Source organism: Loxodonta africana, chromosome X (genome assembly GCF_030014295.1).
Source record: "Loxodonta africana isolate mLoxAfr1 chromosome X, mLoxAfr1.hap2, whole genome shotgun sequence".
Classification (NCBI taxonomy): domain Eukaryota; kingdom Metazoa; phylum Chordata; class Mammalia; order Proboscidea; family Elephantidae; genus Loxodonta; species Loxodonta africana.
The window spans coordinates 57,811,089-57,880,813 of NC_087369.1; the positions used below are offsets into that span (position 1 = coordinate 57,811,089).

The 69,725-nt window shown below is 46.1% G+C and overlaps 4 protein-coding genes across 16 annotated transcripts in view; 1 reads left to right on the forward strand and 3 right to left on the reverse strand.

The window, feature by feature from the left end:
• Positions 1-4,392: 4,392 nt before the first annotated feature.
• CCDC120 (coiled-coil domain containing 120) lies at positions 4,393-21,607 on the forward strand. Of its 5 annotated transcripts, none has more exons than XM_064278275.1 (11): positions 4,393-4,727; positions 14,213-14,312; positions 14,509-14,599; positions 14,739-14,872; positions 15,764-15,904; positions 16,383-16,677; positions 17,074-17,136; positions 17,503-17,677; positions 17,810-17,908; positions 18,811-19,725; positions 20,696-21,607. In XM_064278275.1, the coding sequence occupies exons 3-11, from the start codon at positions 14,551-14,553 to the stop codon at positions 20,856-20,858; spliced, it is 2,034 nt and encodes a 677-aa protein (XP_064134345.1). In that variant the 5' UTR covers positions 4,393-4,727; positions 14,213-14,312; positions 14,509-14,550; the 3' UTR covers positions 20,859-21,607. The 5 variants fall into 5 exon arrangements, with proteins under 5 accessions (XP_064134345.1, XP_064134346.1, XP_064134347.1 ...); XM_064278276.1 differs by having other exon boundaries at positions 14,509-14,563; XM_064278277.1 differs by lacking the exon at positions 17,074-17,136.
• Positions 21,593-25,237, reverse strand: PRAF2 (PRA1 domain family member 2). Its single transcript, XM_003418009.4, has 3 exons — positions 24,698-25,237; positions 22,951-23,168; positions 21,593-22,575 (listed from the first exon to the last, which is right to left on the reverse strand). The coding sequence occupies exons 1-3, from the start codon at positions 24,874-24,876 to the stop codon at positions 22,436-22,438; spliced, it is 537 nt and encodes a 178-aa protein (XP_003418057.1). The 5' UTR covers positions 24,877-25,237; the 3' UTR covers positions 21,593-22,435.
• Positions 25,238-25,354: 117 nt separating this feature from the next.
• Positions 25,355-30,886, reverse strand: WDR45 (WD repeat domain 45). Of its 7 annotated transcripts, none has more exons than XM_023557865.2 (11): positions 30,774-30,886; positions 29,172-29,243; positions 28,987-29,061; positions 28,794-28,898; positions 27,817-27,925; positions 27,599-27,693; positions 26,798-26,877; positions 26,481-26,689; positions 26,298-26,399; positions 26,068-26,213; positions 25,355-25,822 (listed from the first exon to the last, which is right to left on the reverse strand). In XM_023557865.2, the coding sequence occupies exons 2-11, from the start codon at positions 29,224-29,226 to the stop codon at positions 25,713-25,715; spliced, it is 1,086 nt and encodes a 361-aa protein (XP_023413633.1). In that variant the 5' UTR covers positions 29,227-29,243; positions 30,774-30,886; the 3' UTR covers positions 25,355-25,712. The 7 variants fall into 7 exon arrangements, with proteins under 7 accessions (XP_023413633.1, XP_010595990.1, XP_023413632.1 ...); XM_010597688.2 differs by having other exon boundaries at positions 27,817-27,922; positions 30,708-30,837; XM_023557864.2 differs by having other exon boundaries at positions 30,708-30,837.
• Positions 30,887-66,254: 35,368 nt separating this feature from the next.
• The window catches only part of GPKOW (G-patch domain and KOW motifs), a 7,050-nt gene continuing 3,579 nt past the window's right edge, over positions 66,255-69,725 (reverse strand). The window contains exons 5-11 of one of the 3 annotated variants that reach the window (XM_010597686.3): positions 68,901-69,111; positions 68,484-68,556; positions 67,597-67,723; positions 67,265-67,388; positions 67,101-67,170; positions 66,499-66,584; positions 66,255-66,401 (exon numbers count right to left, since the gene is read on the reverse strand). In XM_010597686.3, the coding sequence (XP_010595988.1) occupies positions 66,267-66,401; positions 66,499-66,584; positions 67,101-67,170; positions 67,265-67,388; positions 67,597-67,723; positions 68,484-68,556; positions 68,901-69,111 (826 nt within the window). In that variant the 3' untranslated portion in view covers positions 66,255-66,266. Of the gene's footprint in view, positions 66,402-66,498; positions 66,585-67,100; positions 67,171-67,264; positions 67,389-67,596; positions 67,724-68,423; positions 68,557-68,900; positions 69,112-69,725 lie in introns of all 3 variants that reach the window. The other 2 variants (XM_010597685.3, XM_023557863.2) reach the window with 2 other exon arrangements.

Sequence of the window (69,725 nt, forward strand, 5' to 3'; positions counted from 1 at the left end):
GAGTTCTGTCTTCCTTCCATTTTCTCCCTTTTGGAAAAGCAATGTGTATAACCGCTAGCCTCTGTCTGTTCCACTATTGTATTTCGGGAATAGATACCTTCTTATCTAATTTCACAGGTCCAGAGATAGAGAGGAATTTTCTCCCAGAATGGCTCATACCCAGAGTCTCACCCATATCTGATTTAGATAAGATCTGGGACTTTTGAGCTGATAATATTTAGATGAGATTTTTGGACCTGAGTTGGCGTTGTAATGGGCTGAGACTTTTGGGGAATGCTGGAATGGAGTGCATGTGTTTTGCATGTCTGATGGACATGAATCTTTGAAAGCCAAAGGTGGAATAAAGGCCCCTCAAAAAATATTCACATCTTAATTCCTGGAACCTGTGAATATCACCCTATATGGTGGTGGTGGTGGGGGGGCGGGGAAGACTTCGCAGATGTGATTACGTTAAGGAGCTTGAGATGGGAAAATTTTCTTGGATTATCCAAATGAGTCCTAAATGTCACAAGTGTCTTCATTAGAAGAAGAAAGAGGGAGATTTGACACAGACAGAACAGGGGAAGGCAATGTAACCACAGAGGTAGAGATTGAAGTAATGTGGCCATAAACTAAGGAATGCCAGCAGCCAGAGGGACCACGGTCCTACTGACACCTTGATTTCAGCCCAGTGAAGCTGATTTTGGACTTATGGCCCCCAGGCATGTGAAAGAATAAATTTCTGTTGTTTTAAGCCTCCAACTCTTGTGGTGATTTGTTACAGCAGCCACAGGAAACTAATATAGATGGCTTGGGGGTACAGTTGGGGGTCATTAGAGGCCCTTTGAGGATGCATAGGGTTATGCTTAGAGGTCATTGGAATGTGTTTGGGGTGCAGTTGGACACCATCAAAGGGAAGACTGAGGTAGGGTTGGGGGTCAGTGGAAGGTGGTTTAGAAGTGGAGTTGGGAGCTTGTGGGAAGGCAGATGGGGTACGTTTACAGGTAGCACCAGGGGCTATTAGAGGGCAGTTTAGGGTGTAGTTAGCAAATCTTGGAGGATACGGTTGGGAAAAATTGGAAGATGTTTTGTGGGTATAGTTGCTATAAAACCAAAAAACCAAACCCACTGCCATCGAGTGGATTCTGACTCATAGTGACCCTATAGGACAGAGTAGAACTGCCCCATAGAGTTCCCAAGGAGCACCTGGTGGATTCTAGCTGCAGACCTTTTGGTTAGCAGCCATAGCTCTTAACCACTATGCCACCAGGGTTTCCATAGTTGCTATATAAAAATAAATAAAAATATTTGCATGTAATTTAAGACAAGTTTGGGGATGGGGCCATTGAAGGTGGTTTGGTGTGTAGTTTGAAGTTGCAGTTGAGGGATCAGGGGAAGATAGTTAGGGAGTATCATGGGTTGAATTGTGTCCCCTCAAAATATGTGTCAACTTGGTTAGTCCATGATTCCCAGTACTGTGTCATTGTCCTTCATTTTGTGATTGATGTAATTTTCCTATGTGTTGTAAATTCTAATCTCTGCCTGTGGCTAATGAGGCGAGATTAGATATGTTACAGAGGATTAGGGTGGGATGTAACACCTTACTCAGGTCACATCCCTGATCCAATGTAAAGGGAGTTTCCCTGGGGTGTAAGATAAACGGTGGGCTTGCATCACCTTTTATCTTACGAGAGACATAAAAGAGAGAAGCAAGCAGAGAGACAGGGGGACCTCATACCACCAAAAAAGCAGCACCTGGAGCTGGCACCCTGAATTCAGACTTCTAGCCTGCTAGACTGTGAGAGAATAAATTTCTCTTTGTTAAAGCCATCCACTTGTGGTATTTTTGTTATAGCAGCACTAGATGACTAAGACAGTGAGTGTTTAGAGGCAGAGCTGGGGGCTGTTGGAAGGGGAATTTTAGGGATGAGGTTTAGAGTTGCTGAAGAGTAGTTTGGGTTAGAGTTGTAGATCACTGAAAGGGCATTTTGGGGGTTATTCTTGGGAGTTAATAGATGGCAGTTTGAGGGTGTGGTGGAGACTGTAGTGGAGGGTGGTTTGGGATGAAGTTGAGGCTCTAGGACAGTAGTTTAATAATGAGGTTTGAGGGTCAATAGAGTGGTTTGGTGTATGGTTGAGGACTAGTGAGTAAGGTTTGTGATGCAGTTTGGGGGCCTTTTCGAAGATCTGTATGTCAGAGGACTGTTGTGAGTTATAGTTAGGGAGCTACTAGTGGGTGATTTGGGAAGTAGTTAAAGATCACTGGATGGAATATATTCAGCAATAAAAGGAACAAGCTACTGATATATGTTATAACACGGATGAACCTCAAAAACATTAAGCTCAGTGAAAGAAGCCAGACCCAAAATCCATATATTACATTTATACGATATGTCCAGAAAAGGCAAATCTATAGAGAAAGAGCCCTGGTGGCCAAGCAGTTAAGAGCTCAGGCTGCTAACCAAACGGTCGGTAGTTCAAATCCACCAGCCACTCCTTGGAAACCCTACAGGGCAGTTCTACTCTGTCAGATAGGGTTGCTATGAGTCTGAATTGACTCTATGGCACACGACAACACAAAAACAACATAGAGACAGAAAGTAGATTAATGGTTGCGTGGGGTGGGAAAAGAGAATGAGGATTAACTGTATTTAGGCATGAGGGATCTTATTGAGGATGATGAAAATGTTCTAAAACTGGATTGTGGTGATTGTTGCACAACTTGGTAAACTTACTAGACTGGATTGTATGCTTAAAGTGGGTGAATTTTATGGTATATAAATTATATCCTATTTAATTGTTCTAAGAAAAGATCACTGCAGGGTGCTTCGTGGTACACTTGGGTCACTGAAGTGTGGTTTGGGGTGCAGTTAAGAATCACTGAAGGCTATCTATATGGGATCAAATTGACAACAGCAACTTGAAAGATTAGGCAGGAACTTTAGAGGGCAGTGAGTTTGTGTTATTGGGGGAGGAGCAACTTAGAAAAGGAGGGTGAGAATGGTTGCACAAATGGAAGAATGTAATCAATGTCTCTGAATGGTACATGTAGAAACTGTTGAATTGGCTCATGTTTTGCTGCGTATATTCTCAACAACAACAAAATATTTTTTTAAAAAAGAGTCATTGGAGGGCTTGCGGGACACATTTTAAGCCCCTGGAGTATGATTTGGGGGTTCAGTTTGGTAACTACAGCAAGATGGTTGGTGGTTATTTGTAAGTATAGCTGGGGAGGACTGTTGGAGAGTTGGGGCATGCAATCTGGCAGAGTGCAGTTTGGTTTTGGAGGTATAGGAGATGTTGGAGCATGGTCTGAAGTGCAGCTTAGGAATCACATATAGAGTAGTTGGAAGTTATTTAGGATAGTGATGGGGGCTGTTGGAAGGTAGTTTGTGTATGTGTGGGGTTAAAGGAGGATTTTTTTGGGGGCCAATGGCTCAGGGGTAGAGCAGGAGACTGTTAGAGTGTTATTGGGTGTGCAGGTGGGGCCACACTAAGGGTAGTTAGGAATGTTTGGGGTGATGTTGAGGGCTCTTGGAAAGTAATTTGGGGATGAGTAGAGTATGACTCGGAGGGTATACGGGGGTGTTTTGGGGTCAGTGGAGGGTGTTTTGGGTTGCATATTGGGGGTAGGTGGAGGGTGGTTTGGAAGTGCTGTTTGGAAGTCAATGTTGGCTGGCTTACAAAGTTGATGGAAGATGGTTTGGGGAAAATAACTTAGGGGTAATGGAGGGTAGTTTATGGGTGCAGCTTGGGTACCCATGGAGGGTGGATTGGAGGTGCTGCTGGGGGGGGTCAATGGAGAGTAGTTTTGAGATACAATTGGGGAATGACAGAGGGTGGTTTGAAGGTTGAAAATCAAAGGTAAATGTGTAGAGTGATTTGGGAGTTGATGAAGCAAGGTTTGGGGGTGCATTTCGGGGTCTATGGATAATTGTTTTGGATGCAATCTTGATGTCTATGGAGGGTAATTTAGGGGTATAGCTTGGGGTCAATGTAGTTAGTCACTTGGGCGCAGCTTGGAGGTCAATGGAGTGTGTGGTGTGGGGTGCATTTGGAAGATGGCACAAAGGGTAGTTGGTGGCGTTTAGAGGTGTGGTGGGGGTTGTTATAGGGCAGTTTGGGGTGCTGCTTGGGGGTCCATGGAAGGTAGCTCAGGGTGAAGGGCTCCATTCTGATCACTGAGAGGGTGTAGCCTCGTTGGGGGCGGGACCCGGACCTGGAAAGGTGAGCTCCCGGGGCGGGAGCAACTAGGTTCCTTCCCCTAACCGGCTTGGCAGCCCTTGAGAACGCGCGTGCGCACGCACTCCCAGTTTGTCCGCCCAGGGCCCTCCCAGGGCAGGGAAAAAAAAAACAACCCGAAGACCCGAGTTTGCGCCTGCGCACTTCACCTCCGCCGCTGCTGTGCTCTCGCGCCCCGCCCCCTTCCCCTCCTTATACCGCTTCGCGCTCAGCGGCGGAGCCTGTGGTGCTGCCGGGAGGCCGGGAGCCAAGGAAATCGAGTTAAAGGTGGGGGGCGAGGATTCACCGCCAGCGGCGGAGCCAGGCGCTTCTCTTCCACCCTCTTCGCTTCTGCTGTCTGAACCCCACGGCTATCCGTCGCGCGGTGCACGCGGCCCAGGGGCAGGGCGCGGAAGGGGAGTAGGCGCGGGCCCGAGGACGAGCGGGGGCCCGCGAAAGAGGGGCGCACCCACCAGCACTCTCGGCCTACAGCGACCCCTCCGTACGCCGTGGTACAACGAGTCTCAGTGAGTAATAACTCCCGCCCGGGGACGAAGGGAGGGAACAGGGCGGGGTGAGGACCGAGAAACGCCAACGGCAGACGTACCTGCGCGAGCACACTCCCTCACTTCTGACCCTGTGGACTCTCTCGACTCCTGTCTTACCTGACAACATATTTTTTTAACCACGAACCCTGGCCCAGGACCTCCTTCCTGACCCCTGACCTAATCATATTCTGGTCTGCCATGGTCCTCAACCCCTGTTTTGCCCCTCTAAACCCAGTCCTCACCCCAAACCCCGTCCAGTCCTGTCCTCAGGATTCTTGGCCTGAGCGGAGCCTTGCCTGACTTCATGCCATCTCAGAAGCTCATCTTGCCCTGCTCTGATGCCCAACGCTGACCCCATTTTCTGTCCAGATGTTTGACCTGTCTGTTCCCTAAACCCCTGTGCAGTCTCTGACTCCCTTCTTAGTCATGTCCTATCCCGTTGACCCCAACCTGATCCCAGACCTCATAGTTTCTCCCCTTCCCCTTGGCCCTTTCCTGACTCCTGACCTCTGTCCTGGCTCACCACCTTTGGAATGCCCCCCTGTCTTCTGCCCTGTCCTCGCCCCCAACCCTGTCCTGTTTTTCCCTTTCCTCTCTTGTCCCATCACTATCCCCATCCCCATTCTCATGCTGTCCTGGTCTTTTCCTCTTCCTGACCTCCAACCTGAACCTGCCCTTTTCCCTCTTGCCCCCCAAACTACTGTTTTGACCTGTCCTGTTTTGTGACTGCTGTTCTATACTGATCCTGATCCCTGCCCTGCAGTTTTGTCCCCTTTTTGTGCTTTGTCTCTGACCCCTGCCCTGAACCTCACTCCATCCCATTCCCTAGCCAGTGTCCTGGCTCATTCCATGTCCTTCCTCTTAACCTCTATTCTTTGATGACTCTTATTCAGTCTTGTCTCCTACATTCCTTCCTGTCTTGTTCCCTCATCCAGTCCCAACCCTGGGCCCCTGTTCTAACCCTCACCATTCCCCTCCACCCTGTTCAGATCTCCTTTCTTCCTAACACCCACTTTCCATCCCCTCTGAGCCCAGAAGGACAGGGGTCTCATTATACCCTGCTCCTGAACTTGGAGGGTCGTCATTCCCAGGGCCTCTGAAGTACATCCCAAGTACTTTCTCTTAGCGAAAGGGGGAATGAACTTTCATTCTGCCTACTCCATCACCTACAGCTGCCTGAGCAAACAGTCCTGTGGGGCTGATGGGGTTTTGAATGTGATCTACCCTCACTCCAGTGATGTCATACAGAGCTTGCACTTCTCTCTCTGCCCCAAGAGGGCATGGAACTGGTCCTACGCCCCCTCCCCCACCTTCCCCAAGTGTGAAAGAATACCCTAAATTATTCATTGGCTCTCTGGGAGTCTGCAAGTTCCAGGTCATGTTTCCAGCCTTGCCAGGTCGGAGGGGCTGCCCCATGTCAGGGGGGTGAGCGAGTATTTGGGGATAGCGGACCCAGGAATATGTGTGAATCTTCCAGGTCATGTTATCTCCACCCCCTGGTCTTGATTCTGAATGTGTGATCCGTGCTTTCCTGGCCTGGAAACAAGTCCATTCTGGGCCAGAGGCTTCAGGGTTTTGTGGGGGTAGGATGGGGGCAGAGGTTTATTTCCCCTTCTCTCTCAGCAGTAAGCAATATCAGTCTTGGTGCTAAGTCTACCCACATTTGTGGGGTGGGTCTGTGTGTGGGGGGCAGGGAGGGGCGTGGTCACTGGATGTTAGAAACAGGTCCATCCAGTAGTAATTATAACAACAGTATTAATAGGATGATCCCTTGCTGTCTGCATCTCCTTGATTCTGAGATGGGGAGAATTTGTGTAGTGAGGAAGTACTGTGTTATTCAATTACATCTTGTTTCAGTGTTTCTCATAGAGTACTGAGAGTTTGAATAATGAGAGCTACCAAATCCATCTCATTTATCCAAAACGTTTAACCAACCTGTTAATAACAGTACCATCACCATAAGCGTTCCTCGATGTCCCAATCTATTTGGTACCTGAGTTCTGAGAGGAAGCATTCTGATCATTCAGACAGTGAAAGATACCAAGATATCTTAAAGTTTTTGGTTTCTGCATTTTACAGAGTAGGTAGAGTTCAGATAATGAAGGATAAGGACTCTAACGCAAAAATATATTCACATCTATTAACTTTTTGAGTTCCAGTAGCAAGAGTTGGGATACCTAGGTTTGTATAAACATATTTGGTTCCTGCATTTTGCCTGGTAAGTAAGGAAAGCTCAGAGAGTGAGGGATACCAACTCTATCTCAGATATGTATCTAAATCCATTCAGTTGCTGAATTTGGATAGTGAGAGTTGAGACAAGTTATCTGAATGTATTTGGTTCCAGCATTTTTTGTTTGTTTTCTTTTAAAATTAAAAAAAAAATTATTGTGCTTTAGGCAAAAGTTTACATTGCAAATTGTTTCTCATTCAAAAATTTATACACAGATTGTTTTGTGACATTGGTTGCAATCCCTGCACTGTGTTGACATCCTCCCCCTTTCTCTTGACCCCGGGTTCCCCATGTCCATTCGTCCAGTTTTCCTGTCCCTCCCTGCATTCTTATCTTTGCTTTGGGGCAGCTATTGCCCATTTGGTCTCGTGTACTCGACTGATCTAAGAAGCATGTTCCTCACATGTGTTATTGTTTGTTTTATAGCCTGTCTAATCTTTGGCCTGGTAGCCTAGTGGTTAAGTTGTACGTCTGCTAACCAAAGGGTCGGCAGTTCGAATCCGCCAGGTGCTCCTTGGAAACTCTATGGGGCAGTTCTACTCTGTCCTATAGGGTCGCTATGAGTCGGAATCGACTCAACGGCACGGGGTTTAATCTTTGCCTGAAAGGTGGACTTCTGGAGTGGCTTCAGTTTTCAGTTAGAAGGGTGGCTGGGGGCCACAGTCTTAGGGGCTCCTCCAGTCTCTGCTAGTGAATTTGAATTTTGTTCTACACTTTTCTCCCGCTCTGTCTGGGACTCTCTACTGTGATCCCTGTCAGAGTGTGGTTGGTGGTAGTAGCTGGGTACCATCTAGTTCTTCTGGGCTCAGGCTGGTGAACGCTGTGGTTCATGTGGTCCGTTAGTCCTTTGGACTGATATTTTCCTTGTGTCTTTGATTTTCTTCATTCTCCTTTGCTCCGGACGAGATGGGACCAATAGATTTAGATGGCCACTCACAAGCTTTTAAGACCCCAGATGCTACTCACAAAAGTAGGATGTAAAACGTTTTCTTTATGAACTATGTTATGTCAATTGACCTACATGTCTCCCAAGACCATGGTTCCAGCCCTTAGCCCCAATAACTCAGTCCCTCAAGGTGTTTGAGTGTGTCTAGGAAGCTTCTAGTTGGAAACCCTGTTGGCGTAGTGGTTAAATGCTACGGCTGCTAACCAAAGGGTTGGCAGTTCAAATCCTCCAGGCGCTCCTTGGAAACTCTATGGGGGCAGTTCTACTCTGTCCTATAGTGTCGCTATGAGTTGGAATTGACTCGACGGCACTGGGTTTGGCTTTTTTTTGGTAGGAAGCCTCTCTGACCTTGCTTCGGTCAAGGTGTGCTGACTTCGCCTATATTGTGTCTATTACCACTTGTCTACTATCTAGTTCATGGTTTCCCATCCCTGCTCCTCCCCTCCCTCATAGCCATCAAAGATTTTTTTTTTCTGTGTGTAAACCTTTTCTTGGGTTTTTATAACAGTGGTCTCATGCAATATTTGTACTTTTGCTATTGACTTATTTCACTCAGCATAATGCCCTCCAGATTCATCCATGTTGTGAGATGTTTCATGGATTCATTATTGTGCTTTATCGTTTGTGTGTATGTACCATAATTTGTTTATCCATTCATCTGTTGACGGGCACGTAGGTTGTTTCCACCTCTTTGCTATTGTGAATAATGCTGCAACAAACATGGGTGTGTATATGTCTATTTGTGTGATGGCTCTTATTTCTCTGGAATATATTCCTAGGAGTGGGATTGCTGGATCATATGGTATTTCTGTTTCTAGCTTTTTAAGGAGGTGCTATATTGTTTTCCATAACCCTAGGGGGCAGTTCTACTCTGTCCTGTGGAGTCTCCATGAGTTGAAATCAACTTGATGGCAATGGGTTTGGTTTGAGTTTTGGTTATATCATTTTCCGTTCCATTTTACAGTCCCACCAGCAGTGACTAAGTGTTCCAATCTCCCCACACCTTTTCCAGCATTTGTTGTTTTCTGGGTTTTTTTTTTTTTTTTTTTTTGGTTAGTGCCGGTAGTGTCAGGGTGGTTCTAGTATTTTCTATATTGAGTAGGGAGAGGTTGAATAATGAGGGGAAAATAGCTCTGGTTCAAACTTACCTGCTTTGAAAGTAGGAAGGGTTTCATGTCTGGGTAACAAGTGGGGAGGGTTTGGAGGCTGAGGGATACCAGCTCTGTCTCAAAAATGTATCTGAATCCATTTGGTTCCTGATTTTGGATCATGAGAGTTTGCACAAGTTATCTGAGGAAAAACAGCTCTGTTTCAAATCTATCCGGTGAGGCTGAGGGATACCAGTTCTGTCTCAAAAAAATGTCTGAATATATCTGTTTGATTCCTGAGTTCAGATAGGGAGGAATACTTGTAATTATGACAGCCAACACATATTGAATGTTTACTGTGTGCCAGGCACTGTCTTAGCAAGCATTAAATATGTTAATGCATTTAATGCTTGCAACAACCCTGTGTAGTCCATACTATTATCGTCATCTCCATTTTATAGACAAGGACACTGAGGCAGACAGAGCTTACGTACCTTGTCTAAGCAGTCACACAGCCAGTAAGTAGAAAGAGCTGGGTTGAATCCCACCACTTACTAGCCACCTAGCACCACCGGCCTTGGCTAGGGTGGGGCCTGGAGGTTGTACCATCTTCAGGCTGTAAAAAGTCTGGGATCAGGGCAATGATGTGGGTGGGTGACCCTGCCCCACCTGTGTGCCTGGCCCAAGAGGTCCAGTTACCCACTCTCCCCCGCCCCAGCACCTGCTCATCTCTGTGTGAGTTTATTTGTGTTACTGTTAACAGTCATTAATGACATAGTACGAGTTTCCTTGTACTTTGAAATGCTTTCCGAAGTTACTTTAGCTTTTGTTATCTCAGTAACCACCTTTTACCCATTTTACAGGCAAGGAAACCTAAGTGTTGAAACTTAATCCACATTGCCAGACAATTCTCTTGTCCCTCTTGGCTCTGATTTTGTAAACATCTTTCTTTTCAACATCCTTGGCGGCCCACAAGAGGCAAGAGAGGCCGTGGCTGAGAGGACACTCCCCACTAACCCCTAGTTGCCCACCCATGGCTGTCATCCTCCACCAGCACCAGGCAGTGAAGGAAGGGAAAAGGAGGGGAGGTAGATGAAAGGGGCCTTTGTGTCCCATGCTGGAAATCCCACACCCAGGAAGAAAGGTGAACAAGATGGCGGGCACCTCCATTAAAGTACATATGGAGAGAGCTCCTGCCTACGCCTGGCCCACCATCTAAGCGAGGAGGGAGTCGGCCTCACTCTGCTCTTTCACATCATGGCGTTGGCTGCTGCAGGGGCCTGGGTTGGGTTTGGGCCCTGAGGTCACAGAGCAGATGGTCCCAAATCTAGTACAGGATGTGTGGTGTATGTATGCTACGGCAGGCCTGGAGCCCAGGTGGTGCTTTTGGGGGACACACTACATCATAGGGACTCAGAGCCAATTTTCTTATCTGGAGTGAGGCTGACTCCTGGCCAGAAATGCATGAGGGGGAAGACAGGGGAGACTCAGCCCGGATATGAAGAAGCATGAGCCCCCTTCCTCACTCCACCTCCCTTACAGGTGTAGCCTTTATTCACCTCCAACCCAGGACCCAGCCCCCCCGCCCCCTGAGTTCTCATGCTATGTGTTCTTATGCCACTGTCATCTGAATCAGGTCTCTTCACCTTTCTGAGCTTCAGTTTCTAAGTCTATAAAATGGCCATGAGGAGCTTGGGTCTGTGTCTTCCAGGCTTATAGGGACCAAGAGGGGTTAAATGCATCAGAGTGTTTTTGTAGAGTGTAAATTTGTGGTCAGTTTACTGGGATTATTTATTCTGGAGCTGCAGAAGGTGGTAGGGTCTTAAGACCTGGCTTCTCAGAAAGATCAACTTCCTCTGTCCCCAGGTTGGGAAACTATTACCCTGATGAGGGTGAGAATTGCCCCACTACCTTCCACCACCCCTGCCTTGCCCTGGAAGAAAGGGTAGGAGTCTCAGGAATGTGTTGCACACTGCCAAGAACCACAAACCCTATTCATACTCGAGGTCACCCATGTGCTCAACAACTCCCCAGCCCTCTATCCCCTCAGCTCCAAGTTAATACTCTCAGGTGGGCAGGGTCTGATCCTTGGGGAATTTGGGCAGTAGGAGAGGCAGCTGCCGTTCCCACACCCTTAGCCCTTCTTTCTTAGTTTTCATGTCCTAGCTGGAATCCTGGTGGTGCAGTGGTTAAGTGTTCAGCAGCTAACCAGAAGGTCAACGGTTTGAACCTACCAGCCGCTCCTCAGGGAAAAAGAGGTGGCAGTCTGTTTCTGTAAAGATTACAGCCTTGGAAACCCTGTAGGGCAGGTCTGCTTTGTCCTATAGGGTCGCTATGAGAATTGACTTGATGGCAATGGATTTTTTATGTCTCAGCTAAATGTATCAGGATACGGAGGGAGTTTCAGGCTCCTTTCTTGGTCATACTGGGCACCCTGAGGGGACTTGGCCCCAAGACTATCTCTAAAGGCCTTAGCCCTGGTGGCAGGCAGGGAAGGGTTAAAAGGTGTGGGTTGGCCCAGTCCCAGGCCAGGTAGGCTGGGCCATTTCTTGGTGGGAGGTGTCTGAGGCATCCCCAGCTGCTGCTGCTTACAGCCACCACCAGCAGAACCAGGACTTGGTAGAGGCAACTATTTATTTGAGGTAACTGAGGCCCCCCACAGCACCTTTGTGGCCTTGGTGAGCACCTGGGTGCAGTGAGTAGTGGTAGGGGCAGAGGAGGGAGGAGGGCATCAGGGGACTGGGTGGGGTAAGCTGAAGTTCCCCAGCAGGAGAGAGCCCAGTCAACACTGTAGGGTGGGAGCGGGGAGCCCGTGGTGGTGATGAAGCCAAAAATGTATGGCTTCCTTTCCTGGCATGAAGCCACTTCCTGGCCAGAAATAGCTGAGGTGGAGGGATGTGGGAAGACCTAGCCACGACAAGAAGCATGAGCCCCTCTGCTCCACTCCCATCTCCTCCACTTCCTCTCCCTTCCCCCAACCCAGGCCCCAGACCCCCATGAAAGCCCAGATTGTGCTGTTGGGAAACCATTTCTGAGGTACCTGCCTGCCTGCCCCACATTTGTTCACGTAGAGTGGAGGAAGGAGGGCACTAGGTGAGAGTGAGAAACAGTCCCTGAGATTGGGGGTTTGTATTTGCTCCAGTGGTGGCAGGATGTGGAAAGGGGGTCCCACCGAGGGTGTTAGGTACTACCCAGGTGAGGTGTCTTGGTTGTAAACAGTCATTACAGCCAGGAATTTCTTTCTCGGCTGTGGCGTCAGAAGGGTAGACCTGAAAAACCTGCTAGGCCCGCCTCTGGGTGTGTGTGGGGGTGCCCTCTGCAGCTCTCTTGCTGTAGCCCATCTCTGGGACAGAACAGGGCCATCAGTCAGAAGACCCAAGGGCTGGTGTGGATGTGTGTTGGGGAGGGAGTTGCTGGTGTCTTCCTTCTCACCAGCTTTGGGTAGGAATGGGTAGGCCCAGGCCCCAAGGCAGTTATGCAGAGGGCAGGCCAGAGGAGGCAAAGGTTTGGAAGCTGTATTTGGAGGTGTGGAGTGTTGACCCTATGTCTAGCCTGCCCAGTGACCCCGTGACTCAGCCCCTAGCTATGTACCTGAGGTCAGGTTGACAGGGTGGAGTTGGGGTTCCTGTCTGAACCCTGTGTTGACTTCCAGGATACCCGGAGCTCTCAGGGGTGAAAGGCTTAAGGCAGCCAGCGTGGGATGTGGGACCAGTCCTGGCAAACAGGCCCATGGGGTAGAAGTTGAGATCCCTGTTGGAGTGGAGGAAGGTTCAGGGGAGCCCTGTGAGAGTTCCCCAAATCCAAATGGGGCTGGGGAGTTGGGAGCCCCAGGTGCCGAGGGGCAGAGAGAAACCCAGCCATGCTGGGAAATGCGTGTTTTCTGAGTCAGTCAGTACCCCTTGCCAGACCTTAGATGGGTGTGAGTGTGAGTACCTCTGCAGAGCACACACCGGTACCTGAATTTACAAAAAGGCTCTAGAGACTGACCCCCATCCCTAATGTTGAGGGCAAGGAATCACTGCTTCTGGGGAGGGGTACAGACCCTATGTGGGGACAGGGGACTGCAGAGAAACTGTTGGAACATTATAGGCAGCTTGGCTACACCCCACAATGTATAGATGGGGAAGGGGCTTGAATTGTCTCCTTGGTTGCCTGGCTCTTCTCCACACCTGGCTACCATGTCATGACAAACTGGATTTTGAGTAGGTGGGATGGACCTCTGTGACCCCATGAGAGCATCCCAGTTGCCTGCCACAGAGGTCAGGCCAGTTGGTGGGAGGTGATGTAACCTGGCTGCCCACCTGGGGACTGTGTGGGATGTGGGAGGGAGGGAGCAAACTCCAGAGGAGGAGACAAGGGCAGGGCTGGTGGCCAGCCATGGCATCTGGAGCAGAGAAGGAGGCAGGAGGCAGCTGGTTTGTTATCTGCAGCTGTGGACTTTGCGTCTCACAAATCCCAGGAGGGTCAGTTCCCTAAGCTGGGGCTAGAGGGGCCCTGGGGTCAATGAAAATGCTCTCCCTGCTGCTCCAGGGCCACAGGATGAAGTTGAGACAGGTATAGAACCACAGAGCTGGGCTTGAGCCCTGGCTCTGCCACCTCTTCATTTGTTTATTCAGCCATTTATTCATTCAGCTGGAAACATTCATTGAGCGCTTGCTGTGTGCGCAGCAGTATTGGAGATGTTGAAGAAAACAGGACAGATGTGTTTCCTGTCCTCGGGGATGTGTGGGGAAGGCACAATCTCTTGTGTGGTACAGCGAGAGGACATAATGCAGAGGCTCACCTCTGGAAGTGGTATTTAAGCCAAAGAATGACAAGTGAGAACCAGGAGTTGGGGTGTTAAGAGGTTGAAAGAGCACTCCAGACAGTAGTCACAGCCTCGGCCAAGGCCCTGAGGCCTGATAGACTTGGGAATTTATAAGGAAGTTGGTAGGGACAGAGCAGCTCTAGTGAGGGAGAGAGTGTTGGACCAGAGGGGTGGGCCTGGTTATGTTTGTGGCTTTGGACAAGTTATTTCATCACTCTGTGCCTTACTCTCATCTTTACAATGGTGGTATTAATAGTCATAGAACTACTATCACAGGGTGGCTGTGAAGATTAAATGTGGCCTAGTATGGAACTGTGCCAGGTACCCAGGTGCTTAGTAAGTGCACTGTTGTTATAGTTAGTTGAATCTGTACCATTAATTCTCCTTCCCCAGGCAAGACTCCTGGCTGTGGCCCATGGGCCTCTGAGGAGGCGTTGTAAATCTGCCCAGCTCCCCACTTGCTGTGCTCCCACTCAATGGGAAGGGAATCAAGGTACCAGGGCCAACACCGTTCTGGGGTGACCCCCTGGGTCCAGACATCAACACAGATTCTGAGAGGGCAAATCAAGCAGGCGGGTGGGGTCCAGGGCACCTCTTACTCCCAGCTGGGATTTTGGGAAGCTGGGTAGGGGTGGGGGTTGGGTATCATGGGATGTGCTTCCTTAACGGCTCCTGTGCATCATTGTCAGGCCTTGTCCAGCCGTCGGCCACAGACTCTCGACAGCACCAGGATGGAAGTCAAAGGTCAGCTGATCAGCTCTCCCACCTTCAATGCCCCAGGTCGGTGGCTGGTTCTCCCTTCCGCCTCCTCCCCGGCTCTGAGTCACTCCCTGCCCACTTGGGAAGGGGTGTCCCATGCCCCACAGCTGCTCCAGGATGCCCTGGCTGTCCCACTGATCTTTGTTCCCTCTATGTCCAGCTGCCCTGTTCGGAGAGGCTGCCCCCCACGTGAAGTCAGAGCGTCTGCGGGGGCTGCTTAACCGGCAGCGGGCCCTGCAGGAGGCCCTGAGCCTGAAACTTCAGGAGCTACGAAAAGTGTGTCTCCAGGAGGCGGTGAGGGCTTGGTCCCAGGAGTGTAAGGGATAGTGGGAGCCCTAGGTAGGCAGACTAGAGTGGCAATTATAGATTCCCTGTCACCCTCTGTCTCATCAAAGCTCAGCTTAGAGATCTTAGAATCAATGAAATTGGTAACGCAGGCCCACAATTCCTTACCTACAGTTCTGAAATCAAAAACCTCAAAAAACAAAAGTTATTTCTAAAATTTGGCAGCAAAACCTGGCCTGAACTGACATGGAGTGATTTATACTTTCTCTTTACTCCTCTTAGTGTGAATATCCGCAGTTTACCAGAAATAATAATGCATATGTTTTTTAATGAAGGAGCCCTGGTGGTGCAGTGGTAAAGGAAAGATCTGCAGTTCAAACCCAGCAGCCACTCCGCAGGAGAAAGATGTGGCAATCTGCTTCTGTAAAGATTTCCCACCTTGGAAATCCTATGGGCACTTGTACTCTGTCCTGTAGGGTCACTATGAGTTGAAATCGACTCGATAGCAATGGGCTTAGTGTGAATATCCACACAGTGTGCTAGAAATAATAATGTGATTCAGAGCATGCAGCCCCAGCCCCTGATAGGGGTGTTATGTAATATGCAATATATAGGCTGTGTTGCCTTTATAAAAATTTTTGGGTTCCAAAGTAGATCTCCCCCATCCTTCCCGTCTCCACTGCCCCAGGGATTTGGGTCATTGAGGGGATGAGAGTCTACACTGTATACCTGCCTAGTGGAGATACTGGAAGGAGGAAGAGAAACGTGTGAAGTGCTGAACAGGGCCAGGCTCCTAGTAGGACCTCTGTAGCTTTTGGGGTCATTACTGCTTTGTCCCATCCCCTCCCTGCAACTAACCCTTGGTAGTTTCTGACCCCTGACCCCTGTCCCCTGACCCAGGAGCTAACTGGCCAACTGCCCCCTGAGTGCCCCCTGGAGCCTGGTGAACGGCCACAGTTGGTCCGACGGCGGCCCCCTGCAGCCTGCACCTATGCTCCATCACACCCCAACCCAGCACACCACTCCTTGTGCCCTGCTGAGGTGAGCAGACTTGGAGAGCAAGATGGTATGGGGGAAGGGAATAGGTACAGAGGAAGAGGAGCCTAGAGGAAAACAAAGGCAGAGTGGGGGTTGAGTCCAAGGCAGGGAGAAGCTAAGATGAGAAGGAAAAGGGTTTGAGTGAGATGGGTTCTGGATATAAGGGGTGCAGTAGTCCCCAGGGGAAGGTAGAGGAGCAGGTCCCAAGATAGGTGTGATAAATCCCAGCCCTGGGAAGATGCTGGTCCCTAACTCAGTGAGGATAGGCCTCCCACCCCTAGGAAGATGAATAGGCCTAGCCAGTAATCAAGATAGGCCCTGCCTCCAGAGGGTGAATAAGCTCCATCCCGCAGAGAATAGGCTCACTCCCAGGTAGAGCAGCGCCACCTCCAGTCTAGATGGGCTCTGCCACTGATTGTCCTGGTGCTTGGCTATTTCCAACATTTGGTCCTGTCTTACCCCTTTTGGGTGGACCCTACAGGAGCTGGCTCTCGACGCCCTGGAGCGCGAGGTGTCAGTGCAGCAGCAGATTGCGGCAGCTGCCCGTCGCCTGGCCCTGGTCCCTGAGCTTAGTGCTGAGCAGCGCCGGCGCCGGCGCCAGGTCCAGGCAGATGCACTGCGGAGGCTGCATGAGCTGGAGGAGCAGCTTGGGGATGTCCAGGCCCGCCTTGGCCTTCCAGTGCTCCCACCACCCCAGCCACTGCCACTGTCCATGGGAGCAGTTATCACCACCCAGGGAGTCTGCCTGGGCACGCGCCTTGCTCAGCTCAGCCAGGGTGAGCCAGGTCCCATCATCCCACCAGTGAAAGTGGGAGAGTGGGCTCCGTGAATGGACACTGGCTAATGGACTTGTAGGGGTGGGATGGGTGAACAGTCAATGAAGACAGGGAGGTAGGCAGAACTTAAGGAGCCCAACCAGTAAGAAGAGTTCAGATAAGTTGGCCTATGGGAGGAGGGGGCCCATTGAGAACTGACCAGTAGGCACAAAGAAAGTGAGGAACCAAGTCTATGGTGGTTTTGGTTTGAGGTAAAGTTGAATTCTTGGGAAGGGAACAGGTTGGGGAGGAGACATATCTAGAAGGTGGTGCTGAGCAGAACCCATCCAGTAATATAAGGGGATGGTACCTAGGCCTTGGGTTTTTAGGCCTGGTTCTCCCCCTTCTCACCTGTAGAGGATGTAGTTCTGCACTCAGAGAGCAGCTCCCTCTCAGAGTCTGGGGCCAGCCATGATAATGGTGAGGACTCCTATCCCCCAGGCATGCCCCCAACCCCTTCCTATGACTTGTGGCCCGTTCTTTGATGCTCAGCCCTTCCTCACCTCTTCAGCTCCACCTACTTACTCCTCCATAGCTATTCCCCATCTTCCTGTGGGGCTCCCCATCTTCTTAGCTTCATCCCACCCCTGTTCCCTCAGCAGCCCCTCCCCTTCCCTTGTTGCCCTGCCTCATCCTTTAGCTCCTCCTCATCTGGCTTAACCCTGCCCCAGATCTTTGCCCCTCACCTACTTCCCTAGCCCCTACCCTTTGCTTTGCCCCCAACCAGTCTTGCTTCCTCTGGGCCCCCTCTCACTGACTTCTCTGCCACATCTCCCTTCTACTCAGAGGAGCCCCGTGGCTGCCTCCCTCTGGCTGAGCGCCCCTCACCACCCAAGGCCTGGGACCAGCTGTGGGTGGTATCTGGGGGCAGCCCTGAGCGGCGAGCCCCGTGGAAACCACCCCCATCAGATCTTTATGGGGACTTGAAGAGCAGGCGGAACTCTGTGGCCAGCCCCACCAGGTGAGGACGAGCCCCTACCCTCCCTTCCCCATAAGTCAGGAATGGGACCCTGAGTTTGGGCTAGCAGGATGGCCTGCTGGTGGGTACGGTCTCTAACCTGGGCCCCAACTGGGTCTGCCTGTCTCTATTTAGCCCCACACGCTCACTGCCCAGGAGTGCCTCCAGTTTTGAGGGGCGAAGTGTGCCTGCCACCCCTGTCCTCACTCGGGGCATCGGCCCCCAGCTCTGCAAGTAAGGGGACTCGGAGGGTGGGTTTGAGGATCAGAGGAGGGGACAGTTAGTTTTAACTGGGGGTGTTGGGGAGAGCATTATCAAAGGGCATGGGATATGGGAGATTGGGCTTTGAAAGGTGAATAGGAGTTGTCTTGGTAAAGAAGAAGAGGGTAGGGATTTGGAGCAAAAGCACTAAAGTTTGAGTATGGGCCTTTCTTTATATTTTGGACAAGTAATTTCCCTTCTCTGAACTTTTGTCTCATTTGTGAAATGGGCATAAAAGTTTCTGCCTTTGAAAGATATTGTAGGCGTGACAGTTACAGTTAATTGTTACATACTACGATCTGCCAGAAATCAGGGCTTTACATGTGCCTGGTGTGTCTCAGGCAGTGAATAAACAAAGCCCCTGTCCTTGTGGAGCTTACAGCCTATGAACGGTAGCTGTTGAGAATGATAGTTTTGGGTGGTTCATACGCATTGTGGGACAGAGTTCAGGAAGGCTCTTAAACTCCAGGCCTAAGGATTAGGACTTCATCCTGGAGGCAGTAGGGAGCTATGAGAGGGGTCTTAGCAGGGAACAAGGGGTCAGGTGTATTAGGAAGAGTCTTCTGTCAGGCTCTGTTTAGCTAGCATTTCCTCTCCAGCCCTATACATATCTACATCTCCCTCAGGGCTAATAGCCCCAGCCCCGCCCCCCCCCATACATTTCCTACCCTCCTGCCCCCGACTCTGGGACAGAACCTTTGCTTCCCTTTACATGCTCACTACCTGACACCTTCATACACAGTTTCTAATCCTGGGCCCATTTTGGAGATGTGGAAATGAAGGCCCAGAAAGAGATGGGCTAGGGAGGGAACTCAGCCCATCTGCTTAATTTTTTTCTGATGCTACTCCCATTGCCCCTGCCTCTGCACCCCCAGACCTGAAGGCCTCCATTCTCGCCAGTGGTCCAGCAGCCAGGACTCCCAGGTGGGCTTCTCCCGGGCAGATCCTGCCTCTGACCATGCCTCCCTCTTCGCAGCTCGCACGCGCCGCAGCAACAGCTCCGAGGCCCTGCTCGTGGACCGGGCAGCTGGTGGGGGAGCTGGCTCCCCGCCTGCCCCTCTGCACCCCCCTGTTGCTGGTCCCCCAGTCTGCAAGAGCAGTGAGGTGCTATATGAGCACCCCCAAATAGTCCCTTCTTTCTCCTCTCGTACAGCTGGCCCCCCAGACCCTCCCAGGGCTGCCCGGCCCAGCTCAGCTGCCCCTGCCTCCCGCGGGGGCTCCAGGAACCCACCTGTGTGTGGGGACTTCCTCTTGGACTATTCCCTGGAACGGGGCCTGCCCCGCGGTAGTGGCGGGGCAGGTTGGGGGGAGCTGCTACCCACAGCTGAGGTCCCAGGACCCCTCTCCCGACGGGACGGGCCCCTCGCCATGCTCCCAGGCTCACCACCTGTGTATGCAGCTGATGGTAGCAGTCCCCTCCTCCGCAGCAAGGACCCCCATGCCCGTGCCACCCACACTAAGCCCTGTGGCCTGCCCCTGGAGGCCTCTGAGGGTCTGGAGGTACATCCAACCCCTCTGCTGTGGATGCCCCCATCCACCCGTATTCCCCTGGCTGGTGAGCGCAGCAGCCACAAGAACCTTGCACTGGAGGGGCTGCGGGACTGGTACATCCGGAACTCAGGACTGGCTCCAGGGCCCCAGCGCCGGCCTGTGCTTCCCCACATGGGCCCACCACACCAACCCTTCCTCCATGCCCGCTCCTATGAGATGGGCCAGGTGCTGTATGGGACCCCCAGCCAGGCGCCACTTCCACACTCAAGGAGTTTCACAGCGCCCCCTGTCTCCGGCAGGTATGGGGGGTGCTTTTACTGATGGGTAGGGGTCTCTTGAGGCAGATGGCAAAGGTATCCAGGCCAAGGGAACAGCTAGTCATGAGAGCTAATGGCTTGGAACACAAGGAACCTAGCTGCAGCACTAACCAGCTAGATCATGTGCTGTTCATGGCCTGCATTAGTCCGCAGGGTCCCACTGGAGGGGTATCTTGGGTATCGGTAACTGCATTTCTTTACCAAGCTATATAATATTTTAATAACCAGTGCATGTCAGCTGAAAATGAGCCTTGAAACCAAGGTGCTGAGAGGAAGGGGCATCCTGTGCCCCCCACCTTTCTCTTCCTCTGTTCTCCATGCTTGGGAGCCCCCAGGTGCTCTGTCCTGTGCCTGCCTCCACCTCTTTAACGAGCCTGTTTTCCTTTCTTTCCCTGTGTCCTGTCTTTTCCTTTCTTCTCTGTCTTCTTCAACCTATCCTCCGGATTCCTGCAACCCCTTCTAAAGATACTACGCGGACTTCCTGTATCCCCCGGAGCTGAGCACTCGTTTAAGTGACCTGACATTAGAGGGGGAGCAGTCCTCCAGTTCTGACCCCCAGACCCCGGGGACACTGGTCTGACCCCTTTTGATAAGCCGCTTGTTGCCCTGGGCATGACTACCACCTGGAGAGCACACAGCTGACCTTGCTGAGCCCTGGGGTGTGGGTGCTCTCATTCCTGGGCGCCAAGCTGACCTTCCAAGGCCCCTGACTTCCTGTGGGCCTGGGAGAGTGTCTGACACTCTACTACTTCTTTTACAATGTGCTGGGGGCTAGGGGGCCTCAGCCAGGTTAGAAGAGGGGCATGACGTAATGGGGTCTCCAAGCCCCTTCCTCCATGTGTTTACAGTTGTGATTTAGGTGTTCACCGTCTTCCCCCAACACTAGATGTTTTATAAAAGGGAAACTGTGATCTTGTCCTGATTGGGTTCATTGCTGTCTGGTTTCATTCAGGAACCCCTGTCATGAAATGGACCATGTAGGGTCTCAGGACCCTGTTCTGGGCAGCCAGCCAGGAGACTCCAGTGTGAACAGAACTCCTTGCCACCCCCCACCACGGCAGTTCTTGGGGAGGTGGGTTCTCTGTCCACACTTGGAAGGATTAACGTTTGGGTGAGGGGCTTAGGTTCATTTTCCCACACCCAGGAATACCTGAAGGAGCCCCTGTCTCTGCCCATCTGTACTCACTGCCTCTACCCGCACGGGGTGAGATAGCCCAGCCTTTGGTGGTAGCCCTTGACCTGATTATCCCCAATCAGGAGGCCCCTGAGGAGGGGGAAAGGCAGAGTCATAGGGTATGTTGTGTGTGTGGGGGGATGCTGTGGTGGTTGAACCTGGTATCTGGTAGATGCCAGTAAAATCCTCAGGTGATGTCTGGCCACGGGCCACGGGCCACGTCACATCTTCCTTGGCTTTCCTTCCATCTAGCATTTTTTAAACAAATCCACATAAGCTGTGTTTTCTATATCTGTCTGTGACTTTCTGGAGCTAGGGGTCCCACTACCCCCTTTACCTGGTGTTAAACTTTTCTTTTTGAACCAGTGGATCTGGGCCCAAGACACTACCCACACTGAGAGGGGATTTCTATAATAAATGTGTAAACTGAACCCATGTGTTGTTTCTCTATCTGCTTTGCCTTGGGGGCCCACACCTTTAGTTAAGACCAGATAATATTTTAATAATATTTTTACAGGAAAAAATATATATAACACTGTGGAAACAGCCTGTAATAATAATGTAACCTGTTTTGGCTGTACTTGCTTTGTGATGTGGAGCTTCTTTGCCTTTCTGCTCTCAGATTCCTAGCCAACCCCAAAGAAGAATCCTTAGTAATACAAATGATAGTAAACATTTCATGCCTTAACTACTTCATGCTTTAATGCCTCTCCAAAGATAACAGGTTTGAGGAAGGGCCTCAGAAATCATCCCTTCAATCCACATATTTGATAGAGAAACTGAGACCCTGTTAGGAAGAGTTTTTAGTAGGATTAAAAAGCAGGCCACCTCTACCTACTGAAATGCCCAAGGACTCTACCCAGGAGGCTGAAATTGGCTTGAGAGATGCAACAGCCTTTATTGTTGCAGCAACACTGATAAATATGCCCTGTTCCCGGTAGGGGCCTACCGCCATCCCACCCCTTGATCCTTGGTGAAGGTTGGGGTCACCTGGGACCAAGGGTTCAACAGAGTTAGGATGCCTGAGCCCTGTACCCAGATGGGGGCTGAGAACACCTGGGTCTTGGGCTCAAGATTTGGCAATGACTTGACCTGAGTCCAGAACTGAGGTAGGGGCTGGAAAAGCCTTGGCCCTAGGTTTAAGATTTGATAATTCTTTAGACCCAGATGCCAGCTTTGGGGCTGAGAATGGGAGAAGGGCAGGTTTCAGATTTGGATTGGGGGAGTGCCCCTGGGTCCTGAGTTTGAGGTTGACTGTGGATACTCTGGTCTCTTAAGCCCCAGTTTTGGTGGCTCTGCCCTGGTCCCAGGTTCAGGGCGGGAGAAGATTCTGGTCCCTAGTGGCTGGGTGTGGGGGGCTATCCCAGTTTTGGACCCAGGGGTATGGCGATGGTGATGTCCTGCTCTCTGGACTGGGCAAGGGTTCCTATGTTAAGGGCTGGAAAAGGGCTCTGGGTCCCTGGTTCTGGTCAGGGTGTGTGTGGTATCCTCCAGGTCTGAGGTACAGATCCGAGACCCCTAGGATCCAGCCTCCTGCTCTTGTCCCAGCGCCTCTAGTAGCAGCCCCATTGGCGTCCGCTTGAGACCAATGCTCTCCATGTTGTTCTCAAGCTTGTTCTTGAGGTTGCGCAGGCGCAGTGAGGCGTGCACCAGAATCACTGTGGGCAGTGCCAAGAGAAGTGGGGTCAGTAATGGTGGGGGGGGGTGAGGGGAGGAGGAATCAGCCTACAGCCAATCGGGGCCCACAGAGGGGAATTGGGACGCAGGCTGGCCAATGAAATGCTGAGTGGCCAATATGGCTCTGACCCTGAAAGTGGCTGGGTGACGGTAACAAGGACTTGGTCAGTGGAAGGCACTTAGCAACGGAAGTGGGGCCCGGAAGGGTGGTAGTGAGAAGGGTGTTCCCAGAAAAGAGGGAGCAATGCCAGGGAAGATGCTTTGTAACAGGGGCATGTCCGTGCCCAGTAACCAAGGCCTGGCGTCGTGCGTATGCGCTGGCCATTTCCCGGTATATCCCAGGGTAGAAGACTCACGAAGCACTGGCCCAGCGATGCTGAGCAAGAAGGTGCAAGCGCCTCCGACAGCCCAGAGAACCAGGAGCCCGACGGCAAGCACTGCGGCCAGGCAGGCGGCAGGGTGGCTGCGGCGGCAACGGCGCACGGCCGCGCAGGCTTCAGCCGCCCACACGAGCACGCCCAGAGCCACTGCTACTACCAGTGTGCTTAGGAGCGTGTGCAGTGGGCTCATGTACCTGTGGGGATAAGGGTACTGAGCTAGTTGGGCAGGCGGTGAGGGCCTCCCAGTCCACCATACACCCAACCCCCCCGGTTCCGGAGAACTTTGATCCCCCTCTCTGGACCCTCCCTCCAGCCACCAAATACTCCCGCCAGACCCATCTCCAACAGGTTTGCCCTCCAGGGCTTCCAATTCCCAGGACCCTGGGTTCCCCCATTTCCTTCGTGTCAATCCTACAGTCCCATTTTTCCTGAGGTTCCCTCTTCGGACCCTCCCATCCTGCTAAACCTCTGGGCTCCCAACCCTTCTCTGGTCTTTCCTTTGGCTCCTACTCCCACAAGGCCCCTCTCCAGGCCCCCTCCCAACCTGTCCCCTGCAAATCCCTCTTCCAAGCCTGTGTCCTCTCTGTCCAGGCCCATTCCTCCCCTCCAACTCCCCCCCCTGCCCCGGGTCCCATTTCCCAATAGGATTCTTCCCTCCATCCCTGCTAGAACCCTTTCCAGGCTTTGGCCCTAATTGGGACTTCTAACCCTTCCCGAGCCCCTCCTCTACGTTCTCCATCCCTCTCTGGTCTCCGGCCTTCCAACCCTGGGTCCTCTCTTTGGCCCCAAGTTACCCAACAGGTACTCCCTCCCTGTGCATTCCCATCACAGCTAGGCTCCCCTCCAAGCCCAGATGCTCCAAAAGTCCACCCTCCAAACCCTTCAACTCTACCATGACCCTATCTTTACCCTTAAACCCTCCAAATCAAACAATCCAAACCCGTTGCCATCGAGTCCGCAGACTGCTACATTTTTCTCCTGAAGAGTGACTGGTGGGTTCAAACCACTGACCTTTGGTTAGCAGCCAAGTGCTTAACCACTGTCCGACCAGGGCTCCTACCTAAGTCCTCCTGAGCTGTCTTTATCAAGCACTATTACTCAAAGCCACCAAGCTCCCCCTCCCCCTGGCAGGCACTCTCATATCCCCCTTTCACGCCCTCCTTGTCCTCAGGTTCCCCTCCCAGCCCTCTATCCCCTTCAGTTCCACACTTTCTCCAACCTCCCCAAGTTGCCCCTTAAGACCCTCCATCCCCCTCAAGCCCTCCATAACCAGGCTCTGTCCTCCAAACTAAAACACCATGTGTGTGCATCACAGAACTGTGCTCCACGGGATTTTCAATAGATGATTTTTTGGAAGTAGATCGCCAGGCCTTTCCTCCCAGGTGCCTATGGGTGGACTCGAACTCCCAACCTTTCGGTTAGCAGCCAAGCCCGTTAAGTTTGCACTACCCAGGGACTCCCCATCCCCCTCGGGTACCCCTTAACCAGGCTCCGTCCCTCTCTGGACGTCCTTAACCAGGTTTCACCTGCTCAAATCTCCCTTTCCACTGCCTTTGAGTCTCCTCTTCAGGCCTTCCATCTCCACTGGATTCACTCTCCCAGGCCCTGAATTCCTCTCAGGGCCCCCCTGCTGGTCCTCAGTGACCCTCCCTGTTACGCCCTCCACGCCCTGCAGGCGTTCCCGGCCAACTGGCAGCTACCTGCACTTTCTTCCCTCACTCACCCGGCCAGAGCAAGACCAAAGCCCAAGAAGATTAAGTAGTTAGTTTGGTAATAGAGGAGGTTGTTGATGACGCGGTGGCACCATCGCTGTGGGTCGCCTGGATCAGGGGCTGCTAGACGCGCGGAGCCCAGAATGAAGTCGTCTAGGGCGCGCAGTGGCGGCAGCCGCACCTCCGACATCCTGCAGCTCGCTGTTGCTGGATCAGCCAGACGGGCGTTCGAACTACAACACCCAGAACACCCCGCGCCACCGTGAGGGACACTGGGAGACGGACTCTTGGCCTGGCGGCTGCGCAGAAAAAGCAACGCACGTGACCGGAAACGCAAATAACACGCAGAGCAGTAAGGCAGCAGAGGCCGCCGGGAAATCAAGCCTCCAGCAAAAGGCGAGAAGATTTCATCTCTTTAAGTCTCTACCCAGTCCTCGGCGGGGGGCTCCACTGGGAACTGCTCCAGGAGGTGCCGGCGGCTTAAACACATGGTAGCCAGAAAGTGGAAGGACATGCAGAGAGACAATACTGCCGGCACTGCCAGAAGGAACTGAGATTCATCCAACTTCCCATTAGCATCCCAGAGGATCACACCTCTTTTGGAAACTCACTCAGGGCGCTTTCAGCCATGTCTCCTCCCTGCCCCACCCCTGAGGTCCAATCACAAGTGCCATTAAGGGCCTTTTATTCATAGTCATCACATCAGAGATTGTCTCTTTCTGGGAGGTCTTCTTTAATCCCCTCAGATTGGGTTAGGACATTGCCTCTGAGTCCCTGGAGGTCTTCTCCTCCAGGCTAGGAGCCTAGGTAGTGGGCTGCCTCTCTGGGTCCCTGGCCTGACCCTGCAGGCACACAGGAAGAAGTGCTTGGGGAAGTGGTGAGCTGTTTATTTAGACGTAGCTCTACTGAGTGGAAAGTGAGCACCCCCATTAAAGTTTGCTGGCTGTGGCTCCCACAGCACCCCTTCCCCAAAGGCTCAGCTCTGCAACCTGCCACTGCAGATCCCTAGCACAGCCCCGCAGGTCCTCAAAAGTCATCATCATCACAAATGTCAAGGTACACGTCGAAAGCCTCCCTGTTGCAGTTTCCATCAGGAGTGAAGACATATTTGTGGAAGGTTCCATCTACGCAGATAGCTGGAGGAGAGGAAGAGGAGCAGTAAAACATTAGGCTGCCACAGTCACACACACCAATCCTCCTAGGGGTCCTGTGGCCTAGGGTCTACCTCCAGGCCTTTGCCTATGTGCCATCCCCCTTATTGATGATGGAGTTGAGCCACACATTCCAGTTCCCACAGGCTTCCCATGGCCCTTGAATTCTTTCAGGTCCAACTCAGGCCTTTGCCCTGTAGCACCCCCACCAAGATGCTAATTCCACTCACCAATGACAGAGTTGACATTTTTGGAAGTATTGCGACCGAAGGCGCAGATGCAGGCACATTCAGCGGGCACGGTGAAGCTTGCCAGGCTCCATTGAGAGTCCACGTACTGCCCGATCATAGGCCCCACCTTGCCCACACGAGCCAGCCTGCAGGCAGCACTGGTTAAGCCCAGGTGTGGTACATGGGGAGGAGGAGTGGGGACAAGGCGGGGTGGGGCAGGGTGTACTCACGCTGAGCGGCGGTTGAGGCGGGTATCCTTGAGAGCAAAGATGTGGACAGTGCCCTTATCACTGGAGGCACAGAGGAAGGAGGAGTCGTGGCTAAAGTTGATGCTGGAAGAGGGACCAGCAGAGTGGCGCTCACATGGCATGTGGTGTGGGTTCACCAGCCCACCACACATACCCTGTGCTCACCAGTAAAGGGTAGCAGGGTCAGTGCCTCGACGCAGTTCCACCAGTTTCTCCTTGGACTGTGTGTCAAAAAGGCGAATAAGGGTGCCCTTCTGGGAGGCTGAGGCCACTACAGTGCCTGGCTGGTTCAGGGACACACAGGCCACGTCACTCTGATGTGCATTGATGGTAAATGGAGCAGATGAAGTTCCAGGCTTTGTGCTTGCCAGGTCCTGGGGTAGGAGGGAGTGGGCACTAGGGTGGTGGGGAGGGGAGAGACAAGAGTCCACAAGGAAAGCCAGCCTACCCACCTACCCACCCTTGTCCACTGGACGGCTCACCACAAGCTGCAGACTCCCACACTTGTGTCCAGGGAACACTAGCAGTTGCTTCTCTAGGCTGGGGCAGAGGTCGCAGAGCCCTAGGGTGTGAAGATGAAGAGACAGGCAATGGGCTGGTAAAGGGGAGGCAGGGAGCCAGGCAGTGGGACAGACAGCGTCTCAGAATGGGCAGAGCTGGGTAAGGGCCAGACTTTGACCTTCCATGATACATGTTACATATGGAACCCGCAGGGGCTTTGCTTCAGCTGTGCTCCTACCAGCTAGGCAGATCCTCTTCCTCCCCATGCAGCTGTGGATTCTAGTAAGCCACAGCTGTGGATGCTAGTAAGCCGCTAAGGCCCGGGGATCAGATACCTCCACCCATGTCCTTACTAGGTAAGTTTTTTCTGTCACCTGGGGCACCCAGGGGAGGAGGCAGGGGCAAGGGTCGGGAGAGAGAGCTCTGGCTGAGGGATGGAAAGATGGATAGAGTGGGGATATGAACAGCTTTCATCTCTCTGCCCAGACTCTCCCTGCCTCTCCTTCCCAGTTTCTGTGTGTCCCCTCCTTTTTCTGTTCATCTTTGTCCTCCTGCCCATCCACTAACTCCCACCGTTACACCTGAATATCTAGGGTCTCTCACCCTTGGAGCCCTGGCGGCTCAGTATTTAAGAGCTTGGCTGCTAACCAAAAGGTCGGCAGTTCAAATACAGCAGCCACTCCTTGGAAACCCTATGAGGCAGTTCTACTCTGTCCTATAGGGTCGCTATGAGTCAGAATCGACTTGATCGCAACGGGTTTGGTTTGGTTTTAGTTTCTCACCCTTGGGGTTGTCCCGAGTGTCAAATTCAAACAGCTTTCGGGGATTGTCGGGGAAGGAGTACACGTAGATGCGGTTCCTCAGCACGATCACAATCCTGTGGGCATCATATAACATGAGATGGCCATGAGGGGAAGGCAGGTTGTCCAGGGTGGACTAACCCTTTGCCTGCTGTGGGGACCTCCTAACCGCCCCCTACCCCAGTCCTCCCCAAGCTCACTTGTCATGGCGCATACGCACAGCCAGCACTGGCTTGGTGAAGGTGAACTCCAGCACCAGCTTGTCCTTGGAGTCCTTGCCCTCCCGGGCATCGTCCCAGATCAGCACTGCTGGGCAGGTGGGTGGGTTGTCGGGGGGCCAAGGTTTAGGGTGAGGGGCAGCCCTGGTGACACACGAACCACCCCTACTCCCCATGGGACCTCAACTCACTTGCTTAACCTTTTACTCAACACCCAATGTGAGCCTCACACAGATGAGCACTTGTGGACATGATCCCTGAGAGAACCAGTTCTAGAACTGTTATACCCATTTAGAGATGAGGAAACTGAGGCTTGAAGGGGTTGAGTGTCTGGCCAAGGATCTCACAGCCCATCAGCAACCAAGCAGGGGCTCACACCCAGGCCTGTAACTTCCCTTCAATAACTATCTGTCTCCAGGGTCCCAGTCCATATCCCCAGGAGATTTCTATGGGGAATCCTAGGGCTCTGTGACTCACCTAGGGCGACTCTTGCCATGTCCTGATGGGATCAACAACAAAAACCCTTAACACAAGATGGTGCTTGAGGTTCAAGGCAAGGGAGTGTTGAGGAGACGGCTCCAAGATTTTAAAACCTATTACTTGTGTGACCTTGGACAAGTCACTTAACCTCTCTGGGCCTCAGTTTCCTCATCTGTAAAAATGAGGATAATGATACTTTCCACCATATAGGATTACTGAGAGTAAATGAGTTAATACATGTGAAGTGCTTAGAGCAGTATTAGGCTCATAGTAAGTACTACATAGGTAAGGATATGGCATACAGTAGGCACTTGATAAGTGTTTGCTAAATGAAAACAAAACACCAAGCTTCTTGAGCTGCAGGCCTCCCTGTGTGACTCTGAGGTGGTCTGACACTGTTATCTACCAGTGCCTCAGGGTGCCTGTGGGAGATGAGGAAACTGGAGAATCTGGGCCAAGGGCAGAATGAGGGCACTTACCTGAGATTTCTGAGAACTTGGGACTGCTACCGCTGCCCACCAGGGCCAGCAGGTTGGAGCGGTGCAGCATCTCCACCAGGCCCATGCTGCCCACCTGCTCATGGTCTGGACAGGGACCAGGGTATCAGTGGGGGTGGGAGCCAATGCCCAGTTCATCTCTTCTGCCCATCACCCCTCCCCTCCATTGGCTCACCCAGATGCCCCTTCTCCATCAATGGCTCCACGTTGTAGATACGTACACCTGTCTCCATGGCACAGCAAAAACAGCCTAGGGGATGGGAGGAGTCCGGACTGCCTCAGAGGATGGGGTGGGGGGAACTGGTGACGCTTCCCTCCCTCCCTCCCTCCCACAAGGGTACAGGCACAAGCCTCTCTCACTCTGGTCTTGGTTGAAACGAAGGCTGGTCACTCCTCGCAGTGGCTGCTGAGTCATGGTCCAGGATTGTTCCCCTGGACACAAATGGGGTGGAGTGGGGGTGGGAAGAGTCCTGGGGTCTCCCCTTCAAGTCCCAGGACCCCTGCCCCCAACTGATTTCTTTTTCTTCCTCCCATTCTGCTATCTACTGACCCCGGCAGGACTGCAACGAGGACAAAAACGGTGGAAGTACTGGGGTCTCTGCTCTAAACTCCCAAGACCCCTAACAGCATGACCAGGAGCCCCTCCTGCACTCCCCCCACCTTCTCACATCTACCCTGACCAGAAGGCCTGCCTCCTCCTTACACTCTGACCCCCTGACACTGGCTCCCTGTCAGGAAGTAATGAGATAGGGGGGTGCCCCAGTAATATCTCCTCCCCACTCCATCCTGGCATCAGTGCTCAACATTGCGTGGAACCACCTTCCACCCCCTGCTTCTCATCCTCACACCTAGACCCAGCACCCAACTTCACCTGTCAATAAATACGGAAAAGGGTGCTAGAAATTCACCTCTTCCTGCACCTCCTTGACCTGCCCCTAAGATCTACTATGGTTGGTCCACTACTCACAAGAACCCCCCTCCTCATGTCCTTTTGACTCTGCTCCAAACCTATTTCACTACTCCAGAGCCCTACCACACCAACTCCCCAAATGCTACCCAAAACCCCTTCAGGGTACCATGTCTACCTCTGGATGACTGCTTCTCATGTCATGCTAACCTCTTTTCAACCAGGGCTAATGTGGATATTCCCTCAGATCTTTTTATGTCCTGAAGACCCTACCTCAGGATTCCCTTATCATGCTAAATTCCCCATCCCTGGGCCATGTCCTTCCTTGTGCTCTGCTGTTCCTGACTCCAACATGAGAAGGCCTGGATCCAACCCCAGGAACTCAGTCTACCTAAGATTCCTTCTCCAGACCCCATACACTCTCCCCAAGACCCTCCCCAGGGCACCCCTGCCCCCACAAGACCCTTGCCAGGATCCCCACCCACCAGAAAACCCATGCCTGGAACACCTCCATCCCCCAAGACGCCTACCTGGGACCTCCCTACTCCCTAAGATTTCTCTCCAAAAGCCCCTATCCTCCCTTGAAACTCCCATCTCCCCAGGACCTCTGTACCGGCGCACCCGCCCCTCACCTCCATGAGCCCAAACCCCTAAACCTCCTCCCTTCTATCCCCTCACCTTCCTCTAAATTGCCTCACTCCCACAAGGCCTGTACTCTGGATAGCCCCACCTTCCAAGACCCCTTTCTCAGACCCCCTTTTACCCCAGAATAAAACCCATTTTATAGACCCCCACCACCCAAGAACCTTACTCAGAATGGAAGACCCCTGCCCAAGTGCGCCCTCATACTCCTTCCAACGCCAACACCCACGCAAGATCCCTGCTAGACTCCCCCCATCCACCAAGACCCCTCCTCGAAGACCTCCATTCTCCCCCAAACTCCAACCAATTATGGGGACGTACTCCAGCTCCTCGCCGCCTGCACTAACCTGGCCTCCTTGCGTCTCTGACCCCGATCCCAGTTCTCGGTGCCGCCCGCGGCCCGGCTTACTGACCTCCAGGCCCTGGCGCCCAGCTCTGGTGTTTACATCAGGTCCCACTTCCGGGGGAAGGAGTCGGTGACCGGAAATGAGTCATCCTGGCCGGAAGACCCGACCGTAGACCTCCTAGCCTTGTTAGTTTGTCTTTGCAGCAACGTGAGCCATCTCGTGTTCGCCCGAGGGCTGTCTGGTGGGGAACCGGTAGAGGAAGAGGCTCAGCAAAGGATGATTGTCTGAGGGAACCGGGAGGGGAGTGAGAGAGAGAATCATCCTCTGGTTCAGCGGAAAAGGGCCGAGCGTTCAGTTCCGAAGCAGGCTAAAGTAGCCTGCTCCTGTCCGCAGTACGTAGTCCTGCTATACTTCTAAAGATGCGGCTGGGGAGGCACGCACGAGACCGGGACGGACCTGGAGGCCTTGAAAGCTGAAACATTATCCCCTTAGCCAGGAGAAGCCAGGGATGGGGTTTTGTTTTCTTTGTTTTTTCCTCCCTACTCTGTTTTATTTACAAAACAAACAGTTTTTTGATGTTAAGAGGTATGAATGCTTAGTTTGGAAAAAAAAAAAGAGCCCTAAATTACGTACATACTGGCAGTATTTTTTAAATTAAACTTTTTATTTTGATATCATTGTAGATTCACTTGCAGTTGTAAGAAACAATACGAAGAAACCCCATGTGCTTTTTACATAGTTTCCCCCAATGGTAACATTTTGCAAAACTATACTACAATGTTACAATCAGTATATTGACATTTATACAATACATTCATCCTTAACTTTTTTTTTTTTGGCAAAATATACTAACATAAAACTTGCCATTTTAACCATTTTTAAGTGTAAAACTCTGGCATTAAGTATATTCACAATGTTGTGCGACCATCTCCACTACTTATTTCCAAAACATTTTCATCATCTCAAACAGAAACTCTGTACTCATTAAGCAATAATTACCCATTCCTCCCTGCCCCCCCACCTCCTGGTAACCAGTAATCTACTTTCTGTCTCTATGCATTTGCCTATTCTAGATGTTTCAAATAAACCAAAAAACCATTGCTGTTGCGTCAGTTATGACTCATAACAACCCTATAGGGCAGAGTAGAACTGCCCCATAAAGTTTCCAAGAATTCAGACTTGCTGACCTTTTGGTTAGCAGCTAAGCTCTTAACCAGTGCACCACCAGGGCTCTATTTCATGGAAGTGGGATCATAAAATATTTGTCCTTTTGTGACTGGCTTATTTCACTTAGCGTGTTTTCAAGGTTCAGCCATGTCGTAGCAGGTATCAAAGCTTCATTTTCTCTTTATGGCCAAATAATATTTTACTGTGTGTATATACCATATTTATCCATTCATCTGTTGATGAGTACTTGGGTTGTTTTCGCCTTTTGGCCATTGAGAATAATGCTTCAATGAACATTGATGTACAAGTATGTGAGACCTGCTTTCAAATCTTTTGAAATTCCTACAGCAAGCAACTCAAAAGATGAGATAGGAAAATTAGGGGGCAGTGAATTTATGTTAACGAGGGGGGAAGAAACTCAGAAAAGGAGGGTGAGAATGGTCATACAACTAAAGGATGTAATTAGTGTCACTAAATAGTACTTGTGGAAACTATTGAATTGGTGTATGTTTTGCTGTGTATATTCTCAACAGCAAAATAAATAAAATTATATTTAAAAAAATCTTTTGGGATTCCTAAGCGTGAAACTGCTGGGTCATAGGCTGTGTTTAACTTTATGAAGAACTGCCAAAATGTTTTCACTAGGGACTGCATCATTTTACGTTCCCACCAGCACATCCTTGACAAACCTTGTTATTTTCAGGTTTTTTTTTAATACTAGTCTTCCTAAACAAAAAATGAAACCAGTTACCATAGACTCGATTCCAAGTCGTGGTGACCTCATGTGCTGCAGAGCAGAACTGTGCTCTACAGCGTTTTCAAAGTTATGACCTTTCTGAAGCAGATCATTGGGCTTTTCTTTCGAGGTGTCTCTAGGTGGACTTGAACCGCCAACCTTTGGTTAGTAGTTGAGTACTTAACGTTTTGCAATAAAATTATTGTGCCACACGTATTATACAGCTACGGTAATCAAAACAGCCTGGTACTGGTATAACAATAGACACGCAGACCAATGAAATAGAATTGAGTATCTAGAAATAAACCCACACATCTACAATCATCTGATTTTTGGTAAGAATGTTGAGTCCACTTGATGGGGAAAGAAGAGTCTTTTCAATAAATGGTGTTGGGAATACTGGATTTCCACATGCAGAAAAAATGAAACAGGATGCATGTCTCATACCATACACAAAAACAAATTCAAAATGAATTAAGGACCTGAATGTGCAAACTAAAACCATAAAATTCTTAGAAGAAAATGCAGGGGAAATGCTTCTGGTCCTAGCTTGTAACAGTGGATTATCTAAAGTAATAACAAAAGCACAAACAGCAAAAGATAAATAAATAGGACCTCATAAAAGTTAAAAACTTTTGTTCATCAAAAGAACTTTACCAAAAAAGTGAAAAGACAAGCTACCAACTGGGAGTTCCCAACAGCATTCCACAGTTAACCTGCCCTTATTCTCTTGGTTTTCTCTTATGTCTCTGGCTACTCCACTTGTATCTGATTTCTAAATATTGGTGTGCCTTGGGTATGATCTGGCCACCTTATATTCTATAACCAGTAATCTCTCCCTAGGTAATTTAATCTCATTGCACAGCCTTAATTATTTCAAATATTTGGAAGACCCACTAGTTTATACCTCTAGCATAGACCTTAGTGTGCTAAAGAGTTATTCCTGAGAGATAACTCTAAAATCTTAGAATTTCCTCAGGAATTAAAGTGCCTTTGTTATCTAAACCATACCTGAGGGTTTGTGTTAATGGATGAGGGCTGGCTAACCTCAAGGGAGTGGGGAGGAGGGGGACTGATCCAACCAATCATGTTTGCATAATGAAGCCAATGAAAGCTCAGACAAGGAAGTCGCATGGGCTTTCTGGTTGATGAGATATTGGTGCATGTGGGCAAGTAGCATCTCCCTCTTTGGGATATGGAGGCTTCTCACAGGGAACCTTTCCAGACTTCATCCTATCTATCTCTTCATGTGTAACCTCTTCTCCCACAATAAAACTGTGGTCATAAGTACAGCAATTTGATCTAGCAAATTATTGAACCCAAAGGAGTAGTGGGAGCCAGAAGGTCAGAAATGAGGGAATCTGGGAGTCCCTGAACTTGTGGCTGGCATCCTGAAGGGGTAGAGGGAAACCCCTGAATTTGTGGCCAGCAGGTCAGAAGTGAAGGTGTCGTGAATTTTCAGCTGACAACTGCCTATTTGGCAGTCTGAAGGGCGGTGTCCTTTTAACCTGTGAGAATTGACCTAGCTCCAGGTGGCTAGGGTCAGAAGTGAGAGGGAGTAGGGAGCTCTGAGCTTGTGGCTGACATCCTAAAGGGGTAGAGAAAAACCCCAAATCTAGCCAGCAGGTCAGAAGTGAGGGTGTCGTGGACCCAAGCTTGCGGCTGGTGACAGCCAATTTGGCAGTCTGAAGGACAGTGTCCTTTTAACTTGTGAGATCTGACCTAGCTCCAGGTGATTAGGGTCAGAAAAGAACTGCAGCTATGCAGTTGGCATCAGAAGTGGCACAACCTGTTTCCTGAACTCCAGACTCAAATATACTATGTCCTGTTTGACATCTCCATGTAGACATCTCATAAGGTATCTCAAACTTAACCCATCCAAATCTCTTAAATATACTCTGCTCAAACACAGTTTTGTTGTCCTCATCTCAACCAATGGTACCACAATACCCAGTTTGTCACTCAAGTCAAAAACCAGATATATCATGCTTGATTTCCCTCCATCATCACTGGCACAGTCTGTCAAAAAGTGTTTCAAGTACAACCCATCAGTGATTCGCTTTCACCCCAGTTGAAGTAACAGACCAAATTTGCCCTCCTGCATGAAACCACCACCACCCCCAACAAAAAACAAACTACGTGAAACAATGGTTTTCAAGACACTAGACATCAGACAATTAAGGACATCGATCCCTGAGAAATGGGAAACAAGGTGAACACTATAATTGCCCCCAGCATACTGCCTGACACAGGCATGGGAAACTGAGGCAGAGCCCAGCAGACAGAGCTGATAGTCCAGGGAAATAAGGGTAGCTTGCGTTCAAAGGACAAAATACCAGAGAGGAGAGAATTGCTGTGATGGTTATGGTTGTGTGTCAACTTGGCTGGGCCATGAATCTCACTGGCTTGGCATTTATGTAATAATGTAGTTTGACAGTTATATAATGATGTAATTTGACAGTTATGTAATGATATAGTCATTCTCCATTATGTGATCTGATTTCATCAGCCAATCAACTCTTAGGGGAGTTTCCTTGGGGGTGTGGGCAGCATCCAGTGTATATATATGCATGTTCTGGCAAAGCTTGCTTGCTCTGGATCCTGCATTCTGCTCATCATCATCTGACCTCTGGTTCTTGGGACTTGAGCCAGTGGCCTGCCATATTACCTGCTGATCTTGGAAGGAGCATGATTGGAAAATTGATGGCAAGGAGGTATGGGGTAGCAGCGTGTGGACAGACATCTCTGAATGGGCCAGAGGAGTGAAGATATTTGTGTCTCATGTGAATTCTCACCAAAGGGTGACCTTGGCAGAGAAGGATTTTAACAATCAAGTGGATAGGATGACACATTCTGTGGAAACCAGTTATCCTCTTTTCCCAGCTACTCCTGTCATTGCCCAATAGGCTCATGAACAATGTGGCCATGGTGGCAGGGGTGGAGGTTATGCATGGGCTCAACGACATGGACTTCCACTCACCAAGGCTGACTTGGCTACAGCCACAGCTGAGTGCCCAATCTGCCAGCAGCAGAGGCCAACACTAAGTCTCCAATATGTCACCATTCCTCGAGGCAATCAGCCAGCAATCTGGTGGCAGGTTGATTACATTGGACTGCTTCCATCATGACGAGAGCAGCGTTTTGTTCTTACTGGGATAGACACTCTCAATACGGATTTGCCTTCCTTTAACACAACACCTCTGCCAAAACTACAATCCATGGACTCACAAAATGCATTATCCACCATCATGGTATCCCACACAGCATTGCCTCAGATCAAAGGACTCACTTCACAGCAAATGAAGTACAGCAGTGGGCCCATACTCATGGAATTCACTGGTCTTGAGTCCTGAAGCAGCTGACTTGATAAAACGATGGAATGGCCTTCTAAAGACACAATTATGGCACCAGCTAGATGGCAACAATGCAGGCCTAGGGCAGTGTTCTCTAGGAGGCTGTATATGCTCTACACCAGCATCCAATATATGGTGCTGTTTATACCATAGCCAGTTTCAGGAATCCAGGAGTGGAGATGAGAGTGACATCACTCACTATTACCCCTAGCGACCCACTCACAACATTTTTGCTTCCTGTCTCCACAACCCTATGCTCTGTGGGACTAGAGGTCTTAGTTTCAAAAGAAGGAATGCTCCCACCTGGGGACACAACACAGATTCCATTGAACTGAAAGAATGCCACCTGACCACTTTGGGCTCCTCATGCCTCTGGATCAATAGGCAAATAAGGGGGTTTTCATATTGGCTGGTGTGACTGACCCTGACTACCAAGGGGATATCAGACTGATGTTGCATAATGGAGTTAAAAAAGAGTGTCTGGAATACAGGAGATCCCTTATGCCCTGTGATTAAAGTCAGTGGGAAACTACAGCAAACCAATTCTACCGATGGCCCAGACTCTTCAGGAATGAACGTTTGGGTTACCCCACCAGGCAAAGAACCATGAGCAGCTGAGGTGCTTGCTGAGGGGAAAGGGAATATGTAATGGGTAGTGGAAGAAGGTAGTCCTAAATACCAGTTATGACCACATGGTCAGTTACAGAAACAAGGATTGTAATTGTTACGAGTATTTCTTCCTTGTATGTGTGCATCAAATATTTTTGATTTCTTCACTTATAAGATGTAAATGGGGCTAGCGCATTTTCAGTTGTATGCATGTTAGTTGTATTAGGTGGAAGTATGACTTTGTAATTATCTTTAGCAATTGTGTGTGGTTCAAGGAAATGTGTACAGGTGCCAAGTTGACAAGGAGTGGACTGTAGTGGTTAAGGTTGTGTGTCAACTTGGGTGGGCCATGATTCTCAATGGTTTGGCAGTTATGTAATGATGTAATTTGGCAGTTATGTAATGATGTAGTCATCCTCCATGATATGATCTGATGTGATCAGCCAATCAGTTGTAAGGGGAGTTTCCTTGGAGGTGTGGCCAGAATCCAATATATACATATGGATGTTCTGGCAGAGCTCGCTTGCTTGCTCTGGATCCTGTATCTGGCTTTTCATCATCACGCTTCAGATTATTGGGATCTTAGGATTCATCAGCCTCTGCAGTCTGTGAGTCAGCAGCTTGCTATCTTACCTGCCAGTCTTGGATTCGCCAGCCTCTGCAGCCCATGAGCCAACAGTCTGCTGTCTGGCCTGCTGGTCTTGGGTTCATCAGCCCCTGCAGCTACGTGAGTCAGGAAAAGCTTCCAGCCCACAGGCAGGCTTGGGACTTGCCATCCTCTAGAACCGAATGAGCCATTTCATTGAGATAAATCTCTCTCTATATATATATAAGGCAAAAAAAAGAGCAAACCCATTGCCGTCAAGTTGATTCTGACTCATAGCAACACTAAAGAACAAAGTAGAATTGCCCCGTAGGGTTTCCAAGGAACGCCTGGTGGATTTGAACTGCTGACCTTTTGGTTAGCAGTTGTAGCTCTTAACCACCACACCAACACGGTTTCCATATATATGCTTCACTGGTTTTACTTCTTTAGAGAATCCAGCCTAAGGCACAGAGAGAGACCCATTGAGATCTGCAGAGGGCCCCCTTAAATATTTAATAGCATACTTACGTATGCATGCATATGAAGAAACTCCCCAAGGCTAGAGTAAGAGACAACCAAATGGATTAGAGGGAACAGGGCCCGGTCGTCATACAGACCTGGGGATGATACCTGCTTCCATGATCCATCCTGGAAAACTTCGTAATTCAGAGGACACAGAGTACTCAGGAAGGTCTTGCCTCAGTTGTGGAGAATAATTAGGCTTAGTATCCTAGGCCCACCTTACAGATCATAAAAGCAAGGTCATTTGAGAATAATGAACAGAGCTTCAGAGACCTGTGGGACACCATCAAATGTACCTACATATGAATAATGTGACTCCCAAAAGAAGAGGAGAAAGAGGAACAGAAATAATATTAGAAGAAACAATGACTGAAAACTTTCCGAAATGATGAAAAATATTAATCTACACATCTAAGGAGCTAATGAATTCCATGTAGGACAAATTCAAAGAGATCCACACCTGGACACATCATAACCAAACTGTCAAAAAACAAAGACAGAGAATCTTTTTTTGTTGTTATTGTAAAAATGTGTATAAGACAACATTTGCCAATTGAACATTTTTGAATCTTGAAAACAGCAAGAGAAGTGACTCATCACATACAAGGGATCCTCAATAAGATAAACCATTGATTTCTCACCAGAGGGAGGCTAGAAGACAGTGGATAAGATATTCAAAGTATTGAAAGAAAGAAAAAAAAAGATGAAATATATTTTCAGAAGGTAGGGTCAAGATGGTGGAGTAGTCTGAAGCTCCTGGTAATTCCTCTTACAACAAAGACCCGAAAAACAAGTGAAACAATTATATAAATGACAAGCTAGGAGCCCTGAACACCAAAGGCAAAGTTAGAAAATGCACTGAGCGGTAGAGGGGGGGAGAGACGGTTCAGAAGAAAAGTTGCCGGACCTGAGTCGCCGGGAACCCTCAGGCACCATTCCCTGGAGCAACCGCGGTGGGGCTGGCAGAAGTGTTCTGGACGGGGTTTCCTCAGGGAGAGACAGAGAGCCACAGAGCCTACTCACACCTCCAGAACCAGAGAAGAACAGTGCTCTCGGCAAAAGCTAAGGACTTGCATTTATTTTACTGTGCCCCCAGCCCCCAAGCCAGCTTCAGTGGTTGTCGATTTCCCTGGGCCTGAGATAGGTCTTACTGAGTGCTCTGAGCCATGCTTCCAGCCTTGGAGAAGGAATAAATTCACAACTGGGGAAAAGACCATCTGCCAGCTCCACTAAGCTGGGGAGGCCAGGATAGAAGTGGCTCCTGTCCAGGCATAAATGGTCCGTGGACTTTGAATACCTTTCCCCCCTGCATGGACCTGCGTGGGCCTATTCCAGGAGAATAGGCCTTTGTTGGCAGACTGCAACTATTTCAGCTGTGCGGTGGAGAGGTGGGTGTTTGATGTTTGACACCGCTTTGCCTATTAAACGGTGTCCTCACCTACCTATCAGGGGTCTAAGGACTGGTTGCCCCACCCATGTCACCTAGCCACCCACGACAGGGGGCCAAGGATAAGTGGTACCTTCCAGTCCTTGCAACCAAAAGCATTGGGTGCCCATGGTCCATCTGCAGAAGCCACCCACCTGTGTGCTCTAGGGAACAGAGACGTGCTTTCCTCACAAAGACTGGGGGGACAGTTGTCAGCCCCCTGCCTTGTTCAGAGTATGACCCCCTGCTGCAACCAGATACCTGTACCTACACCAATAACACCTGCCCCTCTAAGAGTGTAGGACAGGGGCTGTACCACACTTGATGACCAACTACATGGGCACCTGATCTGAATCCATATAAGAAAACTGAATGGACTCCTAGGCTCATATACCTGATAACAGCTCTAGCTATCTGGTGACAGGATGTTAGAGCTTCAAAGGTGAAAATAATCAAGCTAGAATACTCAAGCAGCCTATTTGGGCATATCAAAACAAAACAAAGCAAGAAGCAAGGATACAGTAAGCAAACATAAACTAATACAATACCTGATGGATGGCTTGGAGACAACAGTATCAAATCACATAAAGAAGCAGGCCATGGTCACTTCAACAAGCTCTCAAAACAAAGAATCAAGTGATCTTCTGATTAAGGCGATTTCCTGGAATTACCAGATGTGCAATACAAAAGATTAATATACACAACTCTTCAAGACATCAGGAATGAGATCAGGCAACATGCAGAACAAGCCAAGGAACACACAGATAAAGCAGTTGAAGAAATTAAAAAGGTTATTCAAGAGCATAATGAAACATTTAAAGCTGCAAGAATCCATAGAGAGACAGCAATCAGAAATTCAAAACACTGACAATAAAATTACAGAATTAGACAACTCAATAGAAAGTCCGAGGAGAAGAATTGAGGAAGTGGAAGGCAGAATTAGTGAGGCTGCAGGTAAAACACTTGGCAACAATATATGCAAAGGAAAATAAGATAAAAGGATTAAAAAAATGAAGAAAACCTAAGAATCATGTGGGACTCCATAAAGAGAAATAACCTATGAATGATTGGAGTACCAGAACAGGGAGGGATAACAGAAAATACAGAGAGAATTGTTGAAGATTTGTTGGCAGAAAACTTCCCCGATATGGTGAAAGATGAGAAGGTATCTATCCAAGATGCTCATTGAAATCCACATAATGTAGATTTCAAAAGAAAGTCACCAAGACATATTATAATCAAACTTGCCAAAACCAAAGATAAAGAGAAAATTTTAAGAGTGGTGAGGGAAGAACGAAAAGTCACCTACAAAGGAAGGTCAATAAAAATAAGCACAGACTACTCGGCAGAGACCATGCAGGCAAGAAGGCAATGGGATGACACATATAAAGCATTGAAGGAAAAAAATTGCCAGCCCAGAATCATATCCAGCAAAACTGTCTCTCAAATATGAAGATGAAATTAGGACATTTCAAATAAACAGAAATTTAGGGAATGTGTAAAAACCAAACCAAAACTACAAGAAATGGTAAAGGAGTTCACTGGTTAGAAAATCAATAATATCAGATATCAACCCAAGACTAGAACGCAGGACAGAGCAAACAGTTGTCAACCTAGATAGGGAAATCACAAAAATAAATCAAGATAAAATAGTTCAAAACAGGGAAACAGCGGCGGCATTATGTAAAAGAAGACAACAGTAAAACAGTAAAGAGGGACTAAGAAATGTAGTCATAGATCTTTCATATGGAGAGTAAATCAAGGTGATATAAAGAAATAAAAGTTAGGTTTAAACTTAGAAAAACGGGTAAATATTAAGGTAACCACAAAGGAGACCAACAATGCTACTCATCAAAATAAAATACAAGAAAAACATACTCAGCAGAAACAAAATCAACAACAACGAATAAAAGGAAAAGGCAACATATAAAGATAAACTACTCAGTACAAAAAATTAAGTGGGAAAAAGAAACTGTCAACAACACACAAAAAAAGACATCAGAAAGACAGCACTAAAACATACCTATCCGTAATTACGCTGAATGTAAGTGAACTAAATGCACCAATAGAGAGACAGAGGGTGGCAGAATGGATTAAAAAGACACGATCCAACTATATTCTGCCTACAAGAGACACACCTAAGACTTAAGACACAAACCAACTAAAATTCAAGGATGGAAAAAATATATCAAGCAAACAACAATCAAAAAAGAGCAGAAGTAGCAATATTAATTTCTGACAAAATAGAATTTAAAGTTAAATCCACCACAAAGGATAAGGAAGAACACTATATAATGATTAAAGGGACAATATACCAGGAGGATATGACCATATTAAATATTCATGCACCCCATGGCAGGACTGCAAGATACATAAAACAAACTATAACAACATTGAAAAGTGAGATAGACAGCTTATAGTAGGAGACTTCAACACACCACTTTCAGTGAAGGACAGAAAATCCAGAAAGAAACTCAATAAAGATACGGAAGATCTAAATGCCACAATCAACCTACCTGACCTCATAGACATATACAGAACACTCCACCCAACAGCAGCCATGTGTACTTTCTTTTCTAATGCACTTGGAACATTCTCTAGAATAGACCACGTATTAGGTCATAAAGCAAGCCTTAACAGAATCCAAAACATTGAAATATTACAAAGCATCTTCTCTGACCATAAGGCCATAAAAGTAGAAATCAATAACAGAAAAAGCAGGGAAAAGAAATCAAACACTTAGAAATTGAACAACACCCTGCTCAAAAATGACTGGGTTGTAGAAGACATTAAGGATGGAATAAAGAAATTCATAGAATCCAATGAGAATGAAAACACTTCTTATCAAAACCTTTGGGACACAGTGAAAGCAGTGCTCAGAGGTTAATTTATATCAATAAATGCACACATCCAAAAAGAAGAAAGGGCCAAAATCAAGGAATTATCCCTACAACTTGAACAAATAGAGAGCAACAAAAGAAACCCTCAGGCACTAGAAGAAAGCAAGTAATAAAAATTAGAGCAGAATTAAATCAAATAGAGAACAGAAAAAAAACTGAAAGCGTTAACAAGGCCAAAAGCTGGTTTTTTGAAAAAATTAATAAAATTGATAAGCCATTGGCCAAACTGACAAAGGAAAACAGGGGAGGAAGCAAATAATCCAAGTAAGAAATGAGATGGGCAATATCACAACAGACCAAACAGAAATTAAAAGAATCATATCAGACCACTACGAAAAATTGTACTCTAACAAATTTGAAAACCTAGAAGAAATGGATGAATTTCTGGAAACATACTACCTACCTAAACTAACACAAACAGAGGTAGAACAACTAAAGTAACCCATAACAAAAGAAGAGATTGAAGAGGTAATTAAAAAACTCCCAACAAAATGAAGCCCTGGCCCGGATGGCTTCACTGCAGAGTGCTACCAAACTTTCACAGAAGAGTTAACACCACTAGTACTAAAGGTATTTCAGAGCATAGAAAAGGACGGAATACTCCCAAACTCATTCTATGAAGCCAGCATATCCCTGATACCAAAACCAGGTAAAGACACCACAAAAAAAGAAAATCAGAGACTTTTATCCCTCATAAACTTAGATGCAAAAATCCTCAACAAAATTCTAGCCAATAGAATTCAACAACATATCAAAAAAAATTAATTCACCATGACCAAGTGGGATTCATACCAGGTATGCAAGGATGCTTCCACATTAGAAAAACAATGTAATCCATCATATTAATAAAACAAAGGACAAGAACTACATGATCTTATCAGCTGATGCAGAAAAGGCATTTGACAAAGTCCAACATCCATTCATGATAAAACTCTCAGCAAAAGAGGAATAAAAGGGAAATTCCTCAGCATAATAAAAGGCATTTATACAAAGCCAACAGCCAACATCATCCTAAATGGAGAGAGTCTGAAAGCATTCCCCTTGAGATCGGGAACCAGACATAGATGCCCTTTATCACCATTCTTATTCAGCATTCTGCTGGAGGTCTTAGCCAAAGCATTTAGGCTAGATAAAGATATAAAGGGAATCTAGATTGGTAAGAAAGAAGTAAAAGTAACTCTATTTGCAGATGACATAATCTTATACACAGAAAATCCTATAGAATCCTCAAGAAAACTACTGAAACTAATAGAGGAGTTCAGCAGAGTATCAGGATACGAGATAAACATAAAAAACCAGTTAGAATCCTGTACACCAAGAGAAGGAACAGGAAGAGGAAATCACCAAATCAGTATCATTTACAGTAGCCCCCAAGAGGATAAAATACTTAGGAATAAATCTTACCAGAGACATAAAAGACCTATACAAAGAAAACTACAAGACACTACTGCAAGAAAACAAAAGAGACCTACGTAAGTGGAAAAACAAACCTTGCTCATGGATAAGAAGACTTAACATTGTAAAAATGTCTATTCTTCCAAAAGCGATTGATAGATACAATGCAATTCCAATCCAAATTCCACTAACATTTTTTAATGAGATGGAGAAACAAATCACCAACTTCATATGGATGCGAAAGAGGCCTGGGATAAGTAAAGCATTAATGAAAAAGACCAAATCAGAAGCCTCACGCTACTTGATTTTAGAACCTATTATACCGCCACAGTAGTGAAAACAGCCTGGTACTGGTATAACAAAAGATACATAGACCAATGAAACAGAATTGAGAATCCAGACATAAGTCCATCCACATATGAGTAGCTGATATTTGACAAAGGCCCAAAGTCAATGATGAATCAGTGAAACATCTCATAACATGGAGGAATCTGGAAGGCATTATGCTGAGTGAAATTATTCAGTTGCAAAAGGGCAAATATTGTATGAGACCACTATTTTAAGAACTCAAGGAATAGTTGAAACAGAGAAGAAAATAGTCTTTGATGGTTATGAGAGTGGGGAGGGAGGGAGAGAGAGGGGTATTCGCTAATTAGATAGTAGCCAAGAACTATTTTAGGTGAAGCGAAATACAGGCGAAGTCAGCACAACTGGACTAAACCAAAATCAAAGAAGTTTCCTTAATAATCTAAACACATCAAAGGCAAGGGTAGTAGCGGCGGGGGTTTGGGGACCATGGTTTCATGGGACATCTTGGTCAATTGGCATAATAAAATCTATTAAGAAAACATTCTTCATCCCATTTTGGAAAGTGGCGTCTGGGGTCTTAAACGCTGGCAAGCAGCCATGTAAGATGCATCACCTGGTCTCAACACACCAGGAGCAAAGGAGAATAACACCAAAGATACAAGGTAAGTATGAGCCCAAGAGACAGAAAGGGCCACATAAACCAGAGATTACATCAGCCTGAGACCAGAAGAACTAGACGGTGCCTGGCTACAACTGTTGACTGCCCTGACAGGGAACACAACAGAGAACCCCTGTGGGAGCAGGAGACCAGTAGGGTGCAGACCTCAAATTTTCGCAAAATGAACAGACTGAATGGTCTGACTGATACTAGAAGGACCCCGGTGGTCATGGTGCCCAGACCTTCTGTTAGCCCAAGACAGAAACCATTCCCAAAGCCAACACTTCAGGCACGGATTTGACTGGACTATGGGATAGAAAATGATACTGGTGAGGACTGAGTTTCTTGGATCAAGCAGACACATGAGACTATGTGGGCAGCTCCTGTCTGGAGGGGAGATGAGAAGGCAGAGGGGGACAGAAGCTGGCTGAATGGACACGAAAATGGGGGGAGAGAAAGGAGTGTTCTATGTCATTAGGTGGAGAGCAACTAGGGCTATATAACAAGGTGTGTAAAAATTTTTGTATGAGAGAGTGACTTGATTTGTAAACTTTCACTTAAAGCACAATAAAAATTTTAAAAAAAGATATTTTCAGTCACGAAAATGCTGAGAGAATTCATAACCACGAGACCTGCACTACAAGAAATGTTGAAGGATGGTCCTGCAGGTGGAAGGAAAAGGATATCAGATGAAATTTGGATCTACACAAAGGAATGAAGAACACGGGGAATAGTAACTAAATAGATAAATATGTAATCTATTTTTCTTATTATTTACATATCTTTAAAAATGTGTAACAAAAATAAACATTTTAATAGTACAACCTCTACGGAAAATGGCATGGTGTTTTCTCAAAAAGGTTGAGATAGAAGTACCTTATGATCCAGCAACCCCACTCCTAGAGATCTAATAAAACAGACGTGGACTGACATGTGCAAACCTATGTTCATTGTAGCATTATTCACAATAGAAAAAAGATGGAAACAACCTGGATGCCCATCGACAGATGAATATCCGGATAAGCAAAATGTGGTACATACATACTATGGAATACTACACGGCCATAAAGAATAATGATAAGGCCTCAAAACGTAACCTGGATGAATCTGGGGGACACTATGCTGAGCTACATAAGTCAGTCACAAAAGGACAAATACAGTATGATATCACTTTTATAAGAAGATAAGAATAGATATATATATACAGAGGCCAATGCTCATTGGTGGTTACGAAGATTAGGTGAGGGGGAAGAGGGAGAAGCAGTTTCAAGAGAGTAGACACTTGTTATTTTTAGTGATGGGAAAGATAGCATTGAATTTGGGTGAAGTGCACACAGCTTGACCAAGGTAAATGATGTCAGTAAGAAGTGCACAGGAGAAAAGAACATTTTTGGTAAAGGATGTTGTTGTTGTTAGGTGCCATCGAGTCGGTTCCGACTCATAGCGACCCTGTGCACAATAGAACAAAACACTGCCCGGTCCTGCGCCATCCTTACAATCCTTGTTATGCTTGAGCTCATTGTTGCAGCCACTGTGTCAATCCACCTTGTTGAGGGTCTTCCTCTTTTCCACTGACCCTGTACTCTGCCAAGCATGATGTCCTTCTCCAGGGACTGCTCCCTCCTGACAACATGTCCAAAGTATGTAAGATGCAGTCTCGCCACCCTTGCCTCTAAGGAGCATTCTGGCCGCACTTCTTCCAAGACAGATTTGTTCGTTCTTTTGGCAGTCCATGGTATATTCAATATTCTTCGCCAACACCACAATTCAAAGGCGTCAACTCTTCTTCAGTCTGCCTTCTTCATTGTCCAGCTTTCAGATGCATATGATGCGATTGAAAATACCATGGCTTGGGTCAGGCACACCTTAATCTGCAGGGTGACATCTTTGCTCTTCAACACTTTGAAGAGGTCCTTTGCAGCAGATGTGCCCAATGCAATGCGTCTTTTGATTTCTTGACTGCTGCTTCCATGGCTGTTGATTGTAGATCCAAGTAAAATGGAATCCTTGACAACTTCAATCTTTTCTCCATTTATCATGATGTTGCTCATTGGTCCAGCCATGAGGATTTTTGTTTTCTTTATGTTGAGGTGTAATCCATACTGAAGGCTGTGGTCTTTGATCTTCATTAGTAAGTGCTTCAAGTCCTCTTCACTTTCAGCAAGCAAGGTTGTATCATCTGCATGACACAGGTTGTTAATGAGTCTTCCTCCAATCTTGATGCCCCGTTCTTCTTCATATAGTCCAGCTTCTCGGATTATTTGTTCAGCATACAGATTAAATAGGTATGGTGAAAGAATACAGCCCTGACACACATCTTTCCTGACTTTAAACCAATCAGTATCCTCTTGTTCTGTCCAAACAACTGCCTCTTGATCCATGTAAAGGTTCCTCATGAGCACAATTAAGTGTTCTGGAATTCCCATTCTTTGCACTGTTATCCACAGTTTGTTATGATCCACACAGTCGAATGCCTTTGCATAGTCAATCAGACACAGGTAAACATCCTTCTGGTATTCTCTGCTTTCAGCCAGGATCCGTCTGACATCAGCAATGATATCCCTGGTTCCACATCCTCTTCTGAAACCATCCTGAATTTCTGGCAGTTCCCTGTCGATATACTGCTGCAGCCATTTTTGAATGATCTTCAGCAAAATTTTGCTTGTGTGAGATATTAATGATATTGTTTTATAATTTCCACATTCGGTTGGATCACCTTTCTTGGGAATAGGCATAAATATGGATCTCTTCCAGTCAGTTGGACAGGAAGCTGTCTTCCATATTTCTTGGCATAGACGAGTGAGCACTTCCAGCGCTGCATCTGTTTGTTGAAACATCTCAATTGATATTTCATCAATTCCTGGAGCCTTGTTTTTCGCCAATGCCTTCAGAGCAGCTTGGACTTCTTCCTTCAGTACCATCGGTTCCTGATCATATGCCACCTCTTGAAATGGTTAAATATCGACTAATTCTTTTTGGTATAATGACTCTGTGTATTCCTTCCATCTTCTTTTGATGCTACCCTCGTCATTTAATATTTTCCCCATGGAATCCTTCACTACTGCAATTCGAGGCTTGAATTTTTTCTTCAGTTCTTTCAGCTTGAGAAACACCGAGTGTGTTCTTCCCTTTTGGTTTTCCATTTCCAGCTCTTTGCACATGTCATTATAATACTTTCCTTTGTCTTCTCGAGAGGCCCTTTGAAATATTCTGTTCAGTTCTTCTACTTCATCAATTCTTCCTTTTGCTTTAGCCCCTCGATGCTCAAGAGCAAGTTTCAGAGTCTCCTTTGACATCCATCTTGGCCTTTTCTTTCTTTCCTATCTTTTCAGTGACCACTTGTTTTCTTCATGGGTGATGTCCTTGATGTCAGTCCACAACTCAGTAAAGGATACGACATTCCACAACCTTGGTAAAGGATATGACAACGTAACTTTTCAGGACCTATGGGATATACGGTTGCCCACCTACTTTTTCTGCCTCTCAGGTTCATTGGGAACTTACTGACAGTGCATGCTGCTGCAATTGAAACTTAAAAAAACAGGTGTGTGCCGCAAATTACTGTTTCTACGGGAAGTATGAGGCGTGTGCATTTTTGGTAGGAAAAGTAGAAATTTTGAATAGAAAATTTGGGGACCATATGTCCCAGTGGACTCTGAGGGGGCTCTGGGGATAGAATTAGTTGGACAACGTATGTTCCTCTGGACTTGTGGGGGGGGGCAAGAAAAAAAGATCCATACTACCCACCAAAAATTCAACAACACTCAATGATTCAGCATGCTTCCATTAATGAAAATGCATCAACAAAAAATTCAAAACAGAAAATAATTGAGCCTTAAAAGCGTTAATTTTGCAACAACACCAACGCCAACCAGAAAATATGTGTGTGGTCAACTACCACAGCCTCCACCAGACTGAGTCCAGCACAACTTAATGGTGCCTGGCTACCACCACTGACTGCTCTGACAGGGATCCCAATAAAGGCTAGATTTGCAGAAAAATGTAGCACAAAATTCTAACTCACAAAAAACTCAAAAAACAAAAAAAACAGACTTACTGGTCTGACAGAGACTAGAGAAACCCCAAGAGTATTGGCTTCATCCTTCAGCCAAAGATTACACAGGCCCATAAAACAAAATGAGACTAAATAGGCACACCAGCTCAGGGACAAGGATGAGAAGGCAGGAGGGGACAGAAAAGCTGGTAAGGGGGAATTCAAGGTCCAGAAGGGGAGCATGTTGACATGTCATGGGGTTGGCAACCAGTGTCACAAGACAATATGTGTATTAATTGTCTAATGAGGAAAAAGTTTGCTCTGTAAACCTTCATCTAAAGTACAATAAAATTTTTTTAATGGAAAAATGTATCCCCTGGGTCATCTTAAAATCAAACAATAGCTTACCTGGTAAAGAATGTCTGCCTTGAGCATTGTGCTCCTTTAAGATCTATCTATATGGGTTCAAACTGACAACAGCAACTTGGAAGATTAGATAGGAAACTTAGGGTCAGTCAATTTGTGTTAATGGGGGAGGAACAACTTGGCATAGAAGGGTAAGAATGGTTGCACAACTTGGAGAATGTAATCAATGACACTGAATTGTACATGCAGAAATGGTTGAATTGGTGTATGCTCTGCTGTGTATATTCTCAACAACAAAAACAAATTATAAAAAAAAGTGTGTGGTTACACAAATATGTATACAGGAAGTCCCCAACTTATGATGTATTTGAGTTATGATGAACCACACAACCTTCTTTTTTTTGGTACATTTTATTGTTAGTAATACATACTACATACAATGTTAAAATATATCTGTAAGTTTATAAGTAATGTTTCCAACTCTCAAAAACAAATAAAGATTGGATTTATAGACACTGATAATAAGAGGAAATAATAGTGAAAAAAAATTAGATATTTGACACGTCAAAACAGAATCCCGTTGTAAGTCATGCACTACCTGTATAGGCATTTATATGTATGGGTATGAATATGTGGGTACCTATGTGTGTCTGTGGAAACCCTGGTGGCATAGTGGTTAAATGCTACAGCTGGTAACCAAAAGATCAGCAGTTCAAATCCACCAGGCAGTCCTTGGAAACTCTATGGGGCAATTCTACTCTGTCCTTTAGGGTCACTATGAGTCAGAACCGACTCAACGGCAATGGGTGCAGTATGTGTATCTGTACACACAGGTATGTGTGTGCATTAGTGTGTATTCACATATATAGTAAACCACATAGGGGACACAGTTACAGATACTTCTTAGACATAACTAAACACCTCAAAAGATTGGTTTTCTGGGTTTGAAGGCTTACAACCATAGTCTCAAGGAACAACTCAGTTAATTGGCATAATATAGTTCATAAAGCATATATTCTATGTCCCAATGTGTTGAGTAGTGTCTGGGGTCTTAAAAGCTTGTGAGTGGCCATCTAAGATAAAACTATTGGTCTCTACTTGTCTGGAACAAAAGAGAAAAAAGGAAACAAAAGACTCAGAGAAGAAAGTAGTCTACAGGACTAATAGTCTACATGAACTCTGAGACCAGAAGAACTAGATGGTGCCCAGCTATAACTGATGACTGCCCTAACAGGGAACACAACAGAGAACCCCTGAGGGAGCAGGAGAGCAGTGGGATGCAGACTCCAAATTCTCATAAAAAGAACAAACTTAATGGTCTGACTGAGACTAGAAAGACCCCGGAGGTCATGACCCCCAGACCTTCTGTTAACTGAAGACAGGAACGATTCCCAAAGCCAACTCTTCAAACAGGGATTGGACTGGACTATACGACAGAAAATGATACTGGTGAGGAGTGAGTTTCTTGGATCAAGTAGACACATGAGACTATGTGGGCAGCTCCTGTCTGGAGGGGAGATGAGAAGGCAGAGGGGGACAGAAGCTGGCTGCACGGACACAGAAATAGAGGGTGGAGAGGAGTGTGCTGTCTCATTAGGGGGAGAGCAACTAGGAGTATATAGCAAGGTTTATATAAACATCTGTATGAGAGACTGACTTGATTTGTAAACTTTAACTTAAAGCACAATAAAAATTTAAAAAAATGGAAAAAAAAGACTCATTGCGTTGGGCAAATCTGCTGCAAAAGACCTTTTTAAGGTGTTCAAAAGCAAAGATATCACATTGAAGGCTAAAGTACACCTGACCCAAGTCATGATATTTTCAATTGCATCATATGCATGTGAAAGCTGGACAATGAATAAGGAAGACCAAAGAATTGACACCTTTGAATTGTGTTGGCAAAGAATATTGAAAATACTATGGACTGCCAAAAGAATGAATAAATCTGTCTTGGAAGAAGTACAACCAGGATGCTCCTTAGAAGCAAGGATGGTGAGACTGCATCTTACATACTTTGGACATGTCGTCAGGGGGGACCAGTCCCTGGAGGACATCATGCTTGGTAAAGTAGAGGGTCAGTGAAAAAGAGGAAGACCGTCAACAAAATGGACTGACACAGTGGCCGCAACAATGCACTCAAGCATAACAATTGTGAGCATGGCACAGGACCGGGCAGTGTTTTGTTCTGCAGTACATGGGGTTGCTATGTGTCTAACAACGACAGTAACATTAGGGCCCCTATTTTTGTCCCTATTTTTTCTTCCATGTTCTTTATCATTTTAGGTTTTATATTTAGGTCTTTAATCCGTTTTGAGTTAGTTTTGTGTATGATGTGAGTATGCATCCTGTTTCATTATTCTATAGATGGACATCCGGTTTTGCTAGCACTATTTGTTAAAGAGAATGTCTCTTTCCATTTAAGAGACTTTGGCCCTTTGTTGAAGATTAGATGTCCATAGGTGGATGAATTTACATCTGCGTTCTCAATTCTGTTCCATTGGTGTATGTGTCTGTCATTGTACAAGTACTACGATGTTTTGACTACTGTGGCTGTATAGTAGGTTCTGAGATCAGGTAGTGTGGGGCCTCCTACTTTGTTATTCTCCTTCAATAGTGCTTTAGTTATCCAGGGCCTCTTTTCTTTCCATAGAAAGTTGATTAGTTTTTCCATCTTGTTAAAGAATGGTGTTGGAGATCAGAGGAGGCGGAACCAAGATGGTGGAATAGACAGACGCTTCCGGCAAGCCCTCTTTACAACAAAGACCTGAAAAAACAAGTGAAACGAGTATATTTGTGGCAAGCTGGGAGCCCTGAGCTACAAAGGCAAGCTTAGAAAACAAACTGAGGGACACGGGGAGGAAGAGACCATTCAGAAGTGGAGAGGAGTTCCCGGACCTGAATCATCGGGAGCCCTCAGGCACCATTCCCGGAGCAGTGGTGGCTGCGGGCTGGTCCTAGCGTTCAGCCGCAGTTTCCTCAGGGAGAAGCAGCCAGCCGCACAGCCCACTCACACCTCCCGAACCTGAGGAGAAGGGCACTCTCGGCAAAAGCTAAGTACTTGCCTGTATTTTAACACGCCCCCCCCCCCCACCTGCAAACTGGCTTCACAGGTTAAATTCCCTGGGCATGAGATAGGCACTGTTGAACACCTAGAGCCATTCTCCTGGCCTTGGGAAAGGAAAAAATTGCAGTTGGGGGAAAAGATAATTTGCTAGTTCCACTAAACAGGGGAGATCAGGACAGAAGTAGCTCCTGTTCAGGCATAAACCGTCTGTGGACTTTGAACACCTTTCCCTTCTGCATGGACCTGTGTGGGCCTATTTCAGGAGAATAGGTCGTTGTTGTCAGACTCCAACCATTTCAGCTGTTTGGTGCAGAGGTGGGTGGGTGTTTGATGTTTGACATTGCTTTGTCTATTAAACAAGGTCCTCACCTACACACATCAGGGACCTAAGGACTGGTAGTTCCACTCAGGTCATCCAGCCACCCATGAGAGGGGTCTGAAGATAACTGGTACCTCCCAGTTCTTACAACCAAAAACTCTGGGTGCCCATGGTCCCGCTGCAGAACCCACCCACCTGCACGCTCTAGGGAACAGGGACTCGCTTTCCTCAGAGACACTTGGGGGTCGGTTCTCAGCCCCCTGCCTTGTTCAGAGCGTGACCCCCTGCTGCAATCAGATACTGGTATATATGCCAATCACCCCTGCCCCTCTAAGACTGTAGGACAGAGCCTGTACCACACACTTGATGATCCAGCAGTCACCTGGAAACCTAAGCTGACTTCATACAAGAAAACTGAATGGACTCCTAGACTGATATACCTGATAACAGCTCTAGCCAGCTGGGGGCAGGACACCAGAGCTTCAAAGGCAAAAATAATCAAGCTAGCTCACTCAAGCAACCCATAGGGGTACACCAAAACAAAACAAAGCAAGCAGCTATGACACAGTAAGCAAGCATAAACTAATACAATAACTTAGAGGTGGCTCGGAGACAACAGTCAATATCAAGTCACATAAAGAAACAGGCCATGATCACCTCAACAGGCTCTCAAAACAAAGAATCCAGGGATCTTTTAGATGAAAGTGCATTCCTGGAATTACCAGATGCAGAACACAAAAGTTTAACATACAGAACCCTTCAAGACATTAGGAAGGAAATGAGGCAATACGCAGAGCAAGCCAAGGAACACACAGATAAAGCAACTGAAGAACTCAGAAAGATTATTCAGGAACATAATGAAAAGTTTAATAAGCTGGAAAAATCCATAGACAGACAGCAATCAGAAATTCAGAAGATTAACAATAAAATTACAGAATTAGATAACTCGATAGAAAGTCAGAGGAGCAGAATTGAGCAAGGAGAAGCTAGAATTTCTGAACTCAAAGATAAATCACTCAGCACTAATATATTTGAAGAAAAATCAGATAAAAGAATTGAAGAAAAATCAGATAAAAGAATTAAAAAAAATGAAGAAACCTTAAGAATCCTGTGGAACTCTATCAAGAGAAATAACCTACGAGTGATTGGAGTACCAGAACAGGGAGGGATAACAGAAAATACAGAGACAATTGTTGAAGATTTGTTGGCAGAAAACTTCCCTGATATCATGAAGGATAAGAAGATACCTATCCAAGATGCTCTTCAAACTCCACATAAGGTATATGTTAAAAGAAAGTCACCAAGACATATTATAATCAAACTTGCCAAAACCAAAGATAAAGAGAGAATTATAAGAGCAGCGAGGGATAAACGAAAAGTTGTCTACAAAGGAGAGCCAATAAGAATAAGCTCGGACTACTCGGCAGAAACCACGCAGGCAAGAAGGTAATGGAATACCATATTTAAAAAATTGAAGCAAAAAAAATTGCCTGCCAAGAATCATATATCCATCAAAACTGTCTCTTAAATATGAAGGTGAAATTAAGACATTTCCAGATAAACACAAGTTGAGGGAATTCATAAAAACCAAACCAAAACTACAAGAAATACTAAAGGGAGTTCTTTGGTTAGAAAATTAATAATATCAGGTATTGACCCAAGACTAGAGCACTGGGCAGAGCAACCAGAAGTCAACCCACACAGGGAAATCCAAAAAAACACAGCAAGATTATTAAAAAAAAGCTCTTAACAGGGTAACAGCGATGTTAGTATATAAGAAAACATTAGAATAATAGAGGCTAAGAAATGTAATCATACACACTTTGCATATGGAGAGGAAGATACGGCAATACAGAGAAATAAAAGTTAGGTTTAAATTTAGAAAAATAGGGGTAAATAATAAGGTAACCACAAAGGAGACAAACTACCATACTCATCAAAATAAAATACACGAAAAAAATAGAGACTCAGCAGAAACAAAATCAACAACAAACATGATGAAAGGATTATCTTTATGATAATCTACTCAGCACATAAAATTAAGTGGGAAAAAGAAACTGTCAACAACACACAAAAAAGACATCAAAATGATAGCACTCAATTCATACCTATCCATAATTACGCTGAATGTAAATGGACTAAATGCACCAATAAAGAGACAGAAAGTGGCAGAATGGATTAAAAAACAAGATCCGTCTATATGCTGCCTACAAGAGACACACCTTAGACTTAGGGATACAAACAAACTAAAACCCAAAGGATGGAAAAAATATATCAAGCAAGCAACAATCAAAAAAGAGCAGGAGTGGCAATATTAATTTCTGACAAAATAGACTTTAAAATTAAATCCATCAGAAAGGATAAGGAAGGACACTATATAATGATTAAAGGGACAATACACCAAGAAGATATAAACATATTAAATACTTATGCACCCAACGACAGGGCTGCAAGATACATAAAAGAAACTCTATCAGCATTGAAAAGTGAGACAGACAGCTCCACAATAATAGCAGGAGACTTCGACACACCACTTTTGGTGAAGGAAAGGACATCCAGAAAGAAGCTCAATAAAGACATGGAAGATCTAAATGCCACAATCAACCAAATTGACCTCATAGACATATACAGAACACTCCACCCAACAGCAACCAAGTATACTTTCCTTTCTAGTGCACATGGAACATTCTCTAGAATAGACCACGTATTAGGTCGTAAAGCAAGCCTTAGCAGAATCCAAAACATCGAAATATTACAAAGCATCTTCTCTGACCACAAGGCCATAGGAGTGGAAATCAATAACAGGAAAAGCAGGGAAAGAATTCAAACACTTGGAAACTGAACAATACCCTGCTCAAAAACGACTGGGTTACAGAAGACATTAAGGATGGAATAAAGAAATTCAGAGAATCCAATGAGAATGAAAACACTTCCTATCAGAACCTTTGGGACACAGCAGATGCAGTGCTCAGAGGCCAATTTATATCAATAAATGCACACATCCAAAAAGAAGAAAGGGCCAAAATCAAAGAATTATCCCTATGACTTGAACAAATAGAAAGAGAGCAACAAAAGAAACCCACAGGCACCAGAAGAAAACAAATCATAAAAATTAGAGCTGAACTAAATGAAATAGAAAACAGAAAAACAATTGAAAGAATTAACAAGACCAAAAGCTGGTTTTTTGGAAAAAATCAACAAAATTGATAAACCACTGGCCAAACTGACAAAAAAAAAAAAAAAAACCGTAGAGGAAGCAAATAACCCGAATAAGAAATGAGATGGGCGATATTACAACAGACCCATCTGAAATTAAAAGAATCATATCAGGTTACTATGAAAAATTGTACTCTAACAAATTTGAAAACCTGGAAGAAATGGATGAATTCCTAGAAACACACTACCTACCTAAACCAACACAATCAGAAGTAGAACAACTATATAGACCCATAACAAAAGAAGAGATTGAAAAGAAAATAAAAAAACTCCTCCCCTAAAAAAAGCCCTGGTCCCGACGGCTTCACTGCAGAGTTCTACCAAACTTTCACAGAAGAGTTAACACCACTACTACTAAAGGTATTTCAGAGCATAGAAAAGGACAGAATACCACCAAACTCATTGTATGAAGCCACCATCTCCCTGATACCAAAACCAGGTAAAGACACCACAAGAAAAGAATATTATAGACCTATATCCCTCATGAACGTAGATGCAAAAATCCTCAACAAAATTCTAGCCAAGAGAATTCAACAACATATCAAAAAAATAATTCACCATGACCAAGTGGGATTCATACCAGGTATGCAGGGATGGTTCAACATTAGAAAAACAATTAACAACTAAACAAAACAAAAGACAAGAATCATATGATTTTATCAATTGATGCAGAAAAGGCATTTCACAAAGTTCAACACCCATTCATGATAAAAGCTCTCAGCAAAACAGGAATAGAAGGAAAATTCCTCAACATAATAAAGGGCATTTATACAAAGCCAACAGCCAACATCACCCTAAATGGAGAGATCCTGAAATCATTCCCACTGAGATCGGGAACCAGACAAGGATGCCCTTTATCACCGCTCTTATTCAACATTGTGTTGGAGGTCCTAGCCAGAGCAATTAGGCTAGATAAAGAAATAAAAGGCATCCAGATTGGCAAGGAAGAAGTCAAAGTATCTCTATTTGCAGATGACACGATCTTATACACAGAAAACCCTAAGGAATCCTCCAGAAAACTACTGAAACTAATAGAAGAGTTCAGCAGAGTATCGGGATACCAGATAAACATAAAAAATCAGTTGGATTCCTCTACACCAACAAAAAGAACGCTGAAGAGGAAATTGCCAAATCAATGCCATTTATAGTAGCCCCCAAGAAGATAAAATACTTAGGAATAAATCTTCCCAGAGATGTAAAAGACTTATACAAAGAAAACTACAGTACACTTCAGCAAGATACCAAGAGACTTACATAAGTGGAAAAACTTACCTTGCTCACGGATAGGAAGACTTAACATTATAAAAATGTCTATGCTACCAAAAGCGATCTATACGTTTAATGCAATTCTGATCCAAATCCCAATGACATTCTTTAATGAGATGGAGAAAGAAATCACCAACTTCATATGGAAGGGAAAGAGGCCCCAGATAAATAAGGTATTACTGAAAAAGAAGAACAAAGTGGGAGTCCTTACTTTACTTGATTTTAGAACCTATTATACCACCACAGTAGTCAAAACAGCGTCGTACTGGTACAACAACAGATTCATGGACCAGTGGAACAGAATTGAGAATCCAGACATAAATCCATCCACATATGAGCAGTTGATATTTGACAAAGGCCCCAAAACAGTTAAATGGGGAAAAGACGGTGTTTTTAAGAAATGGTGCTGGCATAACTGGATACATCTATCTGCAAAAAAATGAAACAAGACCCATCCCTCACTCCATGCACGAAAACGAGCTCAAAATGGATCAAAGACCTAAATGTAAAATCTAAAACAATGAAGATCATGAAAGAAAAAATAGGGACAACGTTAAGAGCCCTAATACATGGCATAAACAGTATACAAAACATTATTAAGAATGCAGAAGAAAAACTAGATAACTGGGAGCTTCTAAAAATCAAACACCTATGCTCATCCAAGGACTTTACCAAAAGAGTAAAAAGGCTACCTACAGACTGGGAAAAAGTCTTTAGCTATGACATTTCTGATCAGCCCCTGATCTCTAAAATCTACGTGATACTGCAAAAACTCAACTACAAAAAGACAAATAACCCAATTAAAAAATGGGCAAAAGGTATGACTAGACACTTTACTAAAGAAGACATTCAGGTAGCTAATAGATACATGAGGAAATGTTCGTGATCATTAGCCATTAGAGAAATGCAGATCAAAACTACAACGAGATTTCATCTCACCCCAACAAGGCTGGCATTAATCCAAAAAACACAAAATAATAAATATTGGAGAGGCTGTGGAGAGATTGGAACACTTATACACTGCTGGTGGAAATGTCAAATGGTACAACCACTTTGGAAATCGATTTGGTGCTTCCTTAAAATGCTAGAAATAGAACTACCAGCTATCCCACTCCTTGGAATATATCCTAGAGAAATGAGAGCCTTTTCACGAACAGATATATATGCACACCCATTTTTATTGCAGCACTGTTTACAATAGCAAAAAGATGGAAGCAACCAAGGTGCCCATCAACGGATGAACGGATAAATTATGGTATATTCACACAATGGAATACTATGCATCAATGAAGAACAGTGAGGAATCTCTGAAACATTTCATAACATGGAGGAACCTGGAAGGCATTATGCTGAGTGAAATTAGTCAGTTGCAAAAGGACAAATATTGTATAAGACCACTATTATAAGAACTTGAGAATTAGTTTAAACTAAGAAAACATTCTTTTGTGGTTACGAGAGAAGGGAGGGAGGGTGAGAGATGGGTATTCACTAATTAGATGGTAGATAAGAAGTACTTCAGGTGAAGGGAAAGACAACACACTATACAGGGGAGGTCAGCACAACTGGACTAAAGGAAAAGCAAAGAAGTTTCCTGAATAAACGGAATTCTTCGAAGGCCAGCGTAGCAGGGGCAGGGGTCTGGGGACCATGGTTTTAGGGGACATATAAGTCAATTGGCATAATAAAATCTGTTAAGAAAACATTCTGCATCGCACTTTGAAGAGTGGCATCTGGGGTCTTAAACACCAGCAAGCAGCCATCAATTGTTCTCAGCCCAACTGGATCAAAGGAGAATGAAGAACACCAAGGACACAAGGTGATTAGGAGCACAAGAGACAGAAAGGGCCTCATGAACCAGCGACTACATCATCCTGAGACCAGAAGAACTAGATGGTGCCTGGCTTCAACCAATGACTGCCCTGACAGGGAACACAACAGAGAACCCCTGAGGGAGCAGGAGAACAGTGGGATGCAGATCCCAAATTGTCATAAAAAGGCCAGACTTAATGGTCTGACTGAGACTGGAAGGACCCCGGTGGTCATGGCCCTCAGACCTTCTGTTGGCCCAGGACAGGAACCATTCCTGAAGCCAACTCTTCAGACATGGATTGGACTGGACAATGGGTTGAAGAGGGATGCCGGTGAGGGGTGAGCTTCTTGGATCAGGTGGACACTTGAGACTATGTTGCCATATCCTCTTGAGGGTAGATGAGAGGATAAAGGGGTTTAGAAGCTGGCAAAATGGACAGGAAAAGAGAGAGTGGAGGGAGGGAACAGGCTGTCTCATTAGGGGGAGAGTAATTGGGAGTATGTCAAAAAACCAAAAACCAAACCCAGTGCTGTCGAGTCGATTCAGACTCATAGCGAACCTACAGGACAGGGTTGAACTCCCCCATAGTTTCCAAGGAGCACCTGGCAGATTCAAACTGGTTAGCAGCTGTAGCACTTAACCACTATGCCACCAGGGCTTCCGGGGAGTATGTAACAAGGTGTATGTAAGTTTTTATGTGAGAGACTGACTTGATTTGTAAACTTTCACTTAACGCACAATAAAAATAAAAATAAAAAAAAAGAATGGTGTTGGAATTTGGATCAGGATTGCATTATATCTATAGATCGTTTTGGGTAATATTGACATTTTCACAATCCTAAGTCTTCCTTCCATGAGCGTATTGTTTTTCCATTCATGTAGGTCTCTTTTGGTTTTGCAAAATCAAAAGCAGTTTTGCAGTTTTCTTTGTATAGGTCTTCTAAGTCCCTGGTTAGATATATTCCTACATACTTTACCTTTTGGGGGGCTATTGTAAATGGTATTGTTTTCCTGATTTCCTTTTCAAAGTTCTCTTTGTCGGTGTAGAGGAATCCAACTGGTTTTTTTTATGTTTGTCTTATATCCGGCTCCTTTGATGAATTTCTCGTGGAATCTTTAAGATTTTCTATATATAGGATTGTATCATCTGCAAACAGAGACAGTTTTACTTCTTTACCAATTTGATTGTCCTTTATTTCCTTTTTTTATGGTTGTTGTGTCAGTTTTTTTTTATTATTTTACTTTAGATGAAGGTTTACAGAGCAAACTAGTTTCTCATTAAACTATTAATACACATATTATTTTGTGACATTGTTTGGCAACCCCACAACATGTCAATGCTTTCTCCTTTTTGACCTTGGGTTCTCCATTACCAGCTTTCCTGTCCCCTCCTGCCTTCTCGTCCTTGCGCATGGGCGGATGTGCCCATTTAGTCTCATTTCGTTTTATGGGTCTGCCTAATCTTTGGTTGAAGTGTGAATCTTAGGAATGACTTCATGATTGAGTTAAAAGGGTGTCTGGGGGCTATATGTCTGACCAGTAAGTCTGGTTCCCCCCTCCCCGAGTTAGAATATTGTTCTACATTTTTCTCCAGCTCTGTCCAGGACCCTCTTTTGTGATCCCTCTCAGAGCAGTCAGTGGTGATAGCCAGGCACCATCTAGTTGTGCTGGAATTAGTCTGGTGGAGGCTGTGCTAGCTGTGGTCCATTAGTCCTTTGGACTATTCTTTCTTTGTGTCTTTGGTTTTCTTCAATCTCGCTTGCTCCAGATGGCGGGTGAGACCAGTGGAGTACCTTAGATGGCCGCTTACCAGCTTTTAAGACCCCAGACACTACTCACCAAAGTAGGATGTAGAACATTTTCTTTATAAACTATGTTATGCCAATTGGGCTAGATGTTCCCCTGGACCACGGTCCCCACAGACCCCAGCCAAGTAATTCCGTTCCTCAGGGAGTTTGGGTGTGTCTATGGAGCTTCCACAACCTTGCCTTGGTCACGTTGTGCTGGCTTCCCTGTACTGTGTACTGCTGTACCCTTCACCAAATTTACCACTTTATCTATTGTCTAGTCAGTGTTTTTCCATCCCCACCCCTACCCTCACTTGTAACCATCAGAGATTTTTTTTTGGGGGGGGGTAGAATTGACATTTTTACAATGTTGAGTCTAGCTATCTATGAGCATGGTATGTTTTCCCATTTATGTAGGTTTCTTGCAGTAGTGTTTTGTAGTTGTCTTTGTATAGGTCTTTTACATCCCTGGTTAGATTTATTCCTCAGTATTTTGTTTTTTTAGGGACTATTATAAATGGTTTTGTTTTCCTGATTTCCTTTTCATAGTTCTCTTTATTGGTGTACAGGAATCCAACTGATTTTAATATGTTGATCTTGTATCTTGCTACTCTGCTGACTCTATCAATTCTAATATTTTTTCTCATGGAGTCTTTTGGGTTTTCTATGTATAGTATCATATCATCTGCAAATAGGGACAGTTTTACTTCTTCCTTACCCATTTGGATGCTCTTTTTTCTTTTTCTTGCCTTATTGCTCTAGCTAGGACTTCCAGCACAATGTTAAATAGGACTGTGATAGAAGGCATCCTTTTCTTGTTCCTCTTCTCAAGAGGAATGCTTTCAGTCTCTTTACATTGAGAATAATGTTGGCTGTTGGGTTTGTATAGATGCCCTTTATTGTGTTGAGGAGTTTCCTTTCTATTCCTATTTTGCCAAGAGTTTTTATCAGGAATGGGTGTTAGATTTTACCAAATGCCTTTTCTGCATCGATTGAGAGGATCATGTGATTCTTTTATTTATGTGGTAGATTACGTTGATTGATTTTCTAATGTTGAATTATTCTTGCATACCTGGTATGAATCCCACTTGTTCATGATGTTTTTTTTTTTTTTCAGTATGATATTAAATTCTATTGGCTAGAATTTTGGTGAGAATTTTTGTATCTATAATCATGAGGGATATTGGTCTGTCTTTTCCCTTTTTTTGTGGTGTCTTTGCCTGGATTTGGTATCAGGGTTATGCTGGCTTCACAGAATGAATTCAGGAGTATTCCTTACTTTACTATGATCTGAAATACCTTGAGTAGTATTGGTGTGAGCTCTTCTCTGAATGTTTGATAGAATTCTCCTGTGAAGCCATCTGGGCCAGGGCTTTTTCATTGTTGTTGGGAGTGTTTTTTTTTTTAAACCTCTTGATTCTCTTCTTTTGTTATGGGTCTGCTCAGTTTTTCTACCTTAGTTTGTGTTAGTTTAGGTATGTTGTGTGTGCTAAGAAATTTATTCATTTCCTCTAGGTTTTCAAATTTGTTGGAGTACAATTTTTCATAGTATTCTGTTATGATCCTTTTTATGTCAGTTGGTTCTGTTCTAGTTTGGGTTATTTGCTTCTTCTCCTGCTTTTCTTTTGTCAATTTGGTGAGTGGTTTGCCGATTTTATCGATCCTTTCATAGAACCAAATTCTGGTCTTGTTGATTCTATTGTTTTATTTCTGCTCTAATTTTTATTATTTCCTTCCTTCTGGTGACTGTGGGCTTGTTTTGCTGCTCTCTCTTTGAGTTGTAGGGTTAATGTTTTTATTTTGGCTCTTTCTTTTTTGGTGTGTTTATTGCTATAAATTGACTTTTGAGCACTGCTTTTGCTGTGTCCCAAAGGTTTTGGTATGTCGTACTTTCATTCTTGTTTGATTCTAGGGATTTTTTAATTTCATCTTTGATTCTTCAGTTACCCAGTGGTTTTCAAGCAAGGTGTTATTCAGTTTCCACGTATTTGATTTTTTTCCCTTGCTCTTGCTGTTATTGATTTCTATTTTCCTAATGTTGTGATCAAGAAAATGCTTTGTATTATTTCAGTGTTTTGGAATTTATTGAGGTTTGCTTTGTGGCCTAAAATGTGGTCTATTATGGAAAATGATCCATGTGCATTGGAAAAGAATGAATAGTTTGCTGCTGTTGGGTGGAGTGTTCTGTGTATTCTGTGAGGTTGAATTGGTTGGTTATGCATTTAGATCTTCTGCATCTTTGTTGAGTTTCTTTCTAGTCGTTCTCTCCTTCACCAAAAGTCATATATTGAAGTCTCCTACGATTATCGTGCGACTATGTCTCTTTTCAATGCTGTTAGTTTGTTTTATGTATTTTGGAGCCCTGTCATTGGGTTCATACATATTTATTATTGTTATGCCCTCTTGGTGGATTGATCCTTTAATCATTATATAATGTCCCTCCTCATCTTTTATTGTGGATTTTGCCTTAAAATCTATTTTATTAGAGATTAATATTGCTACTCTTGCTTTTTTGTTATTGTTTGATTGATATATTTTTTTTCCCATCCTTCGAGTATTAGTTTATTTATGTCTTTGTGTCTAAGAAAACTCCTTGGAAACTCTACAGGGCAGTTCTACTCTGTCCTATAGGGTCGCTATGAGTCGGATTTGACCCGACGGCACTGGGTGACTGGGTTGTGTCTAAGGTGTGTCTCTTGTTGACAGTGTAATGATAGGTCTTGTTTTTTATCCAGTCTGCCACCGTCTGTCTCTTTAGTGGCTCATGTAAGTCATTTATATTCAGCATGATTATCAGTAGGTATGAGTTTACCACTGTCATTTTGTTGTGCTTTGTGTGTGTGTGTGTGGTGTTGATGGTTTCTTTGTTCTGCTTAATTTTGTTTTGTGGATTTTCTTTCCATTTCTTTCATTGTTGTTTGTGTTTACTGAGTCTTTGTTTTTTTTTAATTTTGATAAGTAGGTTTATTAACTTTCTTTTTGGTTACCTTGAAATTTACCTTTATCTTTCTAAGTTTAAAGCAGTCTTTTATTTCTTGATATCACCTTGACTTCCTTTCCATATGAAAGTTCTATGACTACACCATTTATTTCCCCTCTTTGTTTTGACGTTGTCATCATTTACAGATTGATGTCTCTGGTTCCCCATTTTCAGTCTTTTAGTTTGTTTTATTTTTGAGAATCCTTTTTCTGGGTTGGTCTCTGGCTGATGTCTTGTGTCCTAATTTCAGGTTGCTATCTGATGTTGGTTCTCTGTCTGAAGGACTCCCTTTAGTATTTCTTGTAAGGTTGGTCTGATTTTAGAAATTCCCTTAATTTCTGTTTATCTGGAAATGTTCTAATTTTGCCATTGTATTTGAGAGACAATTTTGCTGGCTATGTAATTCTTGGTTGGCCTTTTTTTTTTTCATTGTTTTATATATGTTATCCTATTGCATTCTTGCCTATGTAGTTTCTGCCAAGTAATCAGAGCTTATTCTTACTGGTTCCCCTTTGTAGGTGGCTTTTCATTTTTCCTGAGCTGCTCTCAGGGTTCTTTCTCTTTGGTTTTGGCAAGTTTATGATATGACTTTGTGGCTTTCTTTTGAGGTTTATCCTGTATGGGGTTCATTGAGCTTCTCATGGATATGGATGGATATCTTCTCATCTTTCATGATATTACGGTAGTTTTCTGCAAGTCTTCAACAATATTTTTTTGCCTACTCCTGTTCTGGAATTCCAATTATGTAAATTTTCCTGTTGATAGTGTCCCACATAATTCTTAGTCTTTGTTCATTTTTAATTTTTTCTGATTTTTCCTTAAACAAATTGATGTCAAGGGACTTGTCCTCTATTTCGTTTATCGTCTTCCATTGATTCAATTCTGAACCTTCTCTCTTTATATTGAGTCGTCTATCTCTGAAATTTTATTGTTAATCTTTGGGATTTCTAGTTGTGTTTTTGTAGGTTTCTTTTCTTTTTTAATTGTCTGTTTGTCATTTTGTTCTTGTATTGTTTTCCTGAATTCTTCTATTGCTCTGTGTTTTCCTTGGTCTCTTTCTTCATCTTTCGGTGACTCCTACACATCGGTCTTTTGAATTCCGTTATCAGTAGTTCCATTACCATTTCTTTCTCCAGGTTTTCTGGTTCTTCATTTTGGTCACTTGCTGGAGCTATCTTGTCCTGCTTCTTTATGTGATTTGATATTGTTTCTTGTCTCTGAAGCATTAAGGCATTATTATATTTATTTATTTATTGTATGTGTGTTTGCTGCACCCTGATTTTTTGTTTTGTTTTGATATACCTGAGTATGCAAGGAGTGTGTGCTACTCTGGTTGCTAGTCTGGCCACACTGGTGCTCCTACCACCTGTCTCTGGGTGGGTGGGGCAGTGGTTGGGTGTGTGAGCACAAGTCTCTGTTCACTGGTCTTGCAGGGCAGCTGAGGATATAGCTGGCATTGCTTGTGAGGTAATGCTTCTGTCCGGCCCATCACCTGGCTGTGGGTGCAAGGAACATTCCCACTGGTTACTGAGTTGGTTGTTGTGTATGAGCACTGCTGGTTGCTGGGTGGTCAGGGTGAGGTTCCCTGGGTTGCCAATCATGGGGGGGGTGGTACAGAAACTCTCATTGACAGTCATGGGTGGGCAAGGCTGCGCAGTGGTGGTCGGAGCAGGCACAAGCCTCCAGTTGCAGGGGGTGAGGTGGGGGGATGCCAACAGCCCATGGGTGCCCACTAGGAAGACATGACCCTGTCTGCTAGCGTGACAGGGGAAGGTGTGCCACTGGTCCTTGGGTCCCTGGAGCAGGTGGCTGGAGGGAGTAGGAGGCACTGCTGATCTGTGGGCCCCCAGTGTAGGTGGCTGGGCATAGGAACAGACACTGTCAGTACTCAGGCCCCTGGTGCAGTTTGCTAGGTAGAAGAGGGGGTGCTGCCACTCCCCACACCCCCAGTGGCCAGGCAGAGAAGTGGATGCCACTGGTCTATGGGCCCCCAGTGTGGGTGGGTGGGCAGAAGAGGGGGTGCCGCTGGACCACTGGCTCCTAGCACTGGTGAACAGGTCGAAGAGGGAGTGCTGCCCGTTTGTGGGCTCCCGGTGTGGGCGGCTGGGTGTAAGAGCAGACACTACTGGTCCTCAGGCCCCCAGTGCAGTTTGGGTGGGTGGAAGAGGGGATGCTACCAGTCCATGGGCCACCATCATGAGTGGCTGAGTGAAGGGGTGGGCACTGCTGGTCCGTGGGCCCCTGGCTCAGGGGGCAGGGTGGTGGTGGCTGACAGACTACAGTCCTGTGTGGTGGAGGCAATGGATGAAGGGTTGGGGGGCACTGCACATCTGTGGGCCTCCAGCACAAGCACAGTGGGTGAGGTGACTGCACCTATCTTTCACAGGGTAGGGAGCACTCCTTCCTAGCTCTGGACTGGGTACCCCTTCACTCAGCCACTCCTGCTTGGCTGCGCCAAGTGATAGAGGCTTTGGCTGGGAGTGATGCTTGCTTTGTCTCAATATGGCCATACTGCACAGGTTCAATTGGCAGGGCACTGGCAAGCCATACTTCTCTGTGCCCATTGTTTTGGTACAGATTCTCCTTCCACTTGGCAGTCAGTCTGATTCTTCAGCCTTGCCTTTGATGCTCAGGGTTCCAAAGTTGTCATCTATATCTGTTTCACTTGTTTTCTCAGGCCTTTGTTGTAGGAGGGACGTTACAAGGCATCTGATTATGCCACCATCTTTGACTACCTCCCAGATTTCACAGCTTCTAAATTCCAAGAGTAAGCTTATGATCTAAGAAGCAATGGATTTTTACCTTGCCTTGTACCCCAAGCAAAGGGGTGGGGCTGAAAAACAGATAGCACACCATTTATTAATTCATCATTTTACCAATAATTTGAAATGATTTTTATTATATACTAAATTCTGGTGAATACTGAGTTTGTATCTAACATCGCTTCTAGTCCATTCACCTTTGTCCTTGTTCCTGTACCGGTACTGTACTTACAAGTGGTGGATGAAGAAACTATCTTCCAATCTTCCTGAAGGCAAGTTTTTAATACTACGAAGAACTGGGAATACTCTGGGGGATTAGAGTAGGTCACACAGGTCAGTCTTCATCTGAGTCACTGGGGCCCATGTACTGGCAGACAGCATCGTAGTGAAGCTCCACCAACTGATTCTCTCTCTGCAGCTGCACCAAAGCCTGGCTCTTCTCTGTGTCCCAGCCCAGCAGACGTCCCACCTGGAGCAGGAGTTGGGTGGAGTCAATAAGGCCAACCCAGATCCCAGAACAGGCCCTGCATGACCACCAACCCTCCATTCTCAGGTCTGGGACTCACCCTTCCAGCCTGTGGTCCCAGCACTACCATCACACGGTTGCCCTCGACTTTGGGAATCAGGGTCTCTAGCATGTCTTCCCTCAGGCCTACAGATGAGGGAGAGGGGAGTGAGGCTTGCAGCAAGGGTCAGCCCAGCCAGGGGCCTGTAAGAAGGCCTTTCCTGTATTCCCTGGAGCCACCCCACAACCTGTTGACAGATGGAATCCCACCACACTCATTTTTCACAGATGAAGAAACCTAAGGATAACTGTAATAGAGACAGTATTTTACATACAGTGATGATAATGATGGTGGCAGTGGTGATGATAGCAAACATCATTTATTGTGGGTATGCTGTAAGCTTTGCCCTTTACTGGAAGCTCAATGGACATTCCTACAAGGTGCCATTTCCATGCTAATATTACAGATGAGAAAAGTGAGGCTCAGATAATCATTACCACAGCAGTTTCTAATGTTCTATAAGAGGATGCTGGGCCTTGCAAAAACCCTGAACTATGCCCAACCTCCCAGTCTTTGCCTGGGCTGTGCTCTTGGCCTAAGACACTCTTCTCAAGGACAACCTCCACAATGATAACTATCCAGCTGCCATCCCTCAGACTCACCTTCTAGGATCTGGCCTTCATCTGTGCGACACACACAAGTATCTGGGCTCAGGACATCTTCAACTGTCATCTGGGGAGAAAGGTTAGAGGGAAGTGAGAATGTCAGAAAGTTAAGGAGGTCCAGTTGTGGGAGAGCAAGAGGACTCAGGCTGTGAGATTCCCACCTTAATGTTGTAATACTGGCCGCCCTTGTGCAGCTTGTCCACAAACCTCACACGCAGGTCTCTGCGCAACCAATGCTGACTCCTGGGGGCTGCTTTCTCACTCTTTGCTGCAGGTCCATCCTCTCTGTGGAGAGGAGGCCAACACCAGGCTTAGCTCTTCATCAGACATACGTTCTAGTTGCCCTACCTTTGCCTGTGCTGTGAAACCCACCCATAATGCTATTTCTAGTTCTTTCTTCTATGTGTTGCCTTGCCCTAGAAGCCTTCCTGGACTTCTCAAGCCTATCCACACCCATGCCCTTTTCCTTCATCCCAGATACCCTGGGCCCTACCGGTCTGGAGGGTGTTTCCGCTTCCTCTCTGAGTCCTCCTGCCGAACACGTAGGTCCTGATCCCGGAGGGCCTTCCATGATGAGGCTGTTCTGTTCTGTTGCTCTGAGGAAGTTTTGCTCACCTGGCCTGTTCAAGGGGGTGTAGTGAGAACCACGAAACAGCCTCAGTGTCTCCCTGCCCTTTCCTTCCAGAACCACAACTCAGCCTAGGACCATCTCCCATTTGCCAAAGTGCCCCTTTTCTTAATATCACACCGTTGCTCTAACTAGTAGAATGTCTCTCTCCTTCCTCTCATTCTTTTCTGCCTCCTTTAGGAAGCCTCTCCCAACCACCCCAGCCCACGTTGACAGTGCTTAGCCAAGTCACCTGCCTAGTGTGGGCTAGTGAGGTCCTGGAGAGTTCTGTCTGCACCTTTCTCTCAAACTGTCCCATCCAACAACACGTCTTTGCCTAGGCTATTGTGCCTGCCTCGAATGCCTTCCTCCTTGGTCATAATCTAATCCTAACTGCTCTTATATCCTGGCAAGAGAGTCTCATCATCCCAAACAGACAAAGACCTACTGAGAGTAGAGGAATGGGTTTCCCCATGTTCCTTCCCTTTCAGAAAGGATCTAAAGACTCCAGGAATACTAGATCGACTTTCTTTCAATCAAAATGAATAAGCCACTTATGTTCATTTTCACCTCTTGACCTTTGACCAGAAGTCATACTGCCAGGTAGACCACTAACTCTCCTCTCTGCAAATTTACAACCCACTCTGTAAAACAGACCCTACCATCCACAGGAATGCTTCCAACTTCTCCAGCTATATAAGGGGCTCACTCACCGAGATCCGAAGAGTTCTTGTCAAATTCCTGCTGGGAGATAGGCCGCAAGCAATACTCACTAACAGTCACCACACGGCTCCCCGCTGCCAGACGAACCATGGCCCGAACGTTGTCAGGATCAAAGCCTTCCACCTAAAGTGTTTGGGGGAAAAAGTTAGGCAGGGTTGAGTGAACTCCACCCACATTCCTGGGACCAAGCTACTGTTACTTTACCTCTGTAGGTCTGGCCTGATTCTTGTGTAACCCCACAAGGCTATGACTGCCCTAAGGCCTACAACCAGACTTGGTCCCTGTATCTCTCCCAACAGACTGTGACCCCCAAGAGCTAGGACAAGGCCTGGCCCTTGTATCTCCCCCAACAGACTACAACCCCCAAGGGCTGAGATAAGGCCTAGTCCTTGTGTCTCCCCCACCATGCTCATGTCAATATTTTTTGCTGCCCCATCTTGAGCTCCAGGGAGATCTTGGTTCTTTACCTTCCCATAAATTCCTCGATGGGGGCCAGACAGGACTACCACAGCTCCTCCAGTTACCAGTCCTTGAGGTTGGTCTTCCTTCTCCTTCTCCTGCTCATCTGGCTTTGGCAGTCGGTGGGGGCCAGTGGAGGCCAGGGCCTTGGCCTTGGTCAGGTCTGCACCCAGCCCTAACCCCTTGGGCCTCAGTGAGTTGACACGGGGCTTCACCACTCTGCAAGGAAGAATATGGGCTTGCTGGAGAATGCGCCAGCCTTCAATGCCCTGTTCCCCCTTTCCAAATCTCACCGCACCAATATTTTAAAGAATACCCTTTCTGATTTCATGTTAAAAAAAACCCTAGTGCATTAGGATCTTATATTTTGACCTACAGAAATGGTAATTTCGTATGGTTCAACCAAATAACATGCTGTAATACTATCTATTCCATAGCATCTACAGTGGAATATAGGGCAAATCCCTGTAAACAAATACATTAATATTTCTGCAAGGGAGAGCATATGAATATTTACACCAAGGGGGAAAAACAGACTATAAAATGCTCAACGTTAATTCAGGTCATATTTGGCTGCCAAATGACTTATGAAAAAATGTTTGGTTTTCAGAATCCTTTGGAGTTTGGAATTGTGGATAAGGATTTGTGAGTCCATGTAATAATAACAAATGTTTAGTCTATACTTATTCTAGACCAGGGCCTACTGTAAGTGCTTTATATGTATAACTTCATTTAACCCTCACAACAGATCTATGAAATCAGGACTGTTATTATCCCCATTTTTCAGATGAGGAACTGATGCCCAGAGAGGCAAACTTTACATAAATGGGATC

What these genes read in the sequence shown, in the direction of transcription:
- CCDC120 (XM_064278275.1), top strand. Translation starts at nt 14,551, where the DNA reads ATGGAAGTCAAAGGTCAGCTGATCAGCTCTCCCACCTTCAATGCCCCA. An exon ending in AAGTGTGTCTCCAGGAGGCG is followed by an intron (nt 14,873 to 15,763) that starts GTGAGGGCTTGG and finishes CCCCTGACCCAG; the next exon opens with GAGCTAACTGGCCAACTGCC. An exon ending in TGGGGCCAGCCATGATAATG is followed by an intron (nt 17,137 to 17,502) that starts GTGAGGACTCCT and finishes CCTTCTACTCAG; the next exon opens with AGGAGCCCCGTGGCTGCCTC.
- PRAF2 (XM_003418009.4), bottom strand. Translation starts at nt 24,876, where the DNA reads ATGTCGGAGGTGCGGCTGCCGCCACTGCGCGCCCTAGACGACTTCATT. An exon ending in TTTGGTCTTGCTCTGGCCGG is followed by an intron (nt 23,169 to 24,697) that starts GTGAGTGAGGGA and finishes TTATCCCCACAG; the next exon opens with GTACATGAGCCCACTGCACA. An exon ending in CATCGCTGGGCCAGTGCTTC is followed by an intron (nt 22,576 to 22,950) that starts GTGAGTCTTCTA and finishes CACTGCCCACAG; the next exon opens with TGATTCTGGTGCACGCCTCA.
- WDR45 (XM_023557865.2), bottom strand. Translation starts at nt 29,226, where the DNA reads ATGACTCAGCAGCCACTGCGAGGAGTGACCAGCCTTCGTTTCAACCAA. An exon ending in GACCCTGCTACCCTTTACTG is followed by an intron (nt 26,400 to 26,480) that starts GTGAGCACAGGG and finishes TCCCTCTTCCAG; the next exon opens with CATCAACTTTAGCCACGACT. An exon ending in CGCCTCAACCGCCGCTCAGC is followed by an intron (nt 26,214 to 26,297) that starts GTGAGTACACCC and finishes TGCTGCCTGCAG; the next exon opens with GCTGGCTCGTGTGGGCAAGG.